We start from the raw sequence: 60,948 nt of genomic DNA on the forward strand, positions 1-60,948 counted from the left end.
TTCTGTGGCACAGATGAGGGAAAAGGCCAGATTTGGATTTAATTTACCCTTAACAACCCCCTGCATTTTCAAGGCACGCTGCAACAAAACAACCTGGATTTTCTTGTTTTAAATAATCAGCAATGCACAATGCTATAGAAGATGTTTTTTTTTTTTATAGGCAATTCATGAACCTAAAACCAAATAAAATTCAGTGTCACAGCCAGAGTGGGTTTTTTAAACTGCTTCAATATTATATTTGCTCATAATGTTTAAAACATACATCTTTAGTTGATAGTTGATAGCTGAGAGTTACATATTAGCCTATGCTTTTTTCCTTTACAGTAGCTTTGTTTATAAAAGGTCAAGCAGTCCTCGCATGCCTCTAATTTGATTCATGTGCTTGCTGTCAGCATAATTTCCATTTATGTTGATTATATAAATCAAATGCCATCAGTTATCTCAGGCATTTCTGTGACAGGACAAGCAGGCAATGACCAATCAGTCTACAAAATGAACTCTAGTTGTTGTGTTGCCCAAGCTATTTGAAACTGAAACCATGTTTGGGATGTTTTGGGATTTCCATAGTTCTTTTTTGCAGGAAGCACGTGTTTGTGAATCTAATGTTTACCGCCTTTGATGGACACCGTTTGTCTTTCCACATTCATCTGCTACAAGGCAAAATTGCTCTGTCTGGGGCTGTAGCTCAGGGCAAGGTTGCTATTGCCTCGTTCACTCTGACCTTGGCGGAGGAGACGCTGGTTTGAAATGACAGTGATTTTGAGCACCCTACCCCCATTCCCCCTTGAGAGAGGTCCGTCCTGGATGGCAAGCCAGCACCGCTGCCATGAGGTATTAGGTTCCACCCTCCAGGCTTCTGCCGGCAGCCCGAGCTCATCAGTCACTACAATTAGGCCATGGTCTTAGATCCTAGAGCTTCAAAGACATTCTCTGTCTCCATGCGGTTTTCTGCTTCTTGACCTTTCTTCTGGTCCTGATTGTTGATGTAGAATATATAAACACCAATTCAATCTGTAAAGGAGAAGATGGCGAACTTGTGTTTTCAGAAACCAATCATGTATTGTTGGCCATTTTGACGCGCGTCACCACTCGCCAAATTCATAGTATTTCAAAGGGTAGTTCATCCGAAATAACAATTTTGGAAAATGATTCACCCTCCTGTCATTTCTTTCTTCTGCAGAACAAAAAGAAGATATTTAGAAGAACATTTTTGTCTCTACAATGAAAGTCAATGGAGTCCAAAGAAAAACTGGACCCCATTGACTTTCATTGTATGGACAAAAATGCATTCAAATTTCTTTCTTTTTTTAAATACCTTCTTTTGTTCCACAAAAGAAAGAAAGTCATACAGGTTTTCATGCAGGACATGAAGGTAAGTAAATATGATGACCACATTTTTATTTTTGGTGAACTATCCATTTAAATTACTGTGTTAAGCAGCTGTATAGGTTGAAAACGGCTCCATATGGCTTTTAATAAAGTATCATCCCTGTAAAACTTGATATGAGGTAGATCTCCAACCGGACTGAAATGAATATTGCATATCTTGCTGTAAATATATGGTGTATTTGGTAATGTTAGAGAGGTTAGTGGAGTCTGATTCACAGCCCAATACAATTCCTTGGATCCAAATCTTAAATTGAAAGAAAATCAAGTTGATGGACAAGCGAGATGCGCAAAAAGAAGTCAGTTTACCCAGTACCATGTGATTGTGGATCCAATTTGTCATGCGCTCAGCAAACAAAATCTGTTGAAAGGAAAAGGTTTGGCTGCGCGCATCATCGGCAGTGATTGATGTAGTTCATTTGGCACAGAGGGTACAGTCAGCTGTTATAAGCGTCTGTCAGACGGTGTGATTGAAGATCATTAGTTTGCAGCGCATCCCTCTCTGGGTCTTGCGTTTGTCCTGTACTGCTGCATTCTGAAGACTGACATTGATTCCCTTTGTTTTTTACTCTTTGTAGCTGAGATGAATCAGAATTATATAAGAGTGTTACACTCAAGTATGAAGAAAAATACCAAAATTGACTTCTTTGCTTCTATGAAGAATACCTGTTTTGTTTAAGCTTTCATCCCGCATGTGAGGTTATTAAAATTTGACGTCACGCTACTGAATTAGACATGCCCTCAGTCAACTTTGGCAGCGCAAGTCCTGTTTTTCGCCTGTAAGCTTTTGAGCATAAGTGGCTTGATGTGGTTGAGGTTTGTCCTCTTTCTACAGGAAGCAGTTTTATCTGTGAGCTAGCCTGCATTCATTACGGAGCTTTGCTCCAAAATACACACTCACAGGGTCAACACGATTTGTCTCTGCCTCGGACGCAGACAAAGACAAAATGGGGAAAGACAGTGTGAAATGAGCCTTCGTTCTTTCTCTTTTCTCTCCTCTATGCTGTCTTTCCTTCTCCTCCTCCTTTTTCCTCCCTCATATTCCCCTCTGAATATACAGATATGAAAAAAAGAGCTTTGTTGCCATGACAGCACCCCCACCTTCTTTTTGGTGACTGCCTCTCGCACGCGGCGTTTGTTTAATTAAAACTAATTTGGTTTGTTCCTTAGGTACCACTGAACTTCTGTCAGGCGTCGCAAGTCGTTTGTTGATTGTGTTTTTTTCCCCCTTTGTTTGCCATTGAATATGAAAGGAAAATAATTGAAATTCCTCTTCAGCCACCAGTCCTTCTCTGCGGGGCCTTGACAATTGCATTCATTGAAAAGAAAGAAACAGGAAGTTAGCAAAGTTACATTTGTCCCATCACAACAGAACCAGTCTTTTTGTCTCAGTGCCACATTCTCATATTCTTTATGTAGTTTTTAAAAGAACTATTTTAGAAAGAATATGCTAGTTAATGATATAAATACTAGATTGTCTAGAAATAAAACGAGACTGAAAATGATTTTATTCTATGAAGAATTCTTAGTTTATAGATCAAACGGAATTTATATTCCAACATTACTAATGTAGAACATGGATCATGTCGTCTTTTATTTATAGCATATAGCTTGCATTCTACTCATTGTCATTTATATTTGATCTTTGGACTGAGATAAATATTGAATATTCATGAATTTTATTGCTCATGTATAATTCAGCAACATTGTTAATATTAGGATGTATTAAATGCACATTTTAAGTTTCCTTAGAAACATGTCATTACATTAGCTTTGTGATTCTTCCTTGCTTTATCAACAAAGTCCAACACATCATACACACAGGATAATTTTTATTTATTTTTTTTGTTCTGAATGCCATGATCATTTTCACTAAGGTGTCATTTCCACTCCACCCCAGGTCATCTAGTGTTTTTCATAACAAATGACGGTGGTGGAAAAAATGACATTTTTAAAGCGAGGAATAAAATTGGCTTGGGTAATATCTTAGCTCGCATTATGTGTCATTAATATACAAATAATATGTTTATAGTTTTTGCATAATTTTGCATAATTACATACAAATTGCTTTGCAGATGCAGTACATATTCTGCTCACAAGTGATGTTTTTATATATATATATATATATATATATATATATATATATTAACCTTATTTCATCTCAAGTATGATCTTAACTGACAATATTCTTTGAAAACTAGGAGCAAATTTGGTTGGTTGTGGTAAAAAAATGGTTTATGATTATTTCACACTTTTCTTTTTTTTTTTTTTTATGTAATTATTACTATATTTATAATGAGTTACAGTACGGTTATCACATGATTCTGATTATCTCAACATTGCCAGATATTCTGATTTAGTCAAATTTAGCCAAACATATCTTAGAATAAAAAAACAATGTTGACCTAATCAGTTCTTTTTGTATTGCAGCAAATGCTGATTAAACAGCAGGATCGGATCGAGGACCGTGTTCAGGACATAGAAGAGCAACTCTACAAATTAGAATCTGACAAATGTCTCATGGAAGTAAGTGTGATATGTTCAAACATTTATGAGCTAAATCATATTATTATTATTATTATTAGCAGAACAACTGCATCCTTTGCTTTAGAACTAAGCACTTAGCTTTTTAATACAGGACGCTCTTCCTATTAATGTGATTAATGACCACATTAGTACATTCGTACAGGTTTGTGATAAAGGTTATGCCTGGTTCTTGTACCATAACAAATCCAGTTCCTCAGTGGCTCTTCCTAATCATCCACATCAGATGCAGTCTCTGCATAACCCCCATTGTTAAGACACCGCAGGACTTGCATAATAATTTATGGTTTTGTGCTTCTCTGTGGAACCTCAGGACAAAGTGCAACACCTGAAGGAGGAGGTGCAGCTGCAGTATCAGAAAATGCAGCAGCTCCTGGAGGAAGATCTGGGGAAGACCCTGGAGGTTTTGGATAAGGCCCATTCCAAGTTCTGCCAGGAGAACTCGGCACAGGCCCTCCAGCTTCACCAGAAACAGCAAGAGGCAAAGAAACTGCTCAGCTCCATTCAGATGGTTTTCGATAAGGCAGAGGAAATCGGTTTTATGAAGGTGACCTGACTTTTATTGCCATTGTCAATATTACATGGCCTGTGTTTGTTATAAATGGTGACATTTAGCAGTGTTTTAAAGTGCCTTTGCCTTTTATCATGATGAAGATGATGAAGATTATTTTATTTTTTGCCAGGCTGCTATCGGTGAACTCGATTTATAGCAAACTATAACAGGTGCCAGGAAATTATTATTTTTAGCCCCATGCCGAATAGGCATCCATTTTTCATGTGCTAGATACATAGGTCACCTATCTGGAATCCAGGAAATATAAAGTGACATTTTTAAAATCAGATTCAGCTATTTGTTGTCCTTGAGGTAAACAGTGTGATTTTAGAGATAGTCATCAAACGAGACATCAGATGTTTAGCATGGGGTTGAACAAATACCGGTTAGCATAATTTCTATTTCTATTGGAAAAATCAAGATATATAGATTTGGCCATCTTCTCAAAGGAAAACACTCCTAGAAGTTTTTTTTTGCTATTCACAAACTGAATAAAAGTCTGCTGCAGACATGCACGTTCCACATGCATCTCTTATCATCTTGTCCTTGAATCGCTTGTATTCACTGCAGTCTTATTTTAGCTTCTTACATTCAGTTGACTGGCAAAAAAATCTGTTATGGGATTATTTTTTGGCTTTATTTTGAGTGCCAAAACCCACACAACAACTTTGTTGTGCAAAAACCCTCACACAACACTGGTGGGTTGGGCCAGCTTGCTGTCTGGATCTTTTGTTTATCAATATTTTTATATGCCACTATAAAGCTGATACACAAACTTCCATTTCCATAGATTTATTTTTTTTCTAGGCGAAGGCTTTTAATATATTATTTGCATCTTGACTTGTAACTTTTACTTTTATAATGGCATTTTTTTTTTTTTTTTTTATCAATAGAATTAGAACAATGAGAATGGAAACAATGCAAAACTACATTCCAGGCTTGTTCTCTGACATTTACATAGTTACTTTGTTTGTTTGTTTGTTTGTTTTTTATCCCCCCCTACCATTTATTTATACTGATATACAATTTTATATACTTATATACAATTTCTCTTTTTTTCTGTTTAGAACACAAAATCTGTGAAAATACTAATGGACAGGTGAGTCACTGTGTTTTCATACATGAATCATTATCATAAGCTTCATTAGTCATCATTCCTGTCCTGCTATTGTGTTAAGTGTAAACATTAACTTGGTTTTGAACTCTAGATCTCAGTCGTATGTGGGCATCACGTTGTCACCGTACAAAGTGGGCAGCCTCAACTCCAAACTCTTTCTGTCTGAAATCTCGAAAAGAGAGAAAAACCTCTGCAAGATGCTGGAAGGTATGTATGAAAATTTGCACATATTAAAGTGTTAATTATATAAAACCTTCTGATGTTGTATGCTCTTTTCTTTAATAATTAACCATTTCCATAATCATTTTTTAATACTTGGATCTCATTCCCTCTCATTTTCAGCTCCGTTCAGTGCTCCCGCAAACTTTTTTCAGAGTATTCCGGCGTATCTGTGCGAGAAGCGCAGGCACTCCGTGGCATTCCCCGAAGGTAGCGGGAGCAGCCGAGCGGGCGCTAGCTTCATGGACTCTTCCACCTCATCAGGTCCTGGTGCTGCCAAGCAGCCATGCCTGAGTCTCACTCAGGGCTCTGCCCCAGGCGAAGGTCAGTCCTCCCAGCAAGCTCTAGGACCGTGTGGCTCCACCCAGCATGTAGGAAGCAGCAGCTCAGCTTCCGGCTCGCAACCCCTACCGCACTCAGCCTCGGTATTCCCGCACTCCCATTACCCAAACGGCAGCGCCTCCCAGCTGCCCCAGTACGGTGCGCGGAAGATCCTGATGTGCACGGTCGATAACTGTTACTGCTCAGGGGTGCCCTCCGTGTCCAACCACCGTGGACATCCACCCTACCCTCGCTCCAGCTCCTTCCCCTGGCCGGTGAGCTCGCAGGAGTACTCCCACGCCCCTCTGCCGTCGGCCCCGGCCATGTCCCAGTCTCTCCAGAGCCTGTCCATGCGCGACTGGATCGACGCCTCTCAGTCGCACAGGCACACTGACTTCTACAGCCTCTACGGCCAGTCTTCCACCAAGCATTACGTCACCAGTTAACCTTTGCTCCAGTGACTGCTGCCAGTCACCAGTTGGGGCGTCTTTTTCCACTTAGAGATGTCTTAAAGAGATGCATGTTGGGGCACTTTTGTATGCAGATCTTATCAATCATTTAGAATGAACTGCTGATGTCCGAGAGCAGTGAGGAAAATAATGTTAATATCACAGTCAAGCATAGCTTTGCACATTATTTAGGCACTAATGGTGTTGTGATTATGTACCATGAACGCAAGTTACTCTTCTAAAAATAACACTCACTGTTTGCAAGAGACGCAGAAATAACGGAGAACGCTGTCATTTGTTGAATCATCAATAATGTTGCACTTTCTTTGTAAGATCCCAATTTTTCGCAATTACCGTTGACTCATCGGGCGAAACGATGGAAGTCAGCTGTTAATGAAACTTAAGGCGAATTACTGTTGAGAGAATTGTAGCCCACAAAGTTTTATTAACTTCACATGGTTGTTGTTTGTTAAAACACCCATGTGCAAAAACTCTGTATATTTTCCCAGCCTTCCATATTTAAGCTTTCATTTAGTTTAAATTGGAGTCTGTGGTCTTATTATTCATCACAAATAGCACAAGCACATGTTAGCTCAGTTTTTAACAGACCCGGAAACTGGAACAGCACAGCATTGTCATCGCCGCCATTGTTCATTTGGCTTGACCTTCCCTACTGAATGCAGCTTTTAATGGAAATGTCCTTCACCTTGGTTCGCAGTCCTCTCCTTAGGCTAACCGAGAACGTGCCTCCACCCACAACCTTCAGTCTGGTCCCCATCCAGACAGCGCTGTCTTTCTCTCTCTCTCTCTCACGCCCTTCAAAGCCACAGAAACGCTCCCTTTACATCCTGTATGTTAAACGCAGGGTGCATTGGTTTCACATTCTTTCGTGTTTACCGTGGCCTCTCATTATATCCTACTCAACGGTGGCTTTAGCGCATAGTGTCAGCCGAAGACTAAATGGCCTGTGTTCAGAGGGTCATGGTGCACTTGATGCCTCTGCATTTACTGTCATGCTGTAATTGTTCTTCCTTGTGTTTCATGCCATTTCCGGCTCCAAGCAACGGAGCCTCTGGCTTCCTGTTTGTTACTGAGTGCATGTGGAAAAGAGTTTATGAGCACTCGTAGAAAAATAATAAAACTTCTAGCAGTTAAAAAATGACTTTTGAAACAGGGAATGAAGTTTTTGGTTTGTTTTATTATTATTTTATTTTCCTTTTTTTTCCCTTTTTTTTTTTTTTTAGAACTACTTAAGTAAAAGAAACATTGACCAATGAACGTTACGAAACTAACTGTATACTTGGGATAAAATGGAGGGATTTTCTGTTGTAAATATTTTGTGAAATGGAAAAATACAGACTTGTAATTTGGAAAGAACCTTGTTCAAATAAATGCTAATTTCAAGTTTAAGAAGTTTTTCTTTCTGTTGCTTCTTTTATTTAGGCTGTATCATAAAAATCTCAACCTTAAGGCCTGGTTTCACAGACAGGTCTTAGACTAAGCCAGGATTAGGCTTTGGTTCAATTAGGACATTTAAGAAGCTTTTATAAATGTACCTTAGAAAAAAACATTACTGGTGTGCATCTTGAGACAAAACAATGGCACTGACATATTTTAAGATTTGTCAGTGCAAGTTGCTTTCAGTTAAAACGGCTCAAACATGCATTTTAGTCTGAGGCTCGTCTTAACCCTTGTCTGTGAAACCGGGGGTTAGTTCTTCATGTAGCATTAAAATAGACCATACTGCAAACATCACTATGGTAACACTCAAATTTAACACTTAATTATTGTCTGTGTAAACCAAATTATACACGTGAACACTTTCAGCCTAGACCAGACTTAAGAAATGTTGTGCAGATGCGAATGAATTTGAGAAACATGCACTTTTTGTTTGTTTGCTTGTTTAAAAAAAAAGAGTCAAGCCATTTTCAATTCACAGAGGTTGTGGTGAATAAGATCTAGGGGTTACATCTATAACCAAACGAAAGTGGAAACATGCAAATGTTCTGTGAAAATGCCCTTTGCCTCAGTTTACTGATTTCTAGACAAGAAATTTAGGTCAACGGTGGTGAGATTCTCATTGTTTTCATCTCTCAACTGACAGTGACCCACTCAGTCTTGATATGACTTAAGCACTTCAATAAGAGCCTTTTTTTTTCCTATTAATGTTTTTGCTACTGCTTTGTATGCTAAATGTGAGATGTTATGCAAATTCACAAGCTTTAGCATAATATAGACACTGCCACCTTTCAGGGTGTTCACAATGGCTTGTGAAAAATATATAGTGAGGCAAATAGTGAAAAGCATGGGTGTAATCTGCATATGCTGACATTTGCTGATTCTTCTAAACCAGTGGAAATAATTAATGTATATCTTGCAAGTTGCAACTGACAAAAATGAAGGCCTCTTGTTCAGTCTGGTTTTTGTGTGTGTGTGTGCATGAACAAAAACCAAAGATTTATTAATAATCTGTGTGACTAAAGCCGAGCAATCTGAATTGGATGCCTGCCGCTCGCATGTGGCTACATGTGGAACAAGGTGCTCTGCGTATGTGTGTGTATCTGCAAGAATGAGTCTTCGGTGATGTTTGTATAACCCGAGAGTGAGCAGGATTTCGTCTCCCCCTCCTCGGCTTTTCTTTCTTGAAAGAATGTCAGATGCCTGACTCTAAATAGCAGCTCAGCATTTTTAGTGCATCACAAGGCAAACAAAAAAGAAAGGCAGATATATTTGTAGGCTGAAGCACAGAATAGACAAACAAAAAAAAAAGAATAAGAAAACATCTGGCTTCTCTGAAGGCTGCACAATTTATCAGTGCACAGCGTCTGTATGGCCAATTTCCTTATTGGAAAAGACTGTAGATGACTTTGTTTGCTACTAGCAAAGACCAAAGCTGTCACACCGATGCAGAACTTCTCAATCTAATGCAAGTGTGTTAGTGAGTGTTAGCGATAGCATAATCATGACATTTGATCAGTTTAGGGGGGAGTAATTAGCCAAAAGTAGCCCTATTATTCTAATTTAGCTGTATTTTTATCAGCATGACAGTAGTACAGCTGTTTTCAAAATATTTGTCCAGTAACAAAAAACTTTTATCCAAAAAATAAGTATTAGTAAAAGTAAAAGTAACATTTCTCAGGTTTTTATATCATGTAGATGATCAAAAAAAGACTTTTGTAGCAGTTGTAGCAAACAGGCTAAGTGATAAGCAGTGTTTCAAATTACATACTATACACTATGCACTTAAACTACACAATATGTGCTCTACCATCTAGTGTGAGAGGTTTCTAAGGTTATCCGGATGTCATCCCGCATCTGAAATAAATTCACAGTGTCCAACATTCCACACTTCGTTTTTTATGGATAATTAACAACACCCAGAATGTTTTTGAATTTTCACTGTGAACACACTACTCACACTATGCAAAAATGGCACAGTGAATAAGTACGTCAATTAGGACGCACCTAGTATGTTAACATAGCAAGCTAATCGGCTAATAGTGTGTAAAAGTAGTAACGGTTGGCTAATATTTGTTAATATAGGCTGAAAGAAAACTTTGTTCGGAACAGCATACTACTCTTACCATATTTTTATATGGCAGAAATATTAAGAGTAGTATGTTATATAGTTCTGATTTTAGCAAATGACAAATGTTTAATTTGACCATGTATAACTTGTAGGCTATGATAAGTGACAATTTAAAAATATGTTAACTGTTATATTTACATAGTTAAGATGACATGCATAAAGCAATGTTGCTATTTATTATGATAGTGTTGTTAAATAGCTTCAGTGTAGTTTCGTTTCTTTAGTAGCCTAGCTTGTAGTGTATTTATTTTTGTGGTTAGCTTGATCAAATGGTTAGCTTGACCAAACTTTCCGTAACTTAGCTTGTATCTTAAAGGATTAGTTCACCTCAAAATGAAAATTTACTCACCCCAATGCCATCCAAGATGTTCATGTCTGTCTTTCTTTCTTCAGTGAAATAGAAATTAAGTTTTTTGAGGAAAACATTTCAGGATTTTTCTCCACACAATGGACTTCAACGGTAACCAAATTGTTGAAGTCCAAATCAATGCAGTTTCAAAGGGCTTTGAAGTGCTTCAAAGGGCTCTGCATGATCCCAGCTGAGGAAATGGGTCTTATCTAGCGAAACGATCGGTCATTTTCCAAAAAATTTTTTTACATTTATATACTTTTTAACCACAATTGTTCGTCTTCTGCTGGTCTGCGACGCGCCAGGCATTACGTAATCACGTTGGAAAGGTCACGCTGAACGTAGGCGGAAGTACCGCCCCATTGTTTACAAAGCAAATGAAAAACATCATTATTTTTACCTTTTTTATTAAAGGACGTTTGTATTAGTCTTAGCATGTTCGCTTTGTAAACAATGGGGCGGTACTTACGCCTACGTCCAGCGTGACCTTTCCAACGTGATTACGTAATGCCTGGCATGTCGCAGACTCGCAGACCAGCACAAGATGAACAATTGTGGTTAAAAAGTATATACATTTTTTTTTTTTTTTTTTGAAAATGACCGATCGTTTCGCTAGATAAGACCCTGTTCCTCAGCTGGGATCATGCAGAGCCCTTTGAAGCACTTCAAAGCCCTTTGAAACTGTATTGATTTGGACTTCAACAATTTGGTTACCGTTGAAGTCCATTGTGTGGAGAAAAATCCTGAAATGTTTTTCCTCAAAAAACTTAATTTCTTTTCCACTGAAGAAAGAAAGACATGAACATCTTGGATGGCATTGGGGTGAGTAAATTATCAGGAAATTTTCATTTTGAGGTGAACTAATCCTTTAAGAAGCTACAGTAAAAAAAAAAAAAAGAACTCCTTTTTATGTTGTCAAGGTGATTGAAAGCTCAGTTAAATCCTTCTATAGTTCTTGGTTTAAACAGGCCTTAAGAAGTACATACTAGTATGTACTTTTCAAAGGCCTGTTCACACCAACAGTAACGTTGTCTGCCACTTTAAATTCGAGAGATTGGGTGGATTCTGATTGGCTGTGAGTGCTAAATCGTACATCAGCTGGAGAAAAAAAAATCATTGTTAATTTTATCATTCTATAACTATATTAGCTTCCAAACCAACACACGATAACATCCTCTTTTTGATAAACTGGAGCTGCAGTTATGTCTTCTGCCACTTTAAAAGCTCAAGCTCTTCAACATCGGGTGGATTCATGGTTTGCCAGCTGGGAAAAAAAAAACATTTATGAAGGTAATTCCATTAATATCGTTCTTCTTTGTCGTCATCATTATAGCTGTGGTGTGGAGTTCATAATTGGAATGAATATTACAACTTTATAGTTATCGTTATAGTCATCATCCTTGGTGTGAAGAACGGCCCTTAGCAGTGATTAATCATAGGCTACAGCTTTTTTCCCTGGGTGTGGCACTCTGAAATATTTCACAAACAGTTTTAATGCCTCAAGTGACTGCATTGCACTCTTTTGGTAAGAGTTATCATATGGTTTCATGGTTTTATATTCAGTAGCTGCTTTTGAGGCTTAATGTAACCAGACCTTCTATTAGAAGGTCTCAGAGGAAGCTGAATGTCTATTAGATTAATGGAAAGTTTTGCTCCTAGGCAATAATACCCTCTTTTCTCTCTAAACCGGTTTTCACAGTCCAAAATATCTCAGCAGTCCACTGCCACTGTGATTTTTTGTGTGTGTTGGCTCTCGGTGTTCTTGTAAGCTCCCTTAGCTGTGCTTACGAGAAAGAAACAATCCTGAAACTATTTTACAGGAGGAAACTTTACCCACAAAGCCAAGAATATCTTTGTGCACTGGGCTATTTTAACTGTGTCTCAAAGTGCAGGCACAGGTTGTTTTCCTGAAAGTCCAGCTGAGCTCAGGTTGACGTGTGGACCCTGGCCTCCAGCGTGTGCCTTTTTTTGCTGATCCCTGCCTCAAGACAGTCCTCTTCATCGTGTGCCCTTTTTGCGCCCTCAACGGCGCTGAAGGAGGGAGTGTGTGTCATATCTTGTTGAAATGCCTTTGGTCATATTTCAGAGGAATCTGTCTCTCTTGGCACCATGAAATGATTCTCCTATAGCCCCTGGAGTGAGTTGCTTGCAGTGTGTCTGAGTGTATATGTGTGCAAGGACATTAGCAAAATATATTTTTACGACCTCAGGGCGTTTCTCCACATGAATGAATCAATGTGCATGTCAATGTTTTGTCTCCAGAAAAAAAAAGCTAGTTAGAGGCTGGTTGCTTCCTTCTGAACGATCAAACTTGTCATGCCACCACGTCTGCCGTCTGCCCACTTATGCTGGGAATGTGTTGATGGGAGTCTGGAAGAATGACGGGGGAGATGGTCGTCATGACAAGAGAGGCTGAGAAAGCCGCTCTGATGTCTCACGGACGTGACAGCGGATCTGATGAAAGTGAGTTTGCCAGATGTCTTAACTGGTGATTTGCTAGCTCCAGGACAGATGTCTAAGCCATTGAAGCTAATGATTTAAGACATTTTTTAATAGAAGTGGTAACGACATTAATCAAAAAGATGCTTTTGGTTTGTCATAAATGTGCAGTGATGATACTGCAATGTTAAAATGCTGAACATTACTGCAGGGAGGGGGCCAACAGCCGCAAGGAATGGAAGATGAAACTCAGTTCACCATTTTGACTGTTTGATGAACCCAGCATTCACAAGCCATTTTATTTCCATAATGTAACTTATTTCCAAACTAAATAATACACACACACACACACACACACACACACACACACACACACACACACACACACACACACACACACACACACACACATATATATACTGTATATATATATATATATACACATACATATATTAAATTATAAAGACAACAAAATTGTTTCCAAAATAACTTTTATAATGTAGGCTAATTGCACTATAATTGTAAGTTTTTTTTATATTTCTATTTAGCTTTCATTAATTTTAGTTTTAGTAATTTGAAAATACTTCAACTTATTTTATTTCTGCTAGTTGTCAATTTATTTGTTTTTCCCTAATTTTTTTAAGATTAAGTTTTTCATGTAATATTTATATTTTATTTTATTTCAGATTTATTTCAATTAACGAAAATGATTTGTAATCGTTTTGTTTTAGTTAACAATAACAACTAAATATTCTTATGAAAACATTTACTTTTCATAACGTTTTGTCAAATCTATATGCACATTTAAAAAAAAAATCAAAATAGCGCTGTCATAATTGCAATTAATCTTATGATTTTGACCAATCAGGTGAATGTTAATAACACTTTTAAACATACAGTATTGTATTATTGTTTTAAGCATTAACTTTGACATCCCTAAAAATACATATTTTTTCCTTTAAAATGTATTTGCCTGTACAATATGAGGTCTCCACAACCGACTGCTACCCAACAGCATTACGTCAAATAAGTGTGGACTCGAAGGAGGACCACAGGGCTGAGAACCGCGTTTGGTACAGGGCCAAGGAAAGTCGTTTCAGAGGTGGAGCGAGTTATTAAATTTTGATGAAATATAATGAAAAAAACATGCAAAGATGAATCATATATTAAAAATGCAAATAGAGTCCATTTTGATTTCACATTGACTTTAAGACTCAATGAATACTAAAGCTTCAGTTGAAAATAGAAGAATGCCAGTTGCTTTTGCCTCATTTTGGGAAGAAGGGATTTGGCAATGCTCAGTCTGTCATTAATTCTTAATAGATCTCTGCTTTTTATCTGTGACCCTGGCTGGATTAATGTCCTGGCTACTGCTTACGGAGGCTGTTTTCCCTCTCAGATGGTAATAAATGTGACTGTTGTTTGATTTGAACAGACAGGGATTAGTTATTTCCAGCACATGGAAGGGTTGCACTATTTTACAGATTTCCAAAAGAGATTGGACGTTTTTATACTTTGAGCTACATGCATTTTAGCCTATTAGTGAGTGTACTGCAATTTTCCATTTAATGTCACTGTAGATGTTTTTCAAATATATTTATGGCACATCAATTTTGCCCGGGCTTTGTGAGCGAGCTCTATTCATACCGTACCTGCGTGCCAGTGCTGTTTCCTCTATTTTCTCCTGTATTTCTGTCTACCGAGAATGAACAGCAGGATGGTGGTGATGAGCTTCACTCCCTTGTGTGTGTCAGTGGAGATGCTGGGAACCCTGTGACCCAGATCATCCCTCCACACAGGCCCACTGTAATTTAACACCAGCCTCTCTCCCCCCTCCTCTCCTCTGCCAGCCCTCACTGGGCCCAATGATCTGACACAGACACCTGTGTGCCTCTCCTGGCGTTGCTTTTATTTCTTTCTCTCTCCCGCCTCTCCTCCCCCCGCATCTCTTTCATCATTCCTCTCCCTCTGTCAGTTTGACAGCCTCAGTGATGCTTAAGGGGGTGAACTAGCCAGAAAACTAAGAGAAAGAAAAAGTGAACTCAACACTTTAGCATGTTGTTCAGGTTAAAGATGCATGGTCTGTAGGCCTGAAATTGTTGGCATTGCGTGTGACACAACAGGTTTTGTGGGAATGAGCTTTTCACGATTAAACAAGTTTCCAGTGATACGCAATTCGCCCGTCTATACACGAAATGTGAAAGCAATGTGCAGTGTGAAGCAGTTACAGTGGATCAGAACATATTTGATGTTATGGATGATGTATTTTTGTAGGCCAACCCAGAAGTTAGCATCACCCTGGTTCCCTTGACAAAAAACCAGTACGATTTTTCCATTGGCTTTTGGATTATTGCAGAAAATAAGTTCTGTGGCTAACAAAAGTGAATGATTCTTACATGTTTTGTTCATGTTGATGATAATCTTTCCAAATAATATTTTTTTAATGAATTTTGAAGCCTAAATGCAATCGGCAAAGGCTAAACGTAGGCTATAAACAAATTACTCTATAGCATGACTTCAACTTCACAGTTTGAGCTATAATAGGTTGCAAGAGCATGATTATAAACACAACGAGGCTGTGAAAGCGGACTGGTGAGTAGATGGCTGTGTCTGAAATCACATACTCCCTTGAGTTATTTTGAACAAGTAATTACTTGGCGACCGCCAATAAAACCATTCACAAATCCTCTCCCGTGGCCTCATGGAATAGTAAAATGTCCATTGTATGCACACTTCAGACTCTCGCTAGAAGTGGTTAGTCATCTGGGTACTTTGTGCCTGCTCTATTATGAGTACTGTGAATTCAGTATTCAAGTATATGCAATTTTGGATGCTGCCGATAAGTAAAAGCTTTAAAAAAAAAACATCACAAGAGGGTATTACTGATGAATTTTATGTTGTAGAATAAAACGGGAATATATCTTGAGCTTGTATTAACCACATACCTTATTTCTGGCATAACCAAAAACCCATAAAAAAATTGACTTCTGGACGATGAACCTAGAAGTGCTAAATTTCTGGGTTTTGGCCTACAAAAATATGTCATCCCTGCAGCACTCTATCATAGGCAGGATTTTGGGCCAGTGGGCGTGCCCAGCACAATGCTTTTTCAATGGCATTGGTTCCATAAGTATTTTTTCCATTCTTTTTCCCCATAGGGAATATATGCAAAACAACCTTTATAAAATAATACATTCACGGGAACAAAAAAATGCATTATAAGGCATGAACCAAACCAACCTGAGGTGAATCACAACATTACAAACTTTTATTTGAAGCAAAAAAGTATTTGAAAATTTAGGTAAGACTGTGAAATTAACGATTTTAGATAGGGAAAGAACTAAAGTCCCATGAAGCATTGCAAATGACAATCAAAATATAAAACTATTCCTTAAAAGTTGTTGATTACGTCAATACATCAACATTTATTGCAAATATATTGTATAAAGTTTGCAACATCAAAATATTGCAAAAAAAAGCTGCAGAAAACATTTGATTGGACAAAAATCTGTGCAGTGCTACACAAGTCATCAAGATAGATGCTCTGACTGAACATTATAAAAGCATATATTTGGTCACAAAACTCTAATTTTGATTTCATTGCTTCTTTTTTCTGTTAATTCAAAAACAGTTCAGATCTCTGCATTCTATCACCTTCCGCCGCATCTAGCGGTTTTTGAATGAGAGAAGGCGCTCTGTGTGAACGGCTCCTATAAGGCCTCAGGGTGGTTCTATTCATGCAGCAGCTGCAAAACAGCTGCCAGATTCCCATCAAAATGCACAGTAAAAAAAAGAACAAAAAAATGACTGTGCTAACTCCTCCCCCTCCCCCCACACACACTTGTGTATGGTGGCACACGGTCAGGAAAACCAGCTATCGACCCTCTTAGACTGCACATCCAGAACAGCGTGGACTTAAAGAACATTCCATGTGTTTCCGGAATGATAACGCTGTCATTAGGTGCACATCTGAATCTGCTGAGATGATCCCGATGATCTACGGTACCGTGTCCCGTGTGGCAAAGCTTGACTGCACTGTGCAGGAAGAAGAGATCTGTGTGGGTGTTGGGCCTTTTGTGTCTGGCTGAGGTGCATAATTATGTCTCCTTCACTGCACCCCTCTGACAGCCAGTATTTTAATGGCACTCAATAACAGAGGTGCTACATCCTGAACTGACGATTAAACCACTGCGAGTGTTTGAGTCTGTGACTGTGCTGATAAGGCCATGCAACAAATCTCTGTCCACAAATCCATATATATATATATAAATGGAATAGATATAGATATAAATAGATAGCAATGCACTGAAATGTATAGTAATTTTATACATTTAGGTGTTCAAGTATGGAGGCAATCTGTGAAACTACAAAGGAATGAATCCAAGTCTTTCACTGATAATATCTCACTGAGTGTGAATAAATCTTGCATGGTCCGAATGGTTATAAATGAAGCCAAATGAGAAGACTATCCCATCAAGGAGATAAAAATCAATGTTGCCCTTTTATTTGTGCAACTTTAAAGGCACAATCATGTCCCTCTGAGTTGCTATGGTTACATAGACTGCAGGATGTTATTGCAAGAAAGCTGGTCTGAGCCTCTAGATCTTAGATAAGGTGTGATCGACCGCTAATCCAACCCTGGACTATTGCATTTCTGTCATATGAACACAGATGCTGAGGAGAACCAACCAAGCGACCGCTATTTGACGAATTTAGAGCAGGCATGTGGTCTCGTGTGGTTTAAGTAAGGGATAATATTGTATTCTAAAACAAAACTAGTCAAAACTATTCATTGAAAAACAGTGATTTAAAAAACAGAACTAAAATTAAGTAAAAATTCAATATAATTATTGAAATGGAAATATTAAACAAACAGAAGCAGAAGTATAAAATAATGATAAATATAAATAAATCATTTTTGGGTGAACATGTATCAAATGACTTATGTAGGAAAAATCATCCCACCTACAGATGGCAATAGAGTGCTTCCTCCTGGGAAGTTCGTATTTAGGAGTTGGGAAGTCGTGTGTACGTGCGTTCAAGTAAAAAATACAGCGTTTTTTTTTTTTTTTACTCTATACTTCTATAAAATGGGGGGAAAAAAAGGATGAGCATCAGAGGTGTTTTACTTTTTATGTTTTTAATTAATTTAGCAAGCTTTATCGTTGCGTATTATATTGTTATATTACAATGCTGTCATATTTTGTGCAGACAATTCGCTTAATATAATCTTTATTTGAAAAAGACTGAGTTAGAATAGTTTGCAAGTATGGTTATATTCATCAAATTGCAAAACTATAATAACCTTTCTAACTAAACATAAAAATGACATACCTGATCTTAAAATGCTTGCATTTCATGAACTCTTTGGAATACAGGCACAACTGTGGCCTCTTTTGAAAGACGATGCTTGGAATGGCTGCGCATTTCATTTCCGTCTCTATCTGAAGCCAGATTTAATTAAAAGGAACCAAACAGACCAGCATAATGCTAATTATGCCCCTTTCCCTGACATTTCGCTTTACTCTCCATGATAATCCATTCTCCCAGAACTTTGTTACCCATCACGAAGATATCTGGCTGCCTCCATCAAAAACGCCCACACTTCAAGACTACCAATTTAAATCAGAGAGAAAGGGGCCTCTCAGTTCAATAAGCAGAATTCAAAAACCCACTGTCTTTCTACTCTGGCTTGTCTAAGGGCCAGATGGAAGGAAAAGCCTGTGGATAAGAATGCTGGATGAGGGCTGGGTCCTTCACACTAGGATGCAGAAGGAGGTATGGAGGCCTGTCTAATTGCCTGTCTCAAAGAGCTGGCTGGCGGAGGATTTATTCAGGCTTAATAGAGCCTGCTCGTTTCACTGTGGGCGCACGTGTCAGCTCGTGAATGTCACTCAGAGATGCCGAGTGCAGGAACCGGAGGGAGTGGTCGGGTGTGTTCTCATTCAAGCACACTATTCAGCTAGCATGGCCGCCACTCACGGCTCTCTCAGCCTAAAATAAGTACGCTCAGGGTTGAGCAAAGGAGAAGGGGGGAGGGAAAGGGTAGTGGTACAAATGTTTCTGCTTGTCATCGGCTGCTTTTTACTCAAACATTAAAGACAAAATGAGATTCTTCTCTTTAAGGGACAGAGCCTGTTTTCTTCATTAAAGATCAAACGCACTCAGACCAACTCATTTTGATTTAATTAACTGGAATTGATTCAATTAAGATTAAGGCTTGCTTTTGGGCCATTAAAAATGTAAATGCAAAAGAAAACGTACTGACGACTGGCAGCTTTGTAATCACGGTTTGTTAAAAGTTTTTAATTAACACATACATTTGTTGTTAGTGGCAGCAAACAGAAATTAACATCACATTAAATAATAAGAAAAATAGAGAGAGTGTGTTGTTTTAGCAACACATACACATACATATTTATTTTTCAGTCTCTTTATTAAGATGCAAGTAGAAAATACAGGAAATATGTACCCACACACACAAAAACTAGAACAAAACGGCTTCTTCAGGCAAAAGTCAGTATTTAGTGTGACCTCCCTTGACACTAAGCACATCTTGAACTGTTTTAGGGAGACTTTCCTGAAGTTATCTTCTGGTAGGCTATATTACACCAGGCTTCATTCAGTACTTCACAGAGTTCTTCTTTAGATTTTAGCAGTCTTTTATTTATTTCTCTGTCCAGGTGATCCCATACTGCCTCTATAATATTCAGGTCTAGACTCTATGGTGTTTTATCAGCTGTTTTTCTCTCCAAATATGATTTCACTGCATTAGCAGTGTGCTTGGGATCGTTCTCATGCTGAAAAATAAAACCATTCCCAGTCATGCACTTTCCAGAACGAATGGCATGATGAATTAAAACCTGTCTGTTCAAAAAATATTGCAGAAATGCGGCACCCCCACCAGGAAAACACCCTCCATGATTCACTGACGACTGCAAGCACTCATTCTTCCAACACTTCTTCTCACAGATTGTCGATGATTGGATCCAAGATTGTCAAACTTGGATTCTTCACCCCATAATACTCTTTTCCACTGATTCCAATCTTTGTGAGCTTTAGCATATCTTTAGCCTTTCCACTCTTTTAAAAAAGTGGTTTCTTGGCTGCTAGCCTTCCACAAAGACCATTCCTGATCAAGCTTCTTTGGACAGTAGGAGGGTCAACTTGGCATCCCGATGAAGCTGCCAGATGCTAAGCCAGGTCCTTGTTGGACTTCTTCCGGTCTCTCAAAGAAGAAACTTCTGATCAGTCCTCTTTTTTGTCCTTGACATCTCCTAATTCCTCACATTTCTTTATAACAGCTTGAATACAACATTTTGAGTATCCAGTTTGTTTGCCCTTTGACCATTCCTGATCAAGCTTCTTTGGACAGTAGGAGGGTCAACTTGGCATCCCGATGAAGCTGCCAGATGCTGAGCCAGGTCCTTGTTGGACTTCTTCCGGTCTCTCAAAGAAGAAACTTCTGATCAGTCCTCTTTTTTGTCCTTGACATCTCCTAATTCCTCACATTACTTTATAACAGCTTGAATACAACATTTTGAGTATCCAGTTTGTTTGCCCTTTCAGAGTGGCCTTGCTGATGCAAAATTATGATTTTGTTCCTCAAATTCTATGATCTTTGTTATTTTGAATTGAATGACGTGCAAAGTTGGCAAAGAATTAAACTCCAACAACATGTGTTCAACTGAAGCATGTCTTGCACAAACCTTGTGTAATAGACCTCTTTCCCAGCAGTCATTTTGACATGAAATAGTTGGACAAATACAGGTGTTAACAATTACATTAATTAGGGTTCCATTCCATTTAGGTTTAAGAGAGCCGGGGTCCTGCTATTGCTCAAGTGTAAGGGGAAGTCACACTAAATACTTGATCCTTTAGCCTATAGAAGCTGTTCTTTTTTCTGATTTCCGCCGTATTATTACCTAACCACAACCTTAGCTTTCATTTTAATACTGTGATATTCTCTACTGTGTTTGTGTATCCTGACATTGTTAAGCACTTTGGTCAACTGTAGTAGTTTTTAAATGTGCTATACAAATAAATCCTGTATTTTCTGGTTGTATTCTAATAAAGAGACTGAGAAATAATTATACATGGTCATTATACCATTGCTGAAACAACAAATCTAATGGTGGACTAAGACTTTTGCACAGTTCTGTTTATTTACCATTGGAAGGCCAGTGAATAATAGAAAATCAGGAACTGAACTAACAAATTAATACCAGGATGGTAAACATGGTCAATAGTGCCATCTATACCACATTTATGTATTCTGAAAGATCAGTTTTTTTTTTAATTATTAAAATTTGCCTTTAACTGGTAATACAATAACACAATACACCATATGGTTTCAGAATGGTATTGGATAATAAGCAATATCATTCGAGTGTAGGTGTATGTGAAGTGTGTCGTTGTGCCTGTGTCAACACCATATGTTGTGAGGGAGTGTGTCTGACAGATATCTTAATCTAATGTATAAGCATTGGTGGAGTGACTCAAATCAAATGAAGAAAACAAATAAAACAAAAACATAATTGTATGATTACTTAGTCTAAAACAATTCTCAGCCAATAAAACTTCACACTTGCACATATTTTCAGTGTTTTACTTAGTATGCTTCAGCAATTTCACACACAACATGACATTCGTAGACACTACAGAAATAATCTTGGTGTGATGATCACAAACTTCCTCTTGTACTCGTCAGTGTATAGATTACAGCTGTACAGGCCACTTACAGTATAGAGCTCTAAGAAATCCTTAAATGCTGGATTTGTACAATTCAACAGTATATATATATGCAGAAAATAATTTGCTATGTGGAACATTATTTACATGTAATTATCAAAAATGTATTTCATATCCTGCCGATGGTCCCCTATTCTTCTGTACATACTGATGGTTCTGAATTTGCGTACCGTAAATTCATTCGTATCTCTGTTACTCTCAGGAGAAATGACCTTAGATTAACTATCTAGCAGTTGAATTGAACGATGAAGGCTGCCACTTCTACAAATGTCTCATTAACAAATTCCACTAAATAACTATAACGTTTATTATAAAAACACAAGTCGTTCATCTCAAGAAACGAAGGCAGAATGAATTAAGATCTGAAATGTACTAAAGAAACCTCAAATCATGGTTGACTATAATGTGAAATCGCATGGATGTACATTCTTAATTTTGAGATTAAAAGAAAGGATACTATTATCTTGAACTCATTGTATGAATACAGGACCATAGCAGACCCATTAGGAGAGGCAAAAGTGAGTTTAAATAGTTTTGAAGGGGTGCCTTCATTTTCTGTACCTACTGACAGTTTTTTCAAACTCATGAACTTTTACATATCCTCTGCGCGACCAGGGTGAAAGCCACAGTATCTCTATTTCCTCTTAGCGTTCACACTCTTGCAGACCCAGTTCATGCCATCCTGAAACACAACATTTGAGTAATTTAGTCAAAACTGTAAAAATGGACAAATGTCAAATTTTGCTGTCAATATGTGTACTAAAGTGACCTGGACTCCTTCTCCGGTGAGGGCAGAACACGACTGGATCTGCCACACTCGGTCTCGGATAGTGTGCAAATTCAAACCCTCGGCTATCTCGGACGCAGGAGCTGCTGTGAGCAGGTCTTGCTTATTTGCAAACACCAGGACTGGGACACCGCTCAGCTTTTCTTCATCGAGTAATTCAGCCAACTCCTGCATGCAGATCAATTCACTTATTTAAACACTGAGAGCAGAAATAGTTTGGAATAGCAAATCAATCATAACAACAAAGCATCACCTGTCCCGTTTCCTCAAATCTTTTGCGATCTGCACTATCAATGACATAAATCTGAAATCAAAAAGATTTCATTAAACAAGTGTTTGGAATTAAAGTGGATTGTGGGATGACTGTTAATCGGACGGATGATCTCACCAGTACATCTGTGTTTTCAAAGTAGTTCCTCCAGTAGGGCCTGATCTTTCGTTGACCACCAATATCCCACACATTTAATTTGAATCCTTGCGATTGGACGCTCTTGATATTGAAACCCTAGAACAAAAAAAGAAACAGTTACGATCCAGTAATTTGCTTTGCATTAAATCTAATTGGCTTTCTTCTGAGATGTGAATGCAGTAGTTACAGTAACCGTGTCACCTGTGTTGGCGTAATATGAGTGATGTCTTCAGATGCCAACTGTTTCAGTAAAGTGGTCTTGCCACCGTTGTCCAACCCTAGAAGCAATATCCGCACCTCCTGGTCGGGGGTACTTTTCAGTTTCCGTAAAATTGATAACAAACCCTAAAAATCAAGTAAATAGCGCAGATTATACAATGCTCTGAGTTTATGCAATGCTTGCATCATGACGTCATACGCACGAGCATCAACAAACAAACAAACAGGTTTCAAGAGACTCAATTATTACTAACGGGATGTAGAAAATAAATCTTGATGTAGTTTCCCCCGAAAATAGGTATAAAAAGAGACATAACATTTGCTTAAGCGATTCTCGAACAGTCGTGACACTTAAACAGTCCTTGCAAGCTAATCTCATCCACGACCGAGAACCGCTGCTCATCTTTAATACCACTCGATTACCAAAGAAAAAACACAATTCTCCTCGGACAACACGGCTAACATGACTGAATTTCACAATGTGACAGGGAGTATAATGTTGAATCTCAAACAAAAACGTAAACAGGTAATAATTCGTTTATTGTAAGCGCTTTAACTCACCATCTTGTGATTCTGCCTCCCTGAGACGCCGCGGAGGGTTACTAGGGGGAAGACAGGATGACGTAGTACGCAATACCTACGTGCATTTTCAAAGGGAGCAAATTGACGTAGTTCGCGGTAAAAACATTTTAGTTTTGCTAACTGTTTTAAAACTATGATTTTAAACTAACAAAATAGAACTTTTAATGTTAATTAATATCGTCATAAATTATATATTTTGATACAGAAATAAAAACATATATTTTAAAAGCTAATAATACTAACTCAGTGACCAAATCCATATGAGATGGTTTATGTACAGATTAATGTGATGTACTGTATTAATGATGTATAGAAATATAAAAAGAGTCTTTTAAATCAATCAATCGGCTGAACCTGCTCTGAACGATTTGTTCACGAATCTTATCCGATTCCTCAAATAATTTACTTCGAAAAGGCAAGCATTTACAAATTTGACAATTTCTATAGTATTTTATTTCTACATAACGTAAATATAAATATATCGAAAAATATAAAAGCTATTTTTAAAAAACATGCTATTCAGATTTCAGCTAACGACTCACTCTGAACCGAGAGAGTCGTCTCTTTCGGACAGTCTGATTTGAAATGCATTTGGAGTGAACTGAACTGTGGTTATATATGCTTTCTGCAAATGGAACTGGGATGCACGAAATTGCATTAATAAAACTAAATAGTAAAAAGTATAATACACGTAATGTGTGCATACGCGTTAGAAATGCTTTAATGGAAACATTTTAGACTTAGAGCATGAACAGCTAGCTGCTACTGTTCGATTTGCGGAAATGAGCCAGACTTCCTCCTATCTCTAGTGTAAGGGGAGGGAGATTCTTCTCTTCAGGGATTGGAAGATGGAATGCCACGTGCTCGTCTACTGTTGCAAGCCCACATCATCACTTCATTGTTTTTTACTACTGCTGAAGCGCCACGAGATATAAACAAGAGTATCAAGTCGCTAAATAAAGGTATTTTAATATGGCATATTTGATATTTATGGTTTTGTCTGATTTGTTTTGGCAGCGCATATCCGGGTGCTTGTGTACAGTGAACATGAACATGCAAGCTGCTAGACAACTTACAGCCTGTCTACTTTGCATGATTCAAATGTCATTTTAATGCAGGGCTGGTTTTATGAAAATTAAAGCTTCTTAATGTTTGAGAATTATTTATGTTTTAAAAGCGCACGCATACTTTGTTATGCCATTTTAGAAATGACATGGCGAGGTCTGTTTTCCTTTAAGCTTGTTGGTAACATAGCCTAGTTTGTATAGTAAGCTGTGCTAGTTGTATTAGTTTGGTGATATTTTATTTTAATTAGAGTGTATATTTTAAACATATTTCTGTTAAAATACCAGTAAATCAGGTTAAACTAGTAAGGAAACAAATTACTTGAATGAAAATTGTCTTGACATGTTTGGACCTATTGAGAATCAGTCTTTGCCTGCTTGTTTTGTGCATTGCCTTTTGTGCACTTGTGCTTTCAATTCACTGCTGTAAATAGTGATGTTACAAATGTCAAATCTGGTCCACCATCACCTGCTTTGCTCATGCATTGCTTTACATTTGATAATACATTACATACATTACAATCTGCATGTTACTTGTTTAATGCAAAGTACACTTGATGTGTAAGGATATTTATAGTATCCTCAAATAGTTTTTTAAACAGCCATATTGTTTGTGAAAAGTTACTTTTTATGTAAAAGTTTCATTTTGAACTAAACTGATGATAAGTTGGCCAGACACTCAGGAGTCCAGCTTTTGATTTTACTAGTCAAGACATTTCCCAAAAGCATTGTAAGCCTAAGTTGATCGTAGAGACCATTGATGGTAATTGATCTTTGATCAACTTACGATGCTTTTGGGAAACGCAGCCCTGGTCTGTTTTGCCGGATATCCATACTTCTGTTTGCATAGCTGGCCTCACCGTGAGAGCTATGATTTTTGGCTTTTCTCATAGCATTTGTTAGATGAGAAACCAGTTAGAAACAAAATAATATATCACAATGGGGAGATAAAATGAGCCCACATTTTTTAGGTCACCCAATAATATAAATTCACCCTTTGTGAATAAAAAAAATTGCATTTGATTTGTGCTAAACACACTTTAAGACCACTTTAGTCTGATCACATGACTTTAGTCACATGATTTTCGTTCTATGGACCTTAGTTTGATCTGTTCTCTGTGGACTGGAACTGGAAACCATTGATGTATTGAATATTTGTTTTTCATGTTTTTTTGTTTTTGTTTTTGCCTCCCAGGCTCTTTGGAAGGAGAGAGAGATCCATGGAAGCTATGAAGAGCTTTGATATCGACGCCCCACGCTGGGATCAATCCACGTTCATGGGCCGTCTCAAACACTTTTTCAACATCACTGACTGGCGCACAGTTGTGCTACCTGACTCCAGACTAGATGAAGCCAAAGTGTTAGTGGAGAGCTGCAGGTGAAGAAACAGACTGATTTGCTGAGGTTATCTTTATGCTTTTCTTCCTGTCTCTTACTTTCTGTCCCTTCCTCTTTCTCTCAGAGCTGGCTCTATTCCTCCAGGCACAACCGAGGAGCAGCTACACTATGCCAAAAAGCTGTATGACTCGGCATTTCACCCCGACACGGGTGACAGGATGAACCTGATAGGGAGAATGTCATTTCAGGTGCCTGGGGGCATGGCCATCACAGGGTTCATGCTTCAGTTTTACAGGTCAGCATTTAAAATGTTTTTGTTTGTATTATAATTAAATCTAATATTTATTTTAGGTATCATATATTATAAAGATTAACCAATCATTTTGTATGGTCATGTAGGACAGTTCCTGCTGTAGTGTTCTGGCAGTGGGTTAACCAGTCTTTCAACGCTCTGGTCAACTACACCAATCGCAATGCTGCCTCTCCCATCACACCAAAGTAAGTTAAGTTCCTTTGACTTCTTTCTTTCCATGAACTTTGCTCTCTTATAAGAAGAATTGGGTCATATGGTAGGTATGCAAATTGTATACCACTTAAAATGTGACTGTCCCATGATATCTAGCGATTTATTAACAGATGTCTGGAAAGGATTCTTCAAATAACAGATAAGCTTCAGTAACAGAAATGGGTTTTGGTTGTGTTGTGTGTACCTTCTTTGCCCAGGCAGATTGGAGTAGCTTATGTGACGGCAACAAGCACAGCGCTGGCCACTGCAGTGGGGCTGAACCTCTACACAAAGGTATTACTCAGCCTTAAATGAACTGTGACACTGAAGACTGGAGTAATGGCTGCTGAAAAATCAGCTTTTCATCACAGGAATAAATTACATTTTACAGTTGTAACAGTAAATTGTAACTGTATTTCACAAAATTGTGATCATTTTGTATATTAAATACCAAATGAAAGTAAAAAGAATTAAAAGTTTTTTTTTTTTCCATCATCAGTTTTATCTGTCTTATCAGTTTTTACAGTCTTATCTGCAGTGGTAATACATCATCCATTTCTAATTCAGCATCTTTAACCTTTATTTCCTCAGAAAGCTCCTCCACTGGTGGCCCGCTGGGTGCCGTTCGCTGCCGTGGCCGCTGCTAACTGTGTGAACATTCCAATGATGAGACAACAGTGAGACCCTCTTTTTCAATTTCTAGTAGTTTTGATGGGTCTTACTCAGTAGGTTCACATGTCTAGATGTTAGTATATTCAGGTTTATTCTTTCCTATATAGGGAGATTTTGAACGGCATTGCTGTGACCGATGAAGATGGAAATAAACTGGGCCACTCAAGGGTGAGGGACATTTATTGGTTGTATCAGGGTGATGCAACCAGCAGCTATCACTCTGCAGCTCTCGCCTGGTCGCTCACTGAAGCTAAGCAGGGTTGAACTTGACCCTGGTCAGTACCTGGACGAGAGACCTCCTGGGAAATTAGGTTTCTGCTGGAAGAGGTGTTAGTGAGGCCACCAGGGGGTGCAAATCCTGTGGTCTTTGTGGGTCCTAATGCCCCAGTATAGTGATGGTGATATATATATATATATATAGATGCCTTATTAACGTTGATTCTATGGGCCGCTACATGTAAGCCATCCGCCATATTGGAACAGTCAAAGCCAGTCCGTGAACATTCAAGAGCAAGTTGACTCAGCGTTTGCAACTGTAGTTAGACGCATGAATGAATATCTATATCTGCGATAAACTTCAGCAGATGATTTTGATAAACTAACACAATACAACAAGACGAAGGTGTCGGCTAACACAGCATTAAAAAGTTACCAAAGTAAAAACATTAAAAAGTACCATAGTAAAAACCTGTAATATTGAGTTAATACAACACAAACCAACGCATTCTTACCTGTGAAAGGTTATCCCGAATCTTCAGGAATTTAAATGTCAGCGGTTTCACAACCAGAAGCTGCGCAATGTTGTGGCATTATTGATTGTCACTGTGAGTGATGACACGCTGACCGTTCCAAGATGGCGGACGCGTGTACATATCTATGATGGGGACACTATACTGTCAAAAAACACAGCCCTTCGGATGAGACGTTAAACTGAGGTCCTGACTCTCTTTGGTCATTTAAAAAAAAAAACAAGATGTTCTTTGAAAAAGAGTAGGTATGTAACCCTGGCATCCTGGGCAAATTTGGCCATTGGCCTCTATCCATCAAAATGGTCTCCTAATCATCCCCATATAAACTGATTGGCTTCATCATTCTGTCTCATCATCCAATAAGCTGGTGTGTTGTGGCCACCACAATTGAAATTTTAATCTAGCTACAAATCTCACAAATGCACTAACCAAAGTTCAAAACTGGTTAAGTCAAACTTGTCTCATTCTTAAAGGGATAGTTCACTTTGAAATACATTTTTGGTATGTTTTAGCTTACCTCAAGGGCATCCAAGATGTAGGTGTCTTTTTTTCCGCAGTAGTTTCAATTTTGATATTTTTAGGTCAAACCGTTCTTGTCTGTCAGTCATATAATGCAGGTCTATGGTCACCACCTCAAAGAGCATGCACAGAGTCCAAATTAAAACAATTCCCCGTCGTCCAAATTAAACAATTCCCCATCGTAAGTACACATTGATGGCCTAAGACACGAAACGAGCGGTTTGTGTGAGAAAACGAACAGTATTTATATCGTTTTTACCTCTTATACGCAGCCATGTCCAAGTGATCTGATCTGACGTGCACGCAGACTGGTGCATAGATATATACACACTAGATGTCGCCTTAAAGACATTCGTTCCAATGAACTGCCGTAGACAAGGCGACATCTAGTGTGTATATATCTATGCACCAGTCTGCGTGCACGTCAGATCAGATCACTTGGACATGCTCTTTGAGACAGTGACCATAGACCTGCATTATATGACTGACAGACAAGAACGGTTTGACCTAAAAATATCAAAATTGAAACTACTGCGGAAAAAAAGACACCTACATCTTGGATGCCCTTGAGGTAAGCTAAAACATACCAAAAATTTATTTCAAAGTGAACTATCCCTTTAACACCAAAAAAACCATCGTTATGATGTTTAGAAAGTACACTTTAGAAAGTCTACTTTTGCACAAAACGTCCTCTCTATTAAAGGCTGCACAAGTTGGAACGCTCTGCCAACGGTAATTAGAGGCAGCCCCACTTTTGTTTCGTTTAAGAAACAGCTTAAAAGATGGCTGAATAACAATCAAAACTGTGAACATTAGGTAAGAACAATGCATAGGCACTTTAAAATATGCACTTTAAAATAGGCACATTTATAACAAGCACTTTAGGATGTCTATGCACAGGCACTTTAAAATACGCACTAAAATAAACAATTATTATAACAAGCACTTTGTTTAAGCATAGGCACTTTTAACTCTTTTTAGCTCTATACGTCTGTTTGGTATTATGTATTATTTTTTTATTTTTTTTACATGTCTGGGACTACGGATGGAAATTAGCATTGTGATAAATCGGGCGTATTTACGTCAGTTTATATTGTACGTTCATCAATATGCATTGCAAATTATATCCAAATAAATTAATAAATAAAAAATAAATATGGCTTCCGTCGCATCATCAAGGTGATGCTTCACATTAGTGGTGATTGAGGAGATTCCTCCCTTCCATATGTAAAGCACTTTGAGTGCTGAGAAAAGCACTTTATAAATGTAACAAATTATTATTATTATCATGAACTAACATCCCATGATGAAAGTAGTTACATTTCTGCTCTTAACATTCCCCTTGCAGAATCTGTAAGATGTTTATCATTTCTACAAAATGATATATCATAAAACATTTTATTCTTTATGTAGTATTGCCCTGAAGAAGCTGCATGTATTCCAGAAGGTTAAATTGAAAATTAATAACAAAAATTACACAAATGCCTGTTTAAAGGCCTACATAGTTTTTACATCATGTCCTTAATACTTTATTATTATTATAATTTATAGCCACTGCATCATACATGCCGATACCAGAGTATGTAAACTTATGAGCTGAACCATCTGTTTAAACAGATTTCAATGTGTTTAGTGATTATAATAATCAGTTTAATGATCAGATGTCTTTCTACACTATAAGCATTTCTCTGTTCTTAAGTTGCTGAATAAATACTGTATACTGTCTGTGTTTGTCACAGAAAGCAGCTGTCAAGGGCATCACACAGGTGGTCATCTCTCGAGTTACCATGGCAGCGCCAGGCATGAGTAAGTGCAGAGAGTGTGGCCAGCGTTATCAGATCTCAGTGCTAAAATAAACCAGCCCTCACCCAGCGGTCAATGTTGAATCCTGAGCCGTTTTCTTTGTTCTTTCCAGTCATACTCCCCATTATTATGCAGAGGCTGGAAAAATACAGATTCATGCAGGTGAGTGTTAAGGTGTTCTGTGTCCAAGGAGCACGCAATGGAATAAAGAGGCGATAAAATAGCCAGTTTATGATCTGCTGGTGTTTCTGTTATAAATTCACTCTCTCTCAGCCCTCAACGACTGTTGAGTTGGTCTCATATAACTGTTAGTTATCATCAATGCATACAGGTCAATAATTATTACAAGTGTTACTGTTGATCCAGAGAATTTAATGACACTTCCAACTATCTGAATGAACATTAGATAATGATGTGCAGTGTGTAGCATAATAATGTTTTCTATAAAGTGTTACAAAGACAGTCTTATTTTTTATCATTCATTATTTTATATTGGGATTCCTGGGTCTGTAAAGGCTAGAAACGCCTATAGATGAATGTTTTTTTTATATAACATCTTTGCATTTGTTCGTTTCTTTAAATCTGTTGCAGAAAATCACATTTCTTCATGGGCCACTGCAAGTCATGATGGTTGGCGTATTGTAAGTGATCACATTTCTTATTATGAAAATAGCAACGATTTATATGGCAAATATATGAGATCTTATTTCAGCAGAAGAAATGACAACTTGCCTTACTCTGCTTCACAGTCTGATCTTCATGGTGCCTGCAGCGTGTTCACTGTTTCCTCAGAGATGGTAAAGTTTGCACATAAAGCTTTTTTAGAGGGATAGTACCTCTTTAAAGTAGATCTTCAAATATACACTACCGTTCAAAAGTTTGGGGTCGGTAAGATAAAAAAAAAAAAAAAAAAATTGACATTAGTCTCTTGTGCTCACCAAGGCTGCATTTATTCGATCAAAATTCAGTATAAACGGTGATATTGTGAAATATTATTACAATCTTAAAGAACAATTTTTTTATTTTAATAGATTTTTAGATGTATTTTATTCTTGTGATGGAAAAGCTGAATTGTCAGCATCATTCCTCCAGTCTTCAGTGTCACATGATCCTTCAGAAATCATTGTAATATGCTGATTTGGTGCTCAAGAAACATTATTATTATCAATCAATTGTTTTATAAAGTTCAAAATATCAGCATTTATTTAAAATAGATTCTTAAAATAGAAATCTTTGGTTGAAAGACATAATTTACTGTCACTTTAAATCATTTTAATGCATCCTTGCTGAATGAAAGTATTATGCCCGGTTTCACAGACTAAAATGCATTTGAGCAGTCTTATATTTAAGGAACTTGTGCATGTGACATGTGACATTGTTTTGTCACAAGATGCACATTTAAAAAAAGCTACTTAAATGTCCTAATTTAACTAAAGCCTACTCCTGGCTTAACCTATCCCTGTCTGTGAAACCAGGTCTTAATGTCTTACTGACCCCAAACCTTTGTCATTTTTTTTAATGCATATACTCACCACTTTCCAAGGCAGTTTAAATTACCAGAAGTGACTAGAGCAGACAATTTTGGAGCTTCGCAGATTCATTATGGCATGAAGCTTATTCACACAACCTTTTTTTGCTGCTTTAATCCATTATCTTCCTCAAAAAAAGCTCCTTTCATATGTTATCACAGTAACTGTGGTCTCTGAGCCATATCAGACTAATCAGTCATTTGCACATTGATTTGCAGTTCTATGGCTGTTACCAAGCTGGAACCTGAGCTCAGAGAGTCCATCATTTCTCAATACGGGGACCGTGTCAGTTACATCTACTTCAACAAGGGCCTGTGAGTGCCAGCCAATCACACTGTCCTATCCAGACTGGATACATGAGCCATCGCCCAATCAGAAGCTCTTTTCCTTTTTTTTTTGCTAAAGAAGTTGCTAAAAAGAAACTTTTTGAATTGAGGCTTTGTTTCATGACACATAAAGAAAGTAATGCACTAAAGCATTATTCATGGACAGTTTTTGAACATTTGGCCCTGATTGCTGCAAAGAATCAGTTAGATTTGTATAGATGAGTTACAGAGAGTTTATGGACATTGGATAAACCTGATCCAGTTGCCCTATCATCTGTTCCTGTTGTATATGACCTGAATAATTGGGAACAGATTGTAATAGCTGAGAACTGTTTCCCTCTGATGGCAAATTCCATCATTTACCACAAACATCTCTCAGGAATTTTAAAGTTTAATGCTTTAACACCCTCTAAAACCAACAGTGAAGTTATTTTATCAGGTTTTTCTTAAACTGTCAGACATTCAGGAATATACAGTCAGATCATAAGCGTTTATGTTTGAAATACTAGTTATGAGCATAAAGTGGGGGAAAGAAGAGTCTATTAAACATCAGTTTTAAAGAGCATTTCACAGTTAGTGTGCCTTTAATTTGTAAGAAAAAAAATCCTGCCCTCACTGTGAACTATCTGAGTTATGTACTTGTTTTGATCATTATAAGATGATAAAATAAACAGACAGCTGTCGAAATAAACCCCCGGTCTGTGATAACTCATGGGTGTTGTTGAACCAAAGTGGACCTTGTGTTTATTTTATCTAGGACTTTGCGCTCACTATTCATTCCTGCCACATGAGGGCAGTATCTGATCATTAAAGTTTTGTGAATGTACATAGGCAGCACTTGTCAAATGTTCACCCTGATGGGCAAAAACATACTATACTAGCCAAGTTTCCACATTTCCACAACATCAATTAACAAAACAACTGTTGTATCTTTGTTGTTGTGTATGTATATGTATGTATGTATTTTTCCTGCACATATACATATATATATATATATATATATAAAATCAATTATGAATTTTTCAATTATATTACTTTACGATTAAATAATTCATAAACACACATGTATAAATACTCATAAACTTAAAAAAAAACTAATGGGACGAGCTGATGTAGTTTAATGTTTTATTTGGTAATACTGTATATTTATCCGTCAAGTGAACATCCACATGGGAATTACAAAAGCATCAAAGACATGCATAGTCTGGTTCTTCTACCACAACTTTTATCATGTGGTTCAGACACTAGGTCTCACATTCCTGCTCTTTTCAGCAAATCATAAAAGAGAAAGACAAAGACTGGTAAAAATGACACAATGATCATATAAATCAAAGGTAATAACACATTTAAAAAAAAAAAGTAGAAACGTGGAAACAAAAATCATTTAACTTACGCCATTAAAGTTCAATAACAATTAATACAAAGCAGTTTAAGTAGTTATAGCTCGATGCATATTAAACATTAACCTTGTAGATTTATATAGCCTATTCGTAAGAGTTCAAGCTTGTTTATGACAATGCTTCTGGTATGAAGAAAGAAGTGAGGATATTGAAACAAAAATCTTAATTTAAATTACACTTAAGCAAAAAAAAAAAAAAAAAGCTTCATACATTTATGCTGGAACACTGATAGCCAAAATAGAAAGGCATGAATAGAACGATTACCCATAAGAATGCTCCCTTTGTCAATACAAATGATCTCTGTGTTGATTTTATACAATGATTGTGATGCATTATATCGTCCAAATCGATCAACACTTTTATTGTTGCTTTCGTCAGTTCATCAGCGGTCTGTCTACTCCCTCTCTCTTTTTCTCTCTAACACTATGACCACATCGGGCCACATGGTTCAGCCTGACGAAGCGCCTAGCAACTAGTATTCAAACGCCTCACCCTCAGTCAATCACGTGACTTGGCAACGCCCAATCAGGGGACAGTTGCAACAACCCAACTCTGTGCCTTCTTCTCAAGCTGCCAATAAACTCCTGAGTTTATTGACATCACAGAAGGAAGGAACCCCGCTCTTTGCTTCCTCTTTCTCAGCGCATGCTATAGGCCTGTGTCTTTGCATGCCAATCCAATCAGCCTTGTTTTACTCTAGGGCAAAACGAAGGGTCTTCCCATTGCCATGGCAACTAAAGTCTTACATACCTCTTCGGGTATATAATCTAATGACACATAAAAGAACAATACGGAAGGTAAAAGAGCTCACTAGGATCTTAGATAACTGATGCTGTAATGCTTAAAGCTAAAGCATTTGCAAAACAAGAACGAAAGCATTGAAAATGAGAGTTACAAAAAAGAGGAGACAGTCCTCTTGGTTTTGTCTTTAAAAAGTGCAACAAGTTTAAATAGTATCATCACTGAACTATTAACGGAGGAATAAATGCATAAAACTGACACATCGTAGGTGTTTGAGACTAGTTAAAGGTTCAAAAAGGTAAACAAACATACTAAAAAAACAAATTAGGGATGATTGATTCATAAATGTGCATAAAAAAAATCGAATTAGAGGAACTTATTGTATATTGCTAATTAATTATGAACTGTCGTCAGAATAATAGATGTTAACATAGTTATTCCTTCATTTTTCATATATATATATGAAGGATGCACCATGAAACGATGATGAAAAGCAGTGGAGGTGAAATGAAGAACAGCTTCATATACAACAGTTCAACATTCAATAATTTGGTCAGCAGCAAAATTTTGTTTCCATCACAAATTCATGTCTAACGACATCGACTTTGGTCTTTAATTTTTGTTTTTTTTCCCAAACCCCAGCTGTCTTAAGTTCTTTCCAGGTCCCTGCACATCTTTGAACTATCTGGGAAGTCCCGCCTCACCATTTATCTGAGTGGACCAATTGGCATGGCTTTGGGAAATTACACTGCCTTCAAAAGTAATACTTTCACTACCACCCCGGGTGGGTTTGGACCAGAATACCAGAAATTGAAAATGCGAAATGAGCTGAGAGACTGCAGTTTTGGGAGATTGTGGAGATTGTTCAGTCCTTTTTGCAGAGAGAAACCTAAGCGCTGTTTTGGGGGGCAGAAAGTGCTCTCGTTTTAAAGATTGTCCCTCACACGATGCCTTGGGTGGGGTCGTTACTTTCGCTCCATTCTATCTCATGTTGCGATATCTAATGAAGACTGTACACTAATCTAGCCTTAAGATGTTTAAATTTCAATTTGGTAAAGTTTTGTCTTTATGTCGATATTAACTTACACCTTATCTATGATATTTGTAAGAATCTCAGATTGGGTGATGTGGAGAGGGAGAGAGAGATACTTTAAGGGTCTTCTACGTCCAGAAACTCTTTCTTGGGTGGCGCGACTCCACGGTACCAGGCGCAGGAGCCGTCTCCTCTCTTGATGCAGGCATAGTGGTCGGACTGGCGGCCGTGAATTATCTTCTCCGTCACCCAGTCTGTCCACAGACACTCTTCTGGGGCATTGATCTCGCATGGGAAGGTCGCACAGCGTGTGATCTGGGTGTAGCAAAAACAATGTTTGTTAACAGGGTGTGATACTGAAAAGTATTTTTTAACCAAAGTATGTTAGGTTGGCTTTGAGTTGCTTAAATATAAGCTACATTTTATTATTAAATATTAGCTACAGTAAGTAGGTGCTTAGGGACTCAACTCAGGAGTACACCCTAAAGTCTCTATAAGTGCGTTTTTGCTTACTTCTGGGATATTCTACACAATTTTGTAGTATAAATAGTGCAAGTAGTGTGTTAAAAAACAGATGATGTACTAAAGGTAACAGCAATGCATCAGGTGTGTTTTAAAAACTTTTTTGCCCAAAAATATAAACAAAAATGTTACTATAAGTGTGTATTTCTTTCACTTTTTTTTTTGTCCAACAGGTGAAAATCAAAAGCTTGATCCGCTTCAACAAGCTGCAAAATTTGGGGTAAAATTTCTGCCCATAGCATGAACAGTGCAGGACAAGTTACACCTATTTCATCTAACTTATTCTTGTGTAACTCAAGGTATAAAAGTTTAAAAAGCTTTGAGGTTTGAAGATTTAAAGGCTGGATGGATGGATGGATGAACAGATATATATATATAGAAAAATGGATAGATAGATACCGATAGATAGATAGATAGATAGATAGATAGATAGATAGATAGATAGATAGATAGATAGATAGAATGTTAGATACAATGGATGGATGGAATGATGATATGATGGATGGATGGATGGATGGATGGATGGATGGATGGATGATAGATGGAGTGATAGATAGATAGATAGATAGATAGATGGAATGTTAGATACAATGGATGGATGGATAGATGATGGATGGATGGATGATAGATGGAGTGATAGATACAATGCATGGATGGAATGATATGATGGATGATAGACAAATAGACGAATGGATGGAGTGAGTGATGGATGGATATAGATAGATACAATGGATGGATGGATAGACAAATTAATGGAGTGATAGATAGATAGATAGATAGATAGATAGATAGATAGATAGATAGATAGATGGAATGTTAGATACAATGCATGGATGGAATGATATGATGGATGATAGATAAATAGACGAATGGATGGAGTGAGTGATGGATGGATATAGATAGATACAATGGATGGATGGATAGATAGACAAATTAATGGAGTGATAGATAGATAGATAGATAGATAGATAGATAGATAGATAGATAGATAGATAGATGGAATGTTAGATACAATGGATGGATGGATAGATGAATAGATGATGGATGGAGTGATAGATACAATGCATGGATGGAATGATATGATGGATGATAGATAAATAGACGAATGGATGGAGTGAGTGATGGATGGATATAGATAGATACAATGGATGGATGGATAGATAGACAAATTAATGGAGTGATAGATGGATAGATAGATAGAATGTTAGATACCGGTACAATGCATGGATGAAATGATATGATGGATGATAGATAAATAGATGAATGGATGGAGTGAGTGATGGATGGATATAGATAGATACAATGGATGGATGGAATGATAGATACAATGGATGGATAGATAGACAAATTAATGGAGTGATAGATGGATAGATTCCTCCTTCTGTCATTCTAATTCAATTCAACTTCCTGTGAGTCATGACCAATTCAATTCAGATTAAACCCATGAATTGAAACACAGCCAGTTCTTCCAATTCCGAATTTTACACAACCCTGGTTTACAGCATGTTTGACAGTAATGATTATTATTTGTCCACAGGAGAAATACACTCGCCTTGCAGTCACACCCCATCTGGTAGCGCTGACTGAGGCTCTTCTTCTGGGTGGCACTCATGGATTCCCAAGGCATGATGAGATCACACAGAGTCACGTGCATCTTGCCGTTGACCTCCGCCTTGCCTGGAAACACAATGTGCAGACAAAACAATCTTGAACCATCTACGTACATCTGATAGTCACGGGCACAGTGAGGCCCAACAGACAAAATAACAGCACACAAGAACACGATAACAAGTTGCCACGTTTACCAAATGTTGTTTTGTTCAGGAATAAACTGTACACCCCTGTTAGTCATCTATTGTGCTGTCCCACGTTATGGAGGTCACTGCAGAGTCAAAGCCTAAATTTGGTGAAAAACACTACATGCAAAAAGCTTGTGAACCCTGACGGTGGACCGCGGACTTCGCAGAATGGGAGGGGACATGCAACGACATAAACAACCTCAAGATGGTTTCTATTTTTGCTCAAAGCAAAGGTCTCTAAAAGTCTGCTCTGGTTCAACCTGAAACCTGGGTAGTTTCTGCTCTGTGTGGAGGAGAGAGTGTGTGCCTTGAAAACACAACCTCAGCAGTTACTCCGCACTACAGGATCAGCTCTCTCATTATTTTACCTCCCCTCCTCCTCTAAAACTTCAGCTTTAAAGGCAATTGCTACCCTCCACAGACCTCTGCCTTGTCAACTCTGTAATTTGGGCTCTGCTGGAATGATCCGAGATGGGGAAACCAGAAGTTGTCTGTGTTCATCTTTTGACGTTCTTTTATATTCTGTGTTTTTTCCCTTCAGAGTTGCCTGCTCAGCAAGTTCATTAGAGAGAAGAGAAGAGTATTGAAACCAAGCTGTAAATTCAGCACACTGTACATCACTAAGTCACGGTTTGTAAACTTCTGTCCAGTTTGAAAAAGGATCACCTTGAGTGGAGCGTGTGCCAACTGGCAAGTGCTTTGCTGTGAAGGCTGTAACCAATAGCGTTTTGTGGTTAAACTGCACATTTATTTGACCAAAAAACAAGAGCTGCAGAAAAATAACAAGCTTTTACCTGAGATGAGGTACTCCTTTTTGCCGTTAGTGTCCAAATTCGTCACCCCACACACTGCAGATGAGGGTGCGGTGAAGATCACGTCAATGTGGTGGTCTGGGCCTTTGAACATCTGAAAGAGAACAACAGATCCTCTTTCAATTCAATGCAATTTCATTGTAAAAAGACAGCCGTCATCTTCATCCCTTACCTTGATCTGCTTGATCTCATATTGGATCCGCTTGATAGGGTTCCCATAAATATCATTCCCAGAATCCACCTCTTTTTTCCCAACCACCTTGGCCCTGATTACTGCAGGGAAAAGAATAATAAAAAGGTAAATTTCATGAATTAATAATTGCATGGATTATTCGTGTTAAAACGCACAGGAGAACTTCTCATGAAAAATACTACCTAATTCACAACACTTGCGTATGCACATGAATTTGTTCTTAACCTAATTAATGAACAGTAGTGAATCATCCTCAAAAACGGGAAAAAAATATCCCTCTGTACACATCTGTGTCTTTATATCACTGTAAAAATTGTTGTTCCAACTTAAAAAATTAAGTGTTCAAGCTGCTTTAAAATATTAAGTTTAGTCAACTTGAAATGTGAAGTTCTGACAACTTGAATATTGTCTGGTTACCAATATTTTTTTAAATATATTATTTTGTGTTCAACAGAAGAAAGAAACTCATTCAGGTTTAGAACAACATGAGGGTGAGTAAATGATGACAATTATTATTTTTGGGTGAACTATCCCTTTAAGAAAACCCATTTCCAAAGTTTGAAACCACAGTCAACAACTAAATTAAGTTCAGCCAAAGAATCATTTTTTGATTGTGGAATCTTCTCAATGTTTTTCCACCGCTACTTGGACTCAGTAGAATATACAAACTACAGCAAAAGGCCTGTAGAGATTCTGTAGCATCATCATGAAAAGATGAAAAGGCACATGACTCTTGTACTGTACTTTCTCCATGCCACCTCTCATCTGAGGCCTTGTCTAAACACCATGGAGCGATCACTCTCATATAAAGAGAGTCATGCCCCCAAACCCAAATCCCATTTCCTGAAAGTTGAGCGTTTGCAGCTGTCCAGCTTCTCTGTAGCTCTCTTTGTCAGGTCAGCCAACATGCGGCAGAGACGCCTCTCCTAAAGAAGCTGACACATGACAACCTTGCGCTGACTCATTCAATCTCTTGCCTTTTATACTCACCCTTATTTTCCTTAATCATTTTTAGATGGCTGTTATTTTTTCACTAAAGTACTGCACGGAAACATAGCATGGAAGTTACGGGGACAAAAATAAGCATCTCAACCACTACCACACGAAAGCCCTTTACTCTCCACAAACTTCTTCCCTGTCCTCCTCATACAGACTTACTCTTCTCATAGATTTACTTTGACAGAAGTGTACACAGAGCTGCAAACCTTCTAACATAAACTGTGCAGCACATTTATACAAACTTTGCTGCTTAAACTAGTGTATCACATTTTTATACAATGATTTCATGCTTTATTGTTTGCGATAAGCTGTAATAATTTCTATTTGACATATTTTATCCGTTAAATGTAGGCTTACTGAGATTTCAAGGAGGGGTCTACGAATGGACTGTACATTTATAGATTTAAGCCCCATTCACACCAAGAACGATAACTATATTAGCATCCACATCAACGCATGATAATGTTCTGTTTGTTATGAGTGCGAGCTGCAGTTTTGTCGTCTGCCACTTTAAATGCTCAAGCTATTTAAAGCAGGATGGATTCTGATTGGCTCTCTGTGTTTTTGTCATTCATCAGCTGAAAAAATAAATAAATAAAAAAGAATTCACATTGAAAGTGATTACAACGATATCGTTCCTCTGGGCCGTTATCTTTATAGTTGTGATGTGGACTCTGCTATTTTTTGTTTTGTTGAAACTATATCTTTATTGTTATCTATCGTCCTTGGCGTGAATGGGCTTTATGATTTCTGTCATTAATGAGGTCAACCGGAATACATTCTATTTGTTATTGATGGACAGGGGGGGGGGGGGGGGAAACTACACGAGAAGTTGATCATTAATCAAAGATCATGAGAGATTTCTGATTGATGTGTGTGACAAAATCCTCGGGCTAAAGGCCATTCATACCAAGGGCGATAACTATAACGATAACTAAATTAGCATAGCACACCAGCGGACGATATTGTTCCGTTTTTTTCGAAACACGTGCTTGTCTGCCGCTTTAAATGCTCAAGCTTGTTATAGTACGACTGATTCTGATTGGCTGTCAGTGTTTTTATCGTTCATCAGCTGGATAAAATCGTTCTAAAAATGATTCCAAGTATATTGTTTCTCTGTGCCGTTATTGTTATAGTTGTGGTGTGAACTCTGCTATTCTTTAATATTGAGAACGATTTTCAGAACTATATATTTATCGTTATCTTTATAGTTATCTTCCATGATGTGAACGTCCAAAACAACACTGGACCCTATTGACTTCTTGTATTACATTATTGTATGGACAAAAAAAAAAACTCTGATCAAAATGTCTTCTTTTGTGCAACCCAAAAAGTCATACAGGTTTGGAACGATGTGAGGGAGAGAAAATTAATTTTCATTTTTGGGTAAACTATCCCTGTAAGCCTTTGGGTGTCTTTGCATGTATTTGTAAAGAACTATGTATGCAATCATCGGCTATTATTGCAAATCACTGATTGGGTGATTAGGTAATTTTGAAAGGATGTACTTTGCAATAATGACCAGATGAATATGCATTTTCCCACTAAAAAAAATAAAAAAATAAAAAAATAAAAAAATAAAAAAATAAAATAAAAAAATAAAATAAATAAAATAAATAAAATAAATAAAATAAATAAAATAAATAAAATAAATAAATAAAATAAATAAAATAAATAAAATAAATAAAATAAATAAAATAAATAAAATAAAATAAAATAAAATAAAATAAATGGACATGAAGTATTGATATTAATAACAATAATGAGTATTTAACTAATCACAGTAAATGATATTGGTTGCCTTGGACAATGGTCAGTTCAGCTGTCATTATACAAAAATATCTGACTGAATGCTGTGATTTGACCAATTAGATTCAAGTAATCCAGAGAGCTGTGTAATACAACAAACTATCAAACCAGGTGCCATTTATTTTAAAGAAATATAGCACATACACAGGCTTATATAGCACATACACAGACTTCAAGCAAAACATTTAAAAGAAATTTGTTTGTTTTTTACATTATAGAACAATAAATATTCTATTCAAGTATAGACACTTACTAGTTGTTAAATGTTAGTGGAAACCTTTGTATATGAATGATTTTATGTTTAATGTTATGTTTATATTAATGCATTCTATGATTTACATGACATACCTAAATTCTATTTAATCCAAATACGAAACACACTTCACCAATGGGCTGTGAAATGTACTGCTTATAAGCTATAAAATGAAGTTGTTGTTGTTTACCTGTTGGTCTTGTCTACATTTGCCTAGGAAACCAATGAGGAAGCAATTACAGGCTAATGTCCACCTCAAGGCTAAACTTGTCTCAGTAAACGGGTTGATCACTTCGCTGCTTGGCAAACTGTTTATTAAGTTGTCCAGAAATATACTGGAAGTCACACTTTTTGCGATGTATTCACCCAAAAATAACCAGTCCTTTCCCCATGTCCACAGTGTAGCCATTTGGTGACCTAAAATGAGGAACAGTGTCAATATGCAACATTTATTTGTGTTTGCAGTGCCTCTGGCAAGAACAAGAAAGGGGAACAGATATTTTAAGTCTCTAGGGTATTTCATGTGAAAGTCAGATGCCCATTGCACAAAATCAACCGACTTCACAGAGTTCTGTTACCCTTTTTTAATGCATGGTCTACTGGAGTTGTTCTCTACAGTTCATTAAAAATAAGTGATGACCCAACACAGAAGCAAACCCATATTTAATGTGTTTTATTTTCTATTGTTTAAAACTTTCTTGGATGAAGGGAATGTCACACAACCTGCCCATGTTGGCTTCTACCAACCCTGCTGGAAAGACCAGCTTAGACCAGCATGAATTGGTCTTTTATGCAAGTTAGTTCAGGTTTGGTGCTGGTGTAGCTGGTGGACAATCATAACTATGCTGTTTACCATCAAAACTTACTGATGAAGTCAGTCTTGTCAGTTAAGATGGTTAAGAAGCCTGGTGGGGATCCCAGCATCCAAAACACAACGTAGGTATTTTTAGCAGAGATACTGAAAAGTCTGGTCACTACATTCACTTTAGCAATAACTGAACACATTTGACCTAATATGCAAAGATAAGCATATTTAAATTTATTTAAATATTACTTTAGCAAGAAATGGGTTTTGAGTGATTTAAAAAGTTTGATTGGGCGTACAACTTTGATGTCAGTAACAAAAATATATTAAGCCTTTTCATCTCCCTTTTAAAAGGTAAAGCCTATTTATTGTTTATATTCTAACTATTCACAATCAGTTGCATTTTATTATTCACTTCATCATTGTTTTTTTCATACTGTCTGCATCTTTTTCAGAACGGATGTGAATCAGCGACCCATTTTTGAGCAAATGGAAATCCTACTCCTGTTCAGTTGATTGGAAATACACCCAAAGAGAACTTATGAGTGTCTGAAAGCTGTCCCGTTGACTGAACCCAGGAAAAACAAAAACAGCTCTAAAAAAGGAGAAAAGATTTACTGCGCACAGTTTCGTGTTAATCAGCTGCAGATGAAAATGAATTGAGACAGCTTCTCAAGTAGGCCTTCATCCGCAGCAGCTGTCTTGTAAAGCCGACCTCCAATTACAGCTGCTGAAGTTACGGCCTACCCAAAGCAATAACACCTCCTCTGCTCCAGTCAGAAAAAAACATATTCAAAGAGTTCTGAAGCATTAACATATTAGCCAGGGCTGCTCCTCCTTAACCCCACCCTGTCCTTTCATAAACAGGCAGTCTTTCCGTAGCATCGATTTGCTTTGCCAGCTGTTTGGATCTGCTGTGTATTTTGTTAGGACAGCTTGTTTCAATCGAGGTATGCTCAGGAACATTTCTGCAAAACTACTTATACAAATGGAGCACAGTTTATGAGACAAACTGGATTTTACAAGTTGAATTAGACTCGCTGCTTAAACTCTCAGGGCTAATTGAGGTTAAAGGGATAGTTCACGCAAAATTGAAAAATCTGTCATCATTTACTCATGTTGTTCCAAACCCATTTTACTTTTTGGTTACTCTTATTTCAATGGTCCACTTTAGACATTCTCCTTACTATAAGTAACTTTGCAACTACATGTCAACTAACTCTCATTAGAGTATTAGTAGACTGTAGTAGACTGTTTAGGGGTATGGGTTAGTGTTCTGGTTAGTAGAATGAGTTGCAAGTTGCAAAGTTACTTCTACTCAGTAGAATGTCTTTTGGAGGAGCATTACAATAAAGTGTTATAATTCATTACATTTACATTTATATAGCGCTTTTCTCGGCACTCAAAGCGCTATACATAGTAGGGGGGAATCTCCTCAACCACCACCAATGTGCAGCATCCACTTGGATGATGCGACGGCAGCCATATTGCGCCAGAACACCCACCACACACCAGCTTACTGGTGGAGAGGAGACAGTGATGAAGCCAATCGGTATATGGGGATGATTAGGAGGCCGTGATGGACAGAGGCCACTGGGCAAATTTGGCACCCCTACTCTTTCGAAAGACATCCTGGGATTTTTAATGACCACAGAGAGTCAGGACCTCAGTTTTACGTCTCATCCGAAGGACGGATTTTATGGAAGGTATTAATCAGACAGTCTACTAATACTCTGTTAGTTTACACAAAGCTGCAAAGTCACTTCTAGTTAGTAGAATGTCTAAAGTGGCCAATCGAAATATAAGTATTACTGACTTTATTTTCTTCCGTGGAACCAAAAAGTAAACGTTTTGAAGGATGTTACTGCTGCTCTCTTCCATATAATGAAAGTGGATGGGGACCAGGTGCCATCCAGCTCCAAAAAAAAAAAAGAAGCATGATGAATCCATCAAAGTGAAAATATTGCTTGTCTGCAATGGACACCATTCATTTTAATGATATAGAAAAGAGGAGCTTGGGTAAAAATATGTCCTTTTGTGCTCCAGGGAAAATCAAACGTGTTCTGAAAAGACATGAGGGTGAGTAATGATGACAGAACTTCTCCAAATGTGAGGATGAAAAATAGATGAATGATATCACAGGACAGTCAGAGATAGAAATGGAAAAACACACAAAGTGTGACTGTTGCAGTTTTTGAGCCACTTGCTCACCATGGAAAATATGAGCCCGGGGATATAGGATGCAGGGACATAAAATAACTAGAAAAAGGAAAACGCACACACATACACACACTTACAGCCATTATTATACACCCATGGGCTCACTTTATGGGCTGGAATAGACGCAAATATGAAGGGTTCATTGCTCTTAAAGTTAACGATAGCCCCCTCCCTCCTCCTGTCCAAGTTGCATGCTTTTCTGTGTACGTCAAGGCTTCTTGTGTTTATCCGGGGAACCTGAGCTATAGGGCACGCTAACACCGTGCCAGCTTGTCGCCAGAAGATCAGTATAGTCTTATTCTAAAACCAATTTATTGTTGTTCCATTGTTAATGTAAGCCAAGCTAAGAGCTGTTTTGCACTTAAAATTCCAGATGCCTAAAACCGTTTTGAGGGCAAGGAGGCCTCGCTTCTCCTGGTGAAGTAATCAAGCAAGTCGTCATAGGATTCTGGGAGCATCCTGCAGTGAGGAGCAGAAACACAGTGGCAAACACACTGGACTCTGAAGACGTCACTCATCGAGAGAGAGAGCATTCTGTTATCAACATCACGAGACTGGGGAGGATCACCCAGGGGTGTGGCTGACCCAAAAGGGCTGTCTGCTAATCCAATAGAAATCAATAAAAAATTTCACTAATGTTGGGGATATTTTGGGGATATTTAATTTAAATTTATCAATCAATAAATTCCTCTTGAAACAAACTTTGTTGTATTATTTTAATTTAATACTGTGAAGCTGCTTTGATACAATCTGTATTGTGAAAAGCGCTATACAAATAAACTTGACTTGACTTGACTAATGGATTATTGGCTATTTAAGTGTCACATGTAGAAGAGTCGTGGTCGAGAACCTATCAAGGGATAGTTCTGTTTAAAATGAAAATTCTGTCATTGTTTGCTTACCCTTCTGTTATTCAAAACTATGGCTTTCTGGTAACACTTTATTTTGATGGTTCCCTTTAGACATTCTGTTGACCAGTCAACTAACTCTCATTAGTGTATTAGTTGAGTATTAGTAGACTGTTAGGGGTAGGGTTGGTTAGAAGAATAAGGGGTTATAGGGTTAGTAGAGTAAGTTTACATGAAGTTGCAAAGTTACTTCTTGTCAGTAGATTGCCTGTTGGGGAGCATCACAATAAAGTGTTAGCAGACAGTATACTAATACTCTAATGAGAGCGTTCACACTGCAGGGCTTAATGCTCAATTCCGATTTTTTGAAAAAATTCGATTTTTTTGCAAGGCCGTTCACATTTCCAATTAAATGCGACCTTTTGTGATCTCCTGTGTGAACGTGAAATGACCCAGAAATGACCCGCATGCGCAGAAGAGTACTCAACGCTCAACGACGTCACTTGTTGTTTGCGGAAGTAGCTAAACTTTAACTGTGATTCTCTCACACACACACACACACACACACACACACACACACACACACGAGCGTGCGCAGCGACCGTTACACAAGAGCCAGACAGCAGCCGCTGACCTATCTAATATCAGATTCAGCACAAATAAGTTAACATAACGTATATATAATGGCCGTGGGCTTTATTTTTATTTTTTTTTATTAACGGGCTCGTCGAGGTCGACCCGTTCGGCAGATTTACCTCAGCTCGACGAATATGCAGTCCGTTTTCAAACCGACGACTACTTCAACGCAGAATTATGACGTTTTTCGCGTATCAATGACGTGCGGGTCGGATACATGCGGATACATGCGACCTGGCCGTTCAGACTGAAGTCGCATTTCAAAAGATCGGATATGTATCGGATTTGGGACCACATACCCAAGTGGCCTGGGTCGCATTTGAAAAGATCAGATCTGTGTCGTTCAGACTGTCATGAAAAGATCAGATACAGGTCGCATAGGGGCAAAAAAATCGGAATTGGGTCGTTTCAGCCTGCAGTGTGAACGTAGCCTTTGTTGACACGTAGATGCAACGTCTCTTATAGTCAACAGAATGTCTACAGGGGACCATCAAAATAATGTGTAACCGACTTTCTTCTGCAGAACACACAAAAAAAGTGTTGTTTATTTGTCCATAAAATGAAAGTTATTGGGGTCCTTTGTTGCTTTAAACCTCATTGACCTTCAATGAATGGACAAAAACATTCTTCAAAAAATCTTTTCTGTTTTGCAGAAAAAATGTAAAGTCATACAAGTTTGGAGCGACAATCATCTTCAATTACTGATTTGTATTTACATAAATAAATAAAAACTTTAAATTAAATGCAGTTTGTCCCCGGGATTCCTCACACTCAACACAAACAAATCATTAATTGCATATATTATATAGGCCTATATATTATTTTTTTTATTTTTTTTCAACATGTCCAGATGCTCACCCCCAGATATAATGCGACTACTCCAATCTCATCTAAAACTTCAAAGCTTGTCTAGATATTTTATATCAGGTCAGTCTGATGTTTTTGTGCTGATGATATTTATCCTATAAAATATATTACCAATATTTCTTCAGTGAATGGTGAAAGGTAGGTTTCCGTGAGAGTCACCTGTAGCTGTTGTAGTCAGTTGTTCCCATTGTGTTTATCAAGATTTTTTGTGATTTAATAATTCAAGCATCAGCAGGGAATTATATCTCACAGTTCAAATGGAGTGATGTTCTGTCGTGTCTGTCTTCAGCTTTATTCCCACTGCTTCATTTTTCCTGCCTGACCCACATTCCTGTTGCCCGATAATCAAGCATATCCCACAACGCCTGCTCCATCCATAGATGACTTACACACTCTTACATATGCACATATCATAATCAAAATGTCATAGTTTCCATGAAAACATACCCACCACAAATACTAGCCACATCCTGAGTTTCCGTATGCCTGCACAGCTTTTAGCAATCATGACCAGCTCGGAGCCCAGGCAGACCACTGCACCAAAACTCCCAAACTCCTCTTCCACTCCTACCTTTACAGACAGCACTCGCTGACTTTACTGAAGGCCACAACAACCAGAATATACTCCACCTCACAGGTATCAAACACAACATTATTTTAAGGATTACAAAGGCCATTTGGTTGTTTTTACCTTTGAAAACCCCCCCCCCTAAAAGACAGACCTCAAAACTTCCCTAAAAAAGCATATAACACACATACATACACACACACACACACACACACATATATATATATATATATGTATATGTGTATGTGTTATAGCCTATATACTTTTTTTCCTCTATGATAAAATTCTTCCAAGCATGCGACATAAATTAAAAAAAATTAGCTAATTGTGAAATTCTTACCACGCATTATACATTATAATAATTAACAAAAGATCCAATGAGAAGGAAAATATATGCTTTACAAAATATTTAAACTAAATGAATATGGAAAGACCACATGGCAAGTAATTGTGTAAACTGGATCTCTTACACCACAGCGGTAAAAACTGAGCTGGAGAATGGAGCTGTTCTCCTTCCACTCTGGATACTCTCTGCCTGTGGTTTCTTTGAACTCATTTCTTTCTTTTTGAACTCCTGACACAATTCCTCACTGTAATAGAGAACAACAGTTGGGTTACGGAAGTTAAAATCCCATTCATTTTCTCCATATAGGAACTGCTTTTTAACGATAATGTATAAACCTTCTAGGAGCTCTGAGGTTGTTAAGCGATAGCATATGCTCCTCTAGAGGATTTTGGATTTATTTATTTATTTTTTAAACTTTTTTTTTTTTTATTCCACGGCTGAAAATCATGAAAAGAGTAATTGTACACTTTAGAACATATTTTCTGTATATTTTTTACAATTTATTTTTAAAAATAAATTACTATAAATCAATAGATTTATATTGTACCATAATTTTTTATTCAATTTCAGATTACGTCATTCACAGTGTTTGTAAGTATTTTAGAGTCCTTCCTAAAATAACTTAAATACAATTTTCATTGCTTAGAACCTATATTGAGTAAATTTTTTAAATATGAAGAAAATGAACAGGGAAATACTTCTGGATTTTTAAAGGGGATTTAAAGCAATAGTTCACCCAAAAATGAAAATTCGGTCATTATTTACTCTCCCGTCATTCAAAACCCATACTGTATGGTCACTGCGAACTGTATCAACTTACAGACCCTTTCCAAAAAATTTGAATATCATGGAAAAGTTTATTTATTTCCATAATTCCATTCAAAACGTTAAACTTCCATAGATTATAGATTCAGGGCCCACAACTTAAACGATTTCAAGTATTTAGTTGTTTATTTGTGCATAATTTGGGCTTCCAGCTCATAAACCCCACGAAAACAGGATTTCAAAAAATTAGAATATTACATGAAATCACACAGTAATTACACAGTGATACCATGGTCATTGAACCAGGTTTTGGTTATTTTGGCAGTGTGGGCAGGTGCAAATCCTGCTGGAAAATGAAGGAAGCATGAAGTGCTCTGAAAATGTCCTGGTAGACGGCTGTGTTGACTCTGGATTTAATAAAGCACAGTGGACCAAAGTCCTCTTTTCTGATGAGAGCAAATTTTGCATCTCATTTGGAAACCAAGGTCCCAGAGTCTGGAGGAAGAATGGAGAGGCACACAATCCAAGATGCTTGAAGTCCAGTGTGAAGTTTCCACAGTCTGTGTTGGTTTGGGGAGCCATGTCATCGGCTGGTGTTGCTCCACTGTGCTGTCCACTCAACGCAGCCGTCTACCAGGACATTTTCAGAGCACTTCATGCTTCCTTCAGCAGACAAGCTTTATAGAGATGCTGACTTCATTTTCCAGCAGGATTTGCACCTGCCCACACTGCCAAAAGAACCAAAACCTGGTTCAATGACCATGGTATCACTGTGTAATTACTGTGTGATTTCATATAATATTCAACAAATTTTAAATCCTGTTTTCGTGGGTTTAATGAGCTGGAAGCCCAAATTATGTACAAATAAACAACTAAATACTTGAAATCGTTTAAGTTGTGGGCCCTGAATCTATAATCTATGGAAGTTTAACGTTTTATGGAAAAACATTTTTTGGAAAGGGTCTGTATATAGATGTCTATGAAGACTATTTAATAACGAACAGCAATTACACTGGCTGCCTCCGAAAGCTTAAAAATGCTGCCTTCGGAGGCTGCACACCAAGGTAGGTCCAAATCCGATGTTAGCTTCACTCCCTGGCTCCTGAAATACCTTCATCTGATCAATTTTTGAAGGCAGCATAGATGTGTCCTTTTCTGACTTTGACATCCCACAATCCTGAACGTTCCATTCTGTGATAGTTGAGCTAAAAAATAAAGATGGCGTCTAAAAGTTGCATTGGTGGTCAGTTTGTGTGGAAATGACACGTCACATGACCATTCATGCACACTGGGCATGCCTCTCTTATTTAACACACCTGATTCAGATCATCTGCTCCATGAACTGAAAGGTGCAATATGTAATATTGACAGCTAGCGGTTAAACTGGGCACTGGAGTCAAAATATTGGAGAGAGTTGTTTCCCCCACTCTCTCCTCAGACTCAACGCTCACGCGGGTTGCCAGATTGAGGACACACAACAGGAACGAGCATAATTGACACAATTCACTGTGTTTGCGCCAACCCGGGGTGTCAAAATACTATTGGGTAAATGGGCAGTGGGCGGAGTCACACAGACCAAAACAAACACTTAGAACAACTTAGCATGTTTCCTAAATATCATCAGACATTAAATGGTATTTTAATGGTTTCGTACAGTTAAAATATTACAACCCCATTTCCAGAAAAGTTGGGACATTTTGTAAAATGCATTAAAAAACATAATCTGTGATTTAATACTCTTGAACTTTTTTTTACTGACAAAAATAGAAAAGATTCCCAAAGTTTTCACTGACCAACATAATTGTCTTTTGTAAGTATAAACAAATTTTTTTTATATATCGTTTTTTTGGGTGATTTTCCTTTTATTGTGACAGGACAGTAGAAAGATGACAGGAAACAAGGTGGGAGAGAGACGGGGGATGGGATCGGGAAAGGTCCACGAGCCGGGACTCGAACTCGGGCCGCCCGAGCGCAAAGGCGCTACATGTCGGCGCACTGACCACTAAGCCATTGGCACTGACACAAATTTTGATTTTGATGGCTGCAACACACTTCAGAAAAGTTGGGACAGAGGCTAAATAAAATAAAATAAAATTATAGAATGTCCAAGTTAAACTCTTTTGCAACAGTCCAAAATGAGCAGGTGAACTGGTAATAGGTGAGGATGTAAAAGGAGCGTCTTTGCAAGCAAAGATGGGTCATGGCTACCACTTTGAGCCAAATTTCATGAGAGAATTGTCAAACAATTCAAAAATCACATTTCTCAATGCAAGATTGCAAAGAATTTATGTCTTTCACCATCTACCATAAATAATATTGTGAAAAGATTCATAGAATCCAGAGAAATCTCAGTCTGTGTGGGGCAAGGTAGGAGACCTCCGTTGAATGTGCATGACCTTTGAGCCCTCAGGTGGCACTGCATGAGAAACCATCATGCTACTGTGTTACATATAGCCACATGTGCTCATGAGTACTTTGGAAAACTGTTTTCACTGAACACAGTCTGACACTGCATCAAGAAATGCAACTCAAATCTCTGTTACACAAGGAGAAAGCTATACATCTGTTCAATGCAGAGATGCTGCCCAGTTCACTGGGCCCGAGCTCATCTCAGATGGTGTGTGCAGTGGTCAGATGAGTCCATGTCTCAGCTTGTTTTTGGAAATTGAGTTCTCAGTCCCAAAGATGAAAGGGACCATCCAGAATTTCATCAGCAACAGGTGCAAAAGCAAACATTTGTCATGGTATGGGGGGGTGCATCAGTGCAAACGGTATGAGTGACTAACATTTGTATGGTACCATTGTACCACTGACATGGAGGCATATATTTGGATTGTACAGAGACATGAACTGCCATCAAGATGACATATTTCCAGGGAAGCAAGACAATAGGGGCTGTCGCACCGGATCGTTCTAGGAACTAGCCATAAGGGTGGTTCCCCGAGAACGAATGGTTCCCATAGGAACATTTTCCTGGTTGCATTCGCACCGCCAGTAGGAACTCTGAGGTGACGTAAGCCGCGCTTGTTGTTGTGACCTATTTTGACGGCGCTGAGAACGCCAGAACCTGAGCACAGTGCTCGCATTCTCCATGTTCATTAGTTTACGATCTGTCTAACAGTCCTGTCTAATGCGTTTTTAGATAGAACTGTTATACATAAGTAGACAGTAATGAAAAGTTATTAGCGTATGGTTTCGCTTGGACCCCTCAAAGTCCTACTCTGAAGTAGGAGCTAAATTAGTTCCTCCAAAAGGAGTTCCTAGAACTAAAATCATTCCTAGTTCCTGCTGTGCGAACACGCCAAAAACCGGGAACTACTGCCAATAGTTCTAGGAACTATGAAAAGGTTCCTCCGGTGTGAAAGACCCTAATGTGCCAGGCCTCATTCTGCTTGTGCTACAACAGAGTGGTTTCGGAGACACCATAGAGAGGATGTGGATATTGAATTATTGTCCCTTATTGAAAATGTATGACCCATCATGAAAAGGAGAATCAGACAACGACGACCACGGACTGTTGAGCAGATGTCTTATATCAGGTGAGATTGAGTAAAAATTACAAAACTGCAACAATTAGTATTCTCAATTAAAAAGTGTAATTAAAAGAAAAAGTGACGTGCCTCTGGCCCGACTTTTTAGGAGTGTGTTGCAACAAAATCTAAATTTGTTTATATTCTAAAAAATACAATTAAGTTGATCAGTGAAAAACATTGGAAATCTTTTCTTTGTACTTTTGTCGGTTAAATAAAGGTTCAAGAGAATGAACAAATAACAGATTCTTGATTTGATTGCATTTTACAAAATGTCCCATCTTTTCTGGAAACGGGGTTTGTACATCACCTTGAACTGAGCGTGTCAGATATGGAGGACACAGCATTTGTTGGATTCACGTGCATCATCATAATTGTTGCTTGTACAAGAAAGCCAGTGCAAATGTTCTTAGATTCTGAGGTTTACCAACATGGAAAAGGTCAGAATTGGACAACTGATGGTTGGATGCTGCCCACTGCTTCAGGCCTGGGTATATAAACAGGCAGAGCGGGCATGGCAGGATGTGGAGAAAGGCTGGTTTGTGTGAGGTTTGCTGACTGCATTTAAATGCCATTCATTTCCCATTTTATCAAAATACATATGGGGAAAGATTTCACATTTGGAAGTTTTTTGTCAGATATTTCCAGCATTTGCTGTGAGGAGGAGCAACCACACAAGAGGGAAGATCGTCTGACATGAAGCTTTCAAAAGTCACATCCTCACTACAGTCTGACGTAAACTGCAGCATGCTGTGTGTGACCCAAAATATGAGGTTCAGGTAAACAAACGTGACGCACAAGGTGATTGCAAATCGTGGGACGGTGGGAGGTTGAAGATTTCCTGGAACTGACTTGCATATTTAAATATTTTTAGCTATCTAACTATCTGTTTTTGATAACTGCTCTTCTCTTTCTTTATGACCAAGAGAAAAAAGTGCTTGGCCATACAAACAACGCTCAATGCTGTTTTACCTTTAGTAAATTCAAAGAAAAGCAGTGTGAGTTCTTCTGTTTATTGCTTCTGTCTGGGACTATTAAATGTGGCAATGAGCTTTATCATATTTTACTGAGCCAGGGAAGAAGGTGACAGTTTTCAGAGAAGATCAGATGAGATCTTTATACCGCGTAGCAGGTGGAACTGATTGGTTTGGTTATGACATTAAAGCAGCAATTTTCTAGTTGAGAACAAGGTATGTTTGAATTGAATAAGCAAGCTAATAACCCTGTTCTCTTGGGACACATCATTGAATCTGTACAGATGTATGTTCATAATAGTACAGAAGAAACAAATGTTATACTTAAAACAAAAAAAGTGTCAAAAGTTTGCTAAAATGCTCACTAATGGCGCTTTTCCACTACACAGTACCAGCTCGCCTCGACTCGACTCAGCTCGGCTCGGCTCGGCTCGCTTTTCGCTCCGTTTTCCATTGCAGATAGTACCTCCACAATAGTACCAGGTCGTCATAGCGACGCCGCAGGAAACTGCCGTGACTTAATCTTTTACGCGAGACGCGCGAGACACACCCGCTACCCACACACACAGGACAATGGAGGAAATCGAGTGTATGCTGTTTTTGGATGTTTTTGTTTTTGTTTTTGCTGTTTTTTATTCAGGATACTCCGTCTGGCGCGTGCAATGATGACGCAGTGAATAGTGACGATTCTCTCTGACCAATCAGCAGTCTGCCTTGTTTTCACGTCACATTTTAGTATCGCCTCAGCTCGCTTAGAACCTCGCCGGAGGTGGTACGAAAAAAAGTACCTGGAAGCAGGTACAGGTACAACTTTTACATAGTGGAAAACCAAACAGAGCCGAGTCGAGTCGAGTCGAGGCGAGCTGGTACTGTGTAGTGGAAAAGCGCCATAATATACAGGTTCTTTATTGACATTTAAGATTCCATGAAGAATTCATGAAACTTTTCCATTGCACAAATGCTAATAAAAAAAAAAATGCTTATTTTAAAAATTGTTCACTGAAACCCACAATTCTTTACGTTACATTGGTTAACTTAATTTTACAGCAAAATGTATGGTTTATGGAAGTATGAATTACAATTTACACTTTAAATTTGTCATATTTAGTTTATATTTATATTAATTTTACAGTTAATAATTGTAAAATTATGTTTTTTGTGAGAAAAAAAACATCTTATAATTTACTGTGAAAAACTGTCACTGTGACGCATCAGATTATAAATCAAACAAAATAACATGTAATTTACTAGAGCGTCTGACAAAATATTATTTGCTGAAGTCTATTTAAAATGCTTAATTAATTTGAATGAACTATTTAAAAAAATCAGTTTGAATGAATGATTCAATGACTCAATCATAAATACTTCACTTGTTTCATTACTGGATGAATCATCGTTTCTGAATAAACCTCTTGAATGAATGATTCAATGACAAATACATATTTTGAGAGTCTCTTGTCGCCACCTAGTGGCGTAACAATGTAATCAATACAATCGTTATTTGAAGTGCAGGATTACATTTAAATGGTGATTTGCTCTTTTTTGATTGCTTTAGTAGACATCAAGTGTTTATATCCAAACTATAAACTTTTATCCCAGTACTTGTGTTATAATTTGAATATTTGTCACACGGAAATAACAATACTGAGTGTGTGGTTGAAAAGTGTGTTTTATAGATAGCCTAAGTGCATTCGCTGAGTCAGCAGCAGCGCATAAATTTCAAAGGTTTATTAGACATGGATGAATCGTTGTCATTTAGGAATAAGATCATGCGGTCGTTTGAATCGAGATTGCAATCTTTTAACGATTAATCGTGCAGCTCTAGTGTCTCGTTTAGCTTTGTTCGTGAAACCCATTGTTGGCCAGTTCAGTCAGGTCTGTTCAAGTCAAGTTTAAGTCATTGTGTGGTTTTGTTTATTTGTATTTGTTCACGTTTGCTTTAATAAACTGTGCATGGGTTCGCAACTCTACTCTCCTTTGGTGGTCTTAACCATTAAAGGGATACTCCACTTTTTTTGGAAATAGGCTCATTTTACAACTCCCCCAGAGTTAAACAGTTGAGTTTTACCGTTTTCGAATCCATTCAGCCGAACTCCGGGTCTGGCGGTACCACTTTTAGCATAGCTTAGCATAGATCATTGAATCGGACAAGACCATTAGCATCTCTCTCAAAAAAATTACCAAAGAGTTTCGATATTTTTATGACTCTTCTGTAGTTACATCGTGTACTAAGACCGACGAAAAATGAAAAGTTGCGATTTTCTAGGCTGATATGGCTAGGAACTATACTCTCATTCCTGCGTAATAATCAAGAAACTTTGCTGCCGTACCATGAGTCCAGCAGGCGTAATGATATAACGCAGCGCCTGAAAATAGTCGAGTCTACCGAGCTGGGGACTATTTTCAGGCGCTGCGTCATATCATTACGCCTGCTGGACCCATGGTACGGCAGCAAAGTTTCTTGATTATTACGCAGGAATGAGAGTTCCAAACAAAATGTTTTATGTTATATGCGTTTAATCGATATGACAGCACTAGTCCGAATACATAGTATTCGAAAAAAAGTAGGCGAAAAGTACATGGATGACCTACTACTTCCGCCGTGATTCTGGAGTGTGCATTCGATGGACACTTTACTATCCCATGAGCCCACGTGAGAGGCTTTTTACGAATGGCAGTGAAGTGACGCAACTGATGCTGGTAGGTAACAGTAACAACATGGCAGATGTAGATTTGTATGCATTTGTATTGTAGTACGCGATTTCAGATGCAACGTTAGTCTCACTGCTCCTTTACATTATTGTTTCCTTGTTACTCTACATGAATGACCACCATTGTTTTAGTGAGCTCAAGTACTGCAGTCAAAAAAAGAAATCTTTGGTCCTACACTAAACCTTTTCAAAGGGCTACCTGTGAGAAATGTTTGTACATTTGGCATCCTCCACTGGTAATTCCTCTCTTTTTCCCCCCCCAATTTATAACTTCCCTCACCCTCCACCAAAGGAATCCTCACCACTTCTGTATTCAGGAATGTTCAGCACCACACCCCGGCCCGCTCTCTGACCCTTGTGACCCTTACAGTCTATACACCCTTGACGTGAAACCAGGCTCGTCACTAGACAGTTTGCCAAAAAGGATCAGGCTAGACTACGATTCCAGCCTGAGTGCATTTGAACAGATAAATATTTTGAGCAGATGACCACTATAATTGGGCCTTCAGTTGGGAAGTTTATACAGTATAAACAACCGTTGGTACACCAAAGAAAATGGGGCGGTTTAAATCCTCAAAGCCCGTAGAGTCAGCATGAAAAGTAACTCATTTTATCTGCATAAATTGACATTTCCATGTAAAACAGGATATGCAGTCTCTCAGTACCATATTAGCTATCAGTTGATATTGTAGAGTTTGTTTTATTTTTATTAGATTTTTAATTCATTTACTCTTTTTTTTTTTTACATTTAGATTACCTTAGCCATCATCTAACGCTCACTTAAAGTTAATCTTTAGCCAATCTAAAAAAAATTAATATTGATTTTTCATACTGTACATTATAATGTTGTGATCCCTAAATTCACTTGTGGTATTTAAAATGACTGATTTTAGTTTTTAGTATTTTATTTATAGTTTAATTAGACAAAATTGAATAGAATTTCAATATCGACCCTGTTGTTGGCTATAGCATGAACATAATCATTGGCTTATCTGTTTCTATATTTGTAATATTGATGCACCCCTAATGTTCAGTGTAGGTCAAGACTTGATTTTATCCATCAGTAACTGATTAAAGTTTATGAAAAACAGTTTTTATTTTGAATTACATGCACACATGAATCATTCACAGTAAGATCAGGAATGTGCACTAAAAAACTTGAGAGGGTTGATTTAGATTTCATGTTGACTTATCACAGGTTCTACTGGCTGGTAAGAAAAACAAATCAGATTCATTCCTACTATCTTTTTCAGTCGTTCTGCGGGCAAACAAATATTTTGAGCTTTGGAATGCATCCTGGACAACAGACTTTAAAAGCTCAAGGGGGAAAAAAATCTAGTGGCACAGCTCATGTTACAGTTTTCAATCTTGAGACAATCCTGTCACTGTTCAGACTCTCTAAAAGCATGTTGTGCTCGTCTATGACTCAATAACAGTGAACTGCTAGGTAAATAATGGGGCTGTGTCACTCCCATAGGGAACGGAAGACTGGATCCACATGACTAAGGCTAAGATTTTTATGTATGACACGTAGAAACCTTATTAATACCAAATACAGATTCAAAAAGATGGCAAAAACACTTACAGACCGCAAAGGGCAAATAACCACATTTTTGGATATTTTATTAATATGCAGACATCCCGTTCTGTCATGAAATACGAGCACTAAATTAATTTCCGGCTAATAGCCTGTTCATTTCCACTGCAAGTCAGGAAAGACGCAAACCTCACGGAACAGCCACTAAAGTTAACTTTTCACAAATAGATGGAAAAAATCCTTCTCCCTTGATCCAAGAAACACTGGTTCAAAGCCAGTGAGCTGAGGCAAGGGCGTGCAGTGCAGCCAAAGAGTGCGCTTTTCTCACTGTTTGAAGAATGCCATGCATATTTCTTAAAGGTCCTTGACTTTCATTGCTTTTTCCTCATCTTTCGGCCAGATGTCGGATGCATGCTCTCCGATGGTTTCTGCAGGTTCAAATCAAATTGTAAGCCCTCTAAAGCACTTTAAAAGAGTGTACATTTGTCTTATCTTCTATTAGCAGCATAAGACAGGGCTTGGGTTCTGTTCCAGCGGCGGGCACACCTAGATAATCATTTATGGACAACTCTTGAATTAAGCGTGAACTGGGAGGGAAAGCCCCAGTGGGATGCAAAACATTCTTGCAATTTTTTATGTCTCCATCTGAGAGAAATATGGATAGAGACCAGTTGCACAGGAAATCAAGGCCTTAGTCAGTAGCACTCCTGTCCTCCCGTTCTCTTTTCTATACTTCATTCTCTCCCTCAATTTTTCATCTTTATTATTATTTTTGAAGACAAAAATATCTAAATGTGCTCACTAAGATGCACTTAGTGACACACTAGTCAGGGCAAAACAATAAGATGGTCCAGAGTCAGTGTGAGAGAGTTTTGTACCAGTCTCTTACCCTTCAATTTTTAAAATAAAGGTTCTTATATAAAATATAGTTCCATGAAGAACCTTTAACATCCACGGAACTTTTACATACAACAAAAGTTTAATACGCTTGGTTTTCTTTATAGTGGAAAAAGATTTTTAGATTCACTGTTCACTGAAAGGTTCTTTGGGGAACCATAAATGGTTCTTCTATGGACTCACTGTGAAAATCCCATTCTGAAACCTTTATTTTTAAGAGTGCTATCGTGCATTAAGTTATTTGATATATGCAAACGTAAACACGTGGCTTTGTGTGATGTAAGCTATCTAGCTGACTGACACGGATCGGATGTGGTTGGAAGTATCAGTTAAAATGGGCTGAAATTAATAATTAATGATCATTTTCATATAGAGTCACATGATAGTTGTGAAGTTTTCCATAGTTATCACAAATGTAATTGTAGATGTTTTGTTTTAAAGTATTTCTAGACATTTTTATAAAGAAAATACATATGAGTCACACTAGCAGATGATTTGGAGGCTTGCAGCTAGACAGTGAATCACTGTAAATCTACAGGTCAATAAGAATAGTGTGAATGTATCATGCTGTTTGGGTTTCAGTCTTTTACCAGCAGACATCAGTGTCACCTTCACAATTGTTGTTCTGCAAAACAACATCTCACCATCATTTTCCCATGCAACAGACAAATACTTTGTCTTATTTTGTATCCTAAATGTTTTGGCTCTGTGTATTCAGGGCAGCTGAAAGCTTTCTGTGAAACTCAGACATAATGAGTTGTTTTTGAGGAATGAAATAGAGAAGCCAGATATAAATAGATATAAACAGGCCACAAAACGTCATTCAGCTCAAGCTCCAGGACTGTATGTGTGTGCCGAAGATAACAGACCAACAGCCAGAACACTTTATCTACGGTTATCCTGGGCACTAAATAATAGAACAGAAGCATAAGATGGAATAATGGAGCAATTCCAATAGGGTCCTCGCACCATCTGTGCTCAGGCCCTAAAAAACACTCATGGGATGAAAAACACATCCAGGTACAAGTACAACCAAAAAATGTGCATGAACTGATTCAGTGCAGTTCAGATGCACAGCTTGTTTAATGCTGCACAGATACTGCATAAATGCATCTACACAGGAATTATTTTATGATGTTATGAAATTGTGAAAATGGAATAACTGAAATTAGGAAAATATAAATATCTGAATAAAAATGTATTATAAAGAATTATAAGTAAATATATATATATATATATATATTTTTAAATAAATATTCAATATAATTCTGAAGCTGAATTTCATTCACACAGAAGTAAAGTGGCATAAGAGCTGCCTCTGACACTAAGGTCAGAGGTGGGTCAGAGTTTGCATGTTTTAGTACTGCTTTTATGTGGCATTCTTGTGTGTGTAGAGGTTTACTTAAATATCTAGCTCTGATCCACCTCAGCCCCTGTGCTTGTGATGATGCATTCATCAACAAAGCAGCATCAGAGCAGAGAGAACTTTGTTGTTGTCATGACAGAGGATATATTTCATTAATCATGGATAGTTTCAGGTTTCTATCTTCATAATTACTTTGCATTTACGCAGCATTAAACAATAGGCAATACGTGCAGGCTTTGCGGTGTAAAGACGCCTTAACTTTAATGCTGATCAATTCGCTATAGTAACAATTTTGCATTGTGACGTAGCACCGTTTAGATTGTTGACACGCACTTACCAACATCAGCATTGCAGAACGCCTGTTGAGGATGAACGGGGGAACAACTGCACGCTTCTGCGATCTCTCCCACCCGAAACAGTACCAGCACCACAAGTGTGCCAATACAGCTCTTCATCTTTGCTTCACTTTAATATCTGACAGCAAATGTAGAGGCAGGTAGACGATCTCCTGCAATGACAACAATGATCCAGTCCCTCACACAGCCGAAAAGTACAATGTCCACCGCCGTTCAAGATGCCCACACGCTGAGTTTTAGTATGACTATTGCTGTTAAATTCCTCAGAGACGAACGGGCTTGTTGGTAATAAAGGAAGTGCACTGCTGCTCTATCTAATGGTCTTTCCAGGCTTCTTTCTTTTCCACTGCCTTCTATGGGTGTGTTCTCATGGAGAGACCAGGTTCATGCCTTAATACTGCGCGTGGACTCCTCCCTTTTAAACCAGATTCAACCAGAGGTGGGCGCTTCACGAAGGTCCTCGAAACATTTCTTTCACTCTTTCTGTCAGGACGGCGTTTTGTACGGATAAACACATTTAAGCATTAAACAAATCTATTATAGCAGCACAGTCTTTGTTAGAGGAAAAAATAGACTTATATTGGCTAAGCTGCTTTTCCTTCTTTCTAGACAAACATCCAACTAAAACGTTTTAGATGCATAAATAATGTTTTTGTGCTAATGTTTTAAGATCATTATAACTTTGAATAGACATTCTGATAATGTTACTGGAAGAATGTTTGTTCATAACTTGAAAGAACGT

At 37.9% G+C, this 60,948-nt stretch overlaps 4 protein-coding genes across 4 annotated transcripts in view; 2 read left to right on the plus strand and 2 right to left on the minus strand.

Annotated features, from left to right (window-relative positions):
• trim8b (tripartite motif containing 8b) overlaps nucleotides 1–8,002 on the plus strand; it is a 10,111-nt gene extending 2,109 nt beyond the window's left edge. Inside the window, exons 2-6 of the mRNA XM_082152018.1 lie at nucleotides 3,817–3,912; nucleotides 4,244–4,477; nucleotides 5,551–5,582; nucleotides 5,692–5,807; nucleotides 5,943–8,002. Of these exons, the coding sequence (XP_082008144.1) occupies nucleotides 3,817–3,912; nucleotides 4,244–4,477; nucleotides 5,551–5,582; nucleotides 5,692–5,807; nucleotides 5,943–6,586 (1,122 nt within the window). The 3' untranslated portion in view covers nucleotides 6,587–8,002. The remainder of the gene's footprint in view (nucleotides 1–3,816; nucleotides 3,913–4,243; nucleotides 4,478–5,550; nucleotides 5,583–5,691; nucleotides 5,808–5,942) is intronic.
• Nucleotides 8,003–21,558: 13,556 nt separating this feature from the next.
• Nucleotides 21,559–23,850, minus strand: arl3b (ADP ribosylation factor like GTPase 3b). Its single transcript, XM_082153028.1, has 6 exons — nucleotides 23,694–23,850; nucleotides 23,115–23,258; nucleotides 22,893–23,009; nucleotides 22,758–22,808; nucleotides 22,487–22,672; nucleotides 21,559–22,399 (listed from the first exon to the last, which is right to left on the minus strand). The coding sequence occupies exons 1-6, from the start codon at nucleotides 23,694–23,696 to the stop codon at nucleotides 22,352–22,354; spliced, it is 549 nt and encodes a 182-aa protein (XP_082009154.1). The 5' UTR covers nucleotides 23,697–23,850; the 3' UTR covers nucleotides 21,559–22,351.
• A 675-nt stretch (nucleotides 23,851–24,525) lies between these two features.
• sfxn2 (sideroflexin 2) lies at nucleotides 24,526–32,910 on the plus strand. Its single transcript, XM_082153010.1, has 12 exons — nucleotides 24,526–24,676; nucleotides 25,974–26,156; nucleotides 26,241–26,411; nucleotides 26,516–26,614; nucleotides 26,840–26,915; nucleotides 27,213–27,298; nucleotides 27,401–27,461; nucleotides 30,301–30,367; nucleotides 30,477–30,526; nucleotides 30,956–31,005; nucleotides 31,114–31,161; nucleotides 32,112–32,910. The coding sequence occupies exons 2-12, from the start codon at nucleotides 25,999–26,001 to the stop codon at nucleotides 32,209–32,211; spliced, it is 966 nt and encodes a 321-aa protein (XP_082009136.1). The 5' UTR covers nucleotides 24,526–24,676; nucleotides 25,974–25,998; the 3' UTR covers nucleotides 32,212–32,910.
• Nucleotides 32,911–33,330: 420 nt separating this feature from the next.
• On the minus strand, nucleotides 33,331–60,580 carry timp2a (TIMP metallopeptidase inhibitor 2a). Its single transcript, XM_082153023.1, has 5 exons — nucleotides 60,188–60,580; nucleotides 38,699–38,799; nucleotides 38,509–38,620; nucleotides 37,468–37,592; nucleotides 33,331–35,708 (listed from the first exon to the last, which is right to left on the minus strand). Exons 1-5 carry the CDS (start codon nucleotides 60,303–60,305, stop codon nucleotides 35,511–35,513), a joined length of 654 nt encoding a protein of 217 aa, XP_082009149.1. The 5' UTR covers nucleotides 60,306–60,580; the 3' UTR covers nucleotides 33,331–35,510.
• Nucleotides 60,581–60,948: the final 368 nt, after the last annotated feature.

This window comes from Leuciscus leuciscus (assembly GCF_965113295.1).
Source record: "Leuciscus leuciscus genome assembly, chromosome: 21".
Taxonomy (NCBI): domain Eukaryota; kingdom Metazoa; phylum Chordata; class Actinopteri; order Cypriniformes; family Leuciscidae; genus Leuciscus; species Leuciscus leuciscus.

Bases quoted from the DNA above. Each gene is read 5' to 3' on its own strand.
- arl3b (XM_082153028.1), bottom strand. The intron at 22,673-22,757 runs GTGATGCTTTGT...ATCTGCATGCAG, and splicing joins GATTTGAGGAAACGGGACAG to GAGTTGGCTGAATTACTCGA. The intron at 22,400-22,486 runs GTCACTTTAGTA...GTTGTGTTTCAG, and splicing joins TCACCGGAGAAGGAGTCCAG to GATGGCATGAACTGGGTCTG.
- sfxn2 (XM_082153010.1), top strand. From the start codon at position 25,999: ATGGAAGCTATGAAGAGCTTTGATATCGACGCCCCACGCTGGGATCAA. The intron at 26,916-27,212 runs GTATTACTCAGC...TTATTTCCTCAG, and splicing joins GGCTGAACCTCTACACAAAG to AAAGCTCCTCCACTGGTGGC. The intron at 27,299-27,400 runs GTGAGACCCTCT...TTTCCTATATAG, and splicing joins ATTCCAATGATGAGACAACA to GGAGATTTTGAACGGCATTG.
- timp2a (XM_082153023.1), bottom strand. From the start codon at position 60,305: ATGAAGAGCTGTATTGGCACACTTGTGGTGCTGGTACTGTTTCGGGTG. The intron at 38,800-60,187 runs GTAAGTGCGTGT...TTTTCCCTGCAG, and splicing joins GTTCTGCAATGCTGATGTTG to TAATCAGGGCCAAGGTGGTT. The intron at 38,621-38,698 runs GTAAGGGATGAA...GTTCTCTTTCAG, and splicing joins ATGAGATCAAGCAGATCAAG to ATGTTCAAAGGCCCAGACCA.